General features: G+C 47.9%; 1 protein-coding gene across 1 annotated transcript; it reads left to right on the top strand.

Moving 5' to 3' along the window:
• The first annotated feature begins 55,173 nt into the window (after positions 1–55,173).
• LOC141034103 (uncharacterized) lies at positions 55,174–55,755 on the top strand. The gene has a single exon (XM_073506297.1). The coding sequence runs from the start codon at positions 55,174–55,176 to the stop codon at positions 55,753–55,755; it is 582 nt and encodes a 193-aa protein (XP_073362398.1).
• The last annotated feature ends 16,334 nt before the right edge of the window (positions 55,756–72,089 follow it).

Genomic DNA, 72,089 nt, shown 5'->3' with positions numbered 1-72,089 from the left:
AACTCGAACGCCCAACCAAGAGTTACCCAAAGCGCAGGTTGCTACCCCAACTCGAGGAGGAAGCATTAAAACCTACATTACCAGCATATGATGCGGCTGATCGGCCACCTCGTGGCCGAGACAGAGGGGCATATGAGCCTGAAGCCCAGCCCGCACCCCGTCGCCAGACAAACAAAAACACCAAGGCCCGGGGCAAAACGCGGGACCTGCGAGACGTATTGGAAAACAAAGCAGGACATACAAGATCGATCTACAGATCACGGGGTCGCGCCCCAACGCATGACGATGATCTTCACGCCGGATACACTAAAAGCAAATCCGGCCGCGCCGAATATAGCATATAAGACTCGTATGAACTGCGTCGTGACATAGCCCGGCACAGAGGCGCCGCAGACCCCCTATGCTTCACCGATGAAGTAATGGATCATGAATTCCCAGAAGGGTTTAAACCCATGAACATTGAATCATATGATGGTACCATAGACCCCGCGGTATGGATAGAAGACTTTTTCCTCCACATTCACATGGCCCGCGGGGATGATCTACACGCCATCAAGTACCTCCTGCTAAAACTCAAAGGGCCGGCTCGGCATTGGCTGAATAGCTTGCCGGCAAACTCCATCAGAAGTTGGGAGAGCTTGGCAGATGCATTCCTAGATAATTTCCAGGGCACTTATGTGCGACCACCGGATGCTGACGATTTAAGTCATATAACTCAGCGGCCAGGGGAATCGGCCAGGAAATTCTGGACCCGGTTCCTAACTAAGAAGAAACAAATTGTTGACTGTCTGGATGTAGAGGCCTTAGCGGCATTTAAGCATAACATCCGTGACGAGTGGCTCGCCTGGCACCTCGGTCAAGAGAAGCCAAAAGCCATGGCAGCCCTCACAACACTTATGACCCACTTTTGTGCGGGCGAAGATAGCTGGTTGGCTCGTAGTAACAACACAACAAGCAAACCTGGCTCATCAGAGGCCAGGGATAGCAACGGCAAACCACGACGCAACAAACACAAGCGCCGCAAATATGGTAAAAACGCCGATGATACGGCAGTTAATGCCGGGTTTAGGGGCTCAAAGTCCGGTCAGCGGAAAGGGCCCCTCAAAAATAACAATTCGGGTCCATCTAGTCTGGACCGCATACTCGATCGTCAATGCCAAATTCATGGCACCCCAGGGACGCCAGCCACCCATACCAACAGAGAATGCTGGGTCTTCAAACAAGCCGGCAGGGCAGGCGCCAAAAACAGTAAAGAGGGGTCTCAAAGCGATGATGGCGATGAAGAGCCCAGATCACCGAACACAGGAGGGCAAAAGAAATTTCCCCCGCAAATCCAAACGGTGAACATGGTAAACACCACCCAAATTCCCAACTCGGACCCGATACGCACCCCTAGGGATGCCGACTTAACGGAACCAGCCATCCCACAATATAAACTAGGGCCGGTCACCTTCAACCACACAGATCGTCCGGTCAACGCCAATCAGGGCAATCCAGCCGCACTAGTCCTTGACCCAATAATTAACGGGTTCCACCTCACATGAGTCCTTATGGACGGAGGCAACAGTCTAAACCTGCTTTACCAGGACACAGTGCGCAAGATGGGCATCGATCATTCGATGATCAAACCCACTACAGCCACTTTCAAAGGCATTATACCAGGTGTGGAAGCCAGTTGTACAGGCTCCATTGCCCTCGAGGTAGTCTTCGGATCACCAGACAATTACTGTACCGAAGAGTTAACCTTCGAAATCGTCCCCTTCCGCAGTGATTATCAGGCACTGCTCGGACGAACCACGTTCGCTCGATTTAACGCGGTGCCACATTATGCCTACCGTAAGCTCAAGATGCCCGGTCCACGCCGCGTCATCACGGTTAAGGGCAAGGCCGACCTTTCCTTCGGTAGCAACAAGTACACCGCTGCCTTGACAGTAGAAGCAATGAGCAGCACCTTGCAGCCGAACCTCGAGTCGACGACCAGGCTCCCGAATACCGCCAAAGGACTTTGAACTACTTCGCGGCAGCATAGCCCATCTCGTCCAGAGCTCAATTAAACACTCTGGCGAAGGCCAAGATAGGCCGCATACAGCGGCTCAACCGCTCTCCGGCACACAAACATTTCTTACATTTCATTTGCAGGCTCACCTTTGCGTCGACCAGGACAGGCGATATGGAGGCAGCCTGAACGCGCAAGGGAATCCTTAGATATTCCCCGCGATGACCATCTGACTATACTCCGGATCCGCACGCAGCTTCTTCTTCCCTGGTCTCAGCAGGTTCCATAGTCATATTTCTTTTCCATTATTACCTGTCTTATACGCGTCGACGTACTATTCAAATAAAATATGTGGATTTGTATGACGCTTTTCTACTGTCATTTCTTATTAAAACTCTTTTGTCGAGTGGCATCCTTACACCGCGATATGCCTTTAAACGTGCCAGGGGCTTCGTTTTACCCACAGTACGGCAATAAAGTTCGAACACCTTCGTGGAAGTTTGGCACCCCGAACTTATAGCATTATATGCATCGGCTCCGAATCATGTCTTGGGTCAATAGTTGGGTTTGCCCGGCTCCCATGTTTTGGTACCGTATGTTCTGCTATATCGGCTAAGGTAGAACTGGGAGAACTACTGCGATTGTGTCCCGGTTCTTCCGGAAGAGCACCTCACTAGACAAAGCCGAAAACTGACTGTCATCACTACAAAAAAAAGACACATCCGTGACATTTTGGGCCGAACGAATTTTTTTTCTGTCATACATATGACACTTCTATGACGATAATTGTGACAAAACCCGGTATCATCATAGATGTGGTGGGCTCCTACTTCTATGACAAAAAATCATGACAGAAAATGGGCTTTTCGTCCTGGGCGGGCCGGAGACGCAGCTGCATGACATTCTTTGGGCCGTCCATGACGGAAAAAACCGTGGTAGAAGCGAGGGGAGGAAAATTTCGGGGAGTTCCCGGTTACGGTGGGAGATCGGGGGCCGAGCGATGCGTGTTTCTCTCATACACGTACGCGCGTGTGTGCGAGGTGTTGGCTCTAACTGAACCCGAGCGAGGCGTTGGGCTCTAACTAAACCCGAGCGATTGCACTGCAGGCTACGCGTTACTGAACCCGATCGAGCGATTCCTTCGCTACTGCTGCTAACTAAAGCCGATCGATTGGATGAACAGTGAGCGTTGCGGGGGCGAGGGGGGTTGGATGAACAGTGAGCGGTGGCGTTGCCTCTGGATGAACAGGACCCCGTGGTGTGGTGGAGGGCTGGATGAACAGTAGACGGTGGAGGGGTGCCCGTGGAAGGGTGGTTGAACAGGACCCCATGATGTGGAGGGCTGGATGAACAGTAGACGGTGGAGGGGTGCCCGTGGAGGGGTGGTTGAACAGTAGCCGGTGGAGTAGCGCGCGGTGGAGGCTGGATGAACTGGAGCCCGTGGAGGCTGGAGGAGGTCGACGGTAGCCCGTGGAGGCTGGAGGAGGTCGACGGTGGAGATGAACAGTATCCCGTGGAGTCCCGTTTTGCGGTACGCCACACCCCTCCCGATGAACAGGACCCCCGTTTCGACCGTAGGAGGTCCGTTTCGTCCGTTTTGCGGTACGCCACCCCCTCCTGATCAACAGGACCCTCGTTTCGACCGTAGGAGGTCTGTTTCGTCTGTTTTGCGGTACGCCACACCCCTCCCGATCAACAAGACCCCCGTTTCGACCGTAGGTGGTCCGTTTCCTCCGTTTTGCGGTACGCCACACCCCTCCCGATCAACAGGACCCCCGTTTCGACCGTAGGAGGTCCGTTTTGCAGTACGCCACACCCCTCCCGATCAACAGGGCCCCTGTTTCTACCGTAGGAGGTCCGTTTCCTCCGTTTTGCGGTACGCCACACCCCTCCCGATCAATAGGACCCCGTTCCGAACGTAGGAGGTCCGCTTCCTCCGTTTTGCGATACGCCAGGCCTCGTTTCCATCGCCTGTTCCGTCCAAGCCCTCCCGATGAACACGACCATGCATTCCGTTCCGACCCAGCCGGTTGGCTCCCACGCGTACCGTTGCCTCCCGATGAACACGACGCATTCCGTTGCCTCCCCATGAACACGACGCATTCCGTTGCCTCCCCATGAACATGACGCATTCCGTCGCCTCCCCATGAACACGACGACGACGCTGTTTCTCCGTTCCGACCCAACCATGTACATGAGCCCTGGCCGTACGTATGCGCGAGTAGGCGTTCGAGACCCCGCCCGTATGTACACATACGTGGCCGTATTTTCTTTCTTGCACCCTGGCCGCTGTACGTACATGTACATGCTACGTGCGCGCCTCTACTAGGACACATGCGCGCCTCTACATCCACCAGTATATATGTACGTACACGTTCGCGACCAGAATGACAACACTACGTACTCTTCGACCAGGTGGGTCCCGACTGTCAGGCACTTCCTTGCGTGCGAAGATGTAGCTGGTGGGTCCCAGCAGTCAGGGGGAAACGTTTTTTTCGCAAAATACGGTGGCCCGTCCGGTGGGTCCCCGCTATCAGGTGGAGAAATAATTATTTTGCACGTAATAAGGAGGCACTTCCTTGCTGCGGCTGTGGACCCAGCTGTCAGCCTCTCCACGTACAGTCCACGTCCGATGGAAGCCGTTCCTTGACCACGTTGACCACGCCGCGCCGAGAGCACCAGGGCGGTGGACGACAGCGAGCCCTAGGAAGGGGATTACGCGGAGCCGGGGAAGACGCGGAAGTGGATGCCCACGCGTAGAGGAGTACGAGGGTTCACTGGTTCGCTGCGGTGTGAGGCTGCCGTCGCCGCAGAATAACAGGGGGTGTGGGTGAGTAGAGGGATGGCCTGGCCAGCGGTGGGAGTAGTAGGGGCGGTGAGGCCTCCGCCGCATCGCAGCCGGCCACGGGAGGCAGGAGCACGAGGCACGACCGGTGCTGGTTTGGGCGGCTGGAGCAAGAAGACCAGAGGTTGAAGAAGCACTACGGCCGTTGGATGGACATCGTACGGTCACTGGAGCTAGAATCGTGCATATTGACTAAGTTGACAAAGCCCTCCGTCCCCGTCAACTTAGTAGGCCCACAAGTCAGCCTGCCACTATACTGGGTCCCAGCTAACAGGGGGAGTATTCATTTTTTTGTGCGTAATAAGGAGGCACTTCCTTGCGTGCGAAGATATAGCTGGTGGGTCCGAGCTGTCAGCGGCGGTAACATTTTTTTCGCGAAATACAGAGGCCCTTTCGGTGGGTCCCTGATGTCAGGTGGAGGAATCATTATCTTGCGTGTAATAAGGAGGCATTTCCTTGCGTCCGGCCGTGGACCCAGCTGGCGGCCTCTCCACGTACAGTCCACTTCAGATGCATGTCGGTCGTTGACCACGTTGACCAGGCCGCGCCGAGAGCACCAGAGCGGTGGACGACGGCGAGGCCTAGGAAGGGAACGACACGGAGGCAGGGAAGACTCGGTAGTTGTTTCCCACGCGGAGGGGAGTACGACTGTACGAGGGTTTACTGGTTCGTTTGCCGTCGCCGGAGAATAACAGCAGGTGTGGGTGAGTAGAGGGATGGCTAGGCCAGCGATGGGAGTACGATGGGGCGGTGAGGCCTGCGCGGCAGCAGAGCCGGCCGTGAGGAGGAGGGAGCAGGCAGTCCCGCTGGCGCTTGTTTGAGTGGCTGGAGCAGGAAGAGGAGTGATTGAAGAAGCACGACGGCCGTTAGATGGCCATCCAACAGTCACTGCTTGTGCGTCAACCTTTTTTTAGGAAAGCCTCAAATCTGTGGAAAACAGCATACATCCTATCTGCCATTATTTATAATAATTTACAGCCCATTTGCTAATTATTAAGGTTTTTTGGAGCCCATATTCTTTTTGTTAGCATTACAGCCCATATTGTGGCCACGGTTAAAAAATTATACGAAATTTTGCATATTTTGGTGCGGTCCGAACTGTTTTTAATCCCGAAATTTCGACTCACATTCAAACTAATTTTAAAAATAAATGTATATCAATATAAAATCCAACAAATTCTCCACGCATAAAAATTAATGTAATTTAAAATCTCGAAATGAAAAAAAAGATATTTGAAACTAATTGCCGGTTTATTGTGTTTTAAAAATGTACAACCCATTTCTCATTACTGATGGGCCATTTTCTCGGCCAGCCGAATGAAAGCTCTCCTCGTCTTGAAAGATTTGCAGCCCAACAGGCCTGACAAAGCGACTTACTTGGCAAATCACAAAAAAACTCGGTTGTGGCCGTGGACCTAGCTGTCAGCCTCTCCACGTACAGTACTCTTCCGATGGAATGTCGTTGACCATGTTGACCACGCCGCGCCGAGAGCACCAAGGCAGTGGACGACGGCGAGGCCTAGGAAGGGGACGATGCGGAGTCGGGGAAGACGCGGCAGTGGATGCCCACGTGGAGAGGAGTACGAGGGTTCACTGGTTCGGCTGCGGTGTGAGGCTGCCGTCACCGCAGGGCCTGGCTAGCGGTGGGAGTAGTAGGGGGCGATGAGGCCTCAACGGCAGCACAGCCGGCCACTGGAGGCAGGAGCAGGCGGTCTCCCCGGCACTGGTTTGGGCGGCCGGTGCAAGAAGAGCAGCGATTGAAGAAGCAGCAGGACCGTTCGATTCAAATCCAATGGTTACTGCTGCTAGAATCGTTTGTTGACTAAGTTGACAAGCCCTGCGTACATGTCAACTTAGTAGGCCCATAGGTCAGCCTCCCAACTGGTGCGCCCCAGATGTCAGTGGGAGGAATCATTTTTTTCGCGTAATAAGGAGGCAGTTGATTGTGTGCGGCCAGGCCAGCGGAGGGAGTAGGGTGGGCCGGGGAAGCCTGCGCGGCATCACAGCAGGCCACAAGAGGAGGGAGCAGGCAGTCCCGCCGGCGCTAGTTTAGGCGGTTGGAGCAGGAAGATCAGAGATTGAAGAAGCACGTCGGCCGTTGGATGGACATCCAACAGTCACTGCTGCTAGAATCGTGTGTTCACAGACAAAGCCTTGCGTAGACAAGCCAGCCTCGAAATCTGTGGCGTGTACAGCCCATTTGCTATTATTTTTATAATTTTTACTCATTTTCTAATTCATATGGAATTTATTGTAGCCCGTTTTCCATTTTTAGAATTGCTGGCCATTTTCTGGTCAGTGCCAGGGTCAAAAAATTAACTAAATATGTGGGAAATTTTGAAAATTCGCAAATTTTTGCTGGGGAACGAAATATTCTTAATCCAAAAATTAATAGCCATTCTAAAACAAATTTAAAAATAAATTAGTACTATGTCATGTTAAATCCAATGAAATACGTATAAGATATCAGTGAAGAACAAAAACAAAAAAAGAAACTTATATCCCATTTGCTATAATTTTTTTCGAATTTTCAACCCCTTCTGATATTACTTTTAACAGACATTGACCATACTCTTAAGCCAGGCCGGAATGCATCCCTCCTCGTCTTGAAAGATTTGCAGCCCAGTAATTCGGAGAAAACAAATAGGCCTAGCTTGGGTATTCTTCAAAAAGAAATACTAGGCTACCTATTTTCCCAAAGAACTGGTGCATGAGCATTTAGCTTTATTTATTTATTTATTTACTTATTTATGTTTAGGGGACCATGAGCATGTACCTGGGCCGGATTCATGTGAGAGCCTCCCTTCCAGTTAATTATGGGCTTCTCTATTGGGCCTTCATTAGTGGGCTGCATGTTATCAACAAGTGGAAAATGTGTTCCGTACGAAAAATAGTATGCGCTACGTATGGTACGGGGCACTAAAGGATCGAACCGTGCAACGACTTCCAAAACATTGTGTTTGTCGTTCTAACAACACATTTATTCAACCAACAGACGAAATATACTACTGATTGTACATTGAAAACAGCAGCAGTAGCAACCAGGGCTGGGGGTGCAACAGAAGCAGTAAGCAGGCCAGAAGAGTGAAGACGCACCTCTCTCTTCCAAACCAAACATCAGCCATCATTACAAAAGGGCTACCAAAAAAGAACAAGTGTATGCATCAAACTAAATAAAGATCCTACTACACCAAGTGTACGCATCTAACTAACTGGCTCAGTTTGACGTTACTATTTATTAAGATGTGGAGATTGGCTGACGGCTTGAACCAGATGGGTGCCTGACGGGGGAAACTCCAGCCAGCAGGTCGAAGTCTGATACTTGCGACCCTCTCTCCTACTTTGGGATGCAGAGCGTGGCGGCACATATCAGGGTATGGTGCATGCAGAGACGCATGGTACGCTGTGTACACACAGTTTTGCCTGATGAACGAAACCGCGCCGCCATCATGATCCTTGCCGTCGGTTATCTCCTGGTTAATCGGATAATTCAGTCTGACAAATAGAGAGCGTGTACCAAGGCTACTTACCAGCCTCCAGTCCAAAATTCCTGAAGGCCCAGAGAAGCTGGGATCCTGCTCAAAGACCTTGCAGTGACTGTGATTGTATTCCGCGAAACAACACGTCCGGTACGTGCGAACGATCATCAATCTTTCGCCGTCGTCTGATCGAGCCAGGAACCACCTGCAACTGCCATGCCGCTTTTCTTTGAAAGGTTCTGGGATTAGGAAGGGTAGGGACACCAGGCGGCCTACAACATCATATCAAGTTGGAGTCAAATAAAAAAGGGTTCTTGATTTAGTCAATCTTAAGAACAGCATGTTATGAGCATGAATATTTTTTCAGCAAATGTTGACAGTAATATAAGCAAGCCGTCATGATATCATAGGAAAGTACTCCCTCTGTCCCATAATATAAGAATGTTTTTCAAGCTATTTAAGCTTGAAAAACGTTCTTATATTATGGGACGGAGGGAGTAACATACTGCTGTAACAGCCGTTTGTAGCGATGACTGGAGTAGGCCAGCAATACGTCCAGCCATAGAAGGAGTCAACAGCGTAAATGAAGCCCTTGTGTTCAATGGCATTAGAGAACCATGGAGGATGTATGATCCTGCGATGGATGTGCAGATTTATCCACTTACCGCAGTGACCTGTCAGATAGGCGAGACCGTGGTTGAAGAACGCAATTAGCCTGAAGTCTTTATAATTCACAGATCTTGTGGGCACTTGGCATATTACAACCTTGAGCAAATCAAACTTGGTATCATGTTGGCTACTGTAAGATTCTGAGTATTCTGGGTCGCGGTGCCAAAGCAGTGCAGTGTTAATCGAAGGAAGGGGGATCAATCGCCGGGTGTAGACCTCCATGAGCATCCAGCTGCCGCGACCGTCGACGAGCACCATCCAAGACGTGTTCATGCCGACCCAGTACATACCGTTAATGTAGTTGAGGCTGACGGGGATCGGATCGCAGTCAAGGGGGTTGATGCTCGCCACCCTACGATCATTATGCTGCATGACACGCCGTTTCTGAAGATCAGGCGGCATCAGCAAGCAAGGAGCTAACTTAAAAAGCTCCGGCCTGAGGGCTTTGAGTAAACGGCACAGCCCCGACGAGCACGCGGCGAGCAGCATGGTACTGAGATTGTCCACACGCGAAACAATGAGCTTGATTACCTCTGTGGGGAGCGAATTCCAGCCACTCTTTCGGCGGACGCTGCTTGGTTCTGCCATTGTTAGTGCTTGGGTTTCAGACGAGGGGGGAGGCGCCTTAGCGGGGATGGAAGATTGGAAAAGATTATGTGCGGACAAAGATGGAGAAGCGAATATGTGCTGCGGGAAGTGGACAGGTGATGATGACTACAGCACGCCGCTTGACTTACGAGACACATACCAGCAGCGTAGGGTCATGTCGATGCCAGACAACTTGCTTGAGTGATCACAGTACTGGTACTCCCTACAGTGCTATGCCCTAACTTGCTTGAGTAGAGTAGTAGAGTAGGACTCTGCTCTACTACTAGAACCGGAGGAGTAGTATATTCTAATCTAAAATAGTTACAAACTTCAATGCCCGAGCGTGGAACGACTATGAACCGTGCTCAAAGACCGTGTCTACGTGGTGTTTGGACATGGGCGACAACCTCAACGCCAACGTTGCTGCTCCCATTGCACCGTATGTGTTTCTGTCCTTCCTGTTCGAAATCGTGGTAGAATTCATGTTTCTACTCTGTATCCTACTACTATGCTAGTCCACATGATTAGTTTCATCTCTGTTATAGCCGTCATGATTTATTTTATGCTTATTCGGATTAAATCTCGTTGTAACTTGCTCATATATTCAACTGGCGCAACATCCCCTACAGCCACTCCCGTTTCATGGACGGCCTGGTCGATGCCCCAAGGAGCCCTGCGTCCACTGCTATGAGTGCCCGATGCCATTTTGTGGCTCGCCGGCGGACATGGTGCATCACCTCACGGATGCGTGCAGCGGTCACTGCTGGCCCTTGGCGGAGAACATCAAGTACGAGACGTGCTACCCGTTCACCATGCCGGAGTCGCTGGAGGATCACCGCCGCCTGCTAGTCTCGGAGGAGGACGGCAGCGTCTTCCTCTTGATCATGGGCACCGGCGAGGCCCGCGCAGGCCGCTGCCCCGTCTCTGTAATGTGCGTCAGGGGCGACGCCGCTGACGCTGACACTGACACGAGGCCGATGTACGGGTGCGTGGTCAGTGTTATTACCCCTCCGGGTCACGTGGGCGGCGACACCGGCCTCATCGAACGGACTTGGACTCTGGGAAGCTGGGACTATCCCACCAATGTGGACTTGGAAAACCCATGGCATCCTTTACCCGCCGACGTGGTGCACGGGGACTCCAAGGAGGTTCACCTGGACATACGCATTATCGAGTTAAATGTTGATCATTAGTCTTCGCTCAATGTAATCCGCTGTCTAAGCATGTGGAGACTTCCATGCAGGATCTTGCTCTATTGGAGTATTGCGCATGAATAAAAGTGTATCCGTTTATGGTTTAGTCTAGAATCTTCCATGTATGAATTTTTACTACAGTACTGGTGAAATACTTACGATGAACCATTTCTTACATCTCCTCTGCCCGCTTGCAAGTCATCCTGATTTAATCCCTCCGTCTAGGTATATAAGGGCATGGTTAATATTACTTAATAGTATAGCCAACTATTGACTATAAGAAAGTGCCATGTCATCTGTAGCCAACATGTATAACAATCGATACTCAAAAACTAATTCTTAAAGATCATTTCTTGCAAAGCACAATAAGTGTTATTTCTTCACAAGTTTTGGATGCAGGTTGAATAGTTGAACGCTTTTGTTTGCAAAAGATACCTTTTTATCTATTTCACCTGAATGTTTGTGAGCTCTAGAGATGAAATAATATCCGAAGAAACCTATCGATACCTGTTACACATGAGATGACCCCCACATCCTTTGTCAAAATAAACAACTCCCCGATCAATGCATTTCACTCTTCGGTGCAACGCACGGGCACCTTACTACTATAGATTAGTATGACCAAAAATTGAACTAACATTATATATAGTACGATAAATGCTGATGCATGTCACCTAAAATTATATCATTCAAATCTATGTTCAAATACGAATCCAACGATATAGTTTTTGTTTACATGCACTAACATTTTGTCAGTTAAATCTTCAGTAAAATTCAATGGGGGACTAATAAACCACGACCGATGTAGTACAAGTGTAGAGGGCGGCGCTGCACGGGAGTCTCACCTCTTACCCCGCTCGTGGCGCGGCAGTAAAGCCGTCATATCACAAAACCCAACCACTCCCAGTAATAAGTGGCCTGGTAAAATAAACGGACAAGCAACCGTCACATCCCTCCGTCTTTTTTGCATTTCATCTCTCTGCATTTACTTTCTCCGGTTCATCTCGCACACTCGATCCCTAGCTACTACTCCTAGGGCCAGTTCTTTTGGCGGCTTCCCCAGCTTTTCCCACAAGACTAGTCACAGTGGAGAGTAACAATAAGGCGCCTCACTCATTTATTTGGGCTTCTAAACTACTACTCCGTCCTGGTTTATTCCTCACCATTGTAATTTGTGCTAAATTTTGACCAAAGATTTAACTGGTTTATTCCTCACCATTGTAATCCCTCCGTCTAGGTGTGTAAGTCATCTTACAAAAACCAAATAATCCCAAAACACTTAGGCGCGGTGCATTAACTTCTACTCCGTACCTCGTTTCTTGTTTCTTGACATATCAACCAATAAGAGATAAAGAGTGTGCATGCTTTTAATGACTTGAGATATCAAACACGACATGCAGTGGTTAGTTCATTGCATGCAATACTATTAATTAGCAAATAAACATTAACGTTTCTCGTTTTCTCCTCCTCCTTGGTCACGATGCACAGCCTAAGATGACTTACTCACCTAGACGGATGGAGTAGTGCATGTGACATGCACTAACATTTCATTAGTTAAATTTATGATCAAAATTTGACACAGATTACAATGGGGACCAATAAACCAGGACGGAGGTAGTAGTTATGGGATTACTAATCTAGAAGCCTAAAAGAACTGGCCCCTGGTACTCCTACTAGTAGCAGTACTCAAGTTGGAATTCCAATTGCACGGCACAACTTGTTAGGCAAAAAATTCGATACAGGGTGTAGGAAGTGGTTTGGGAATTTGCATGCCTTTCCAACCTGTGAGATACTCTGTACAAAGTACGACAGAGAAATAACCACAGAGAAGGAAGCTAAAAGTAAACAATCAAACGAGCATTTTTGCATTTGTTTTGCATTGAATCATTTCACAAGCTTGACTAGTGCTGTTTTTCTACATTTACAAAAACCGCATCGTAATGTTAAAACATGCATTTGCGCGTACATAAGTAATAGTAGTGCTCCCTCCGTCTAGGTGTATAAGTCTTCCCTCCTTCTTGGTCACGGTGCACAACCAAAGATGACTTATCGACCTGGACGGAGGGAGTAGCACAGTCTGCAAGCATATATCGAGAGAGACGTGTAGTGCGATAGTATATAGTAAAGTTTGTGCTATATGCACGTACTTGCGAAATGCGTACGAATACACAAGGTTTCCAAACTTTCCATTTTACATACTTAATTAAGGACGCTAAAAATTCCTGAATGTTCAAGATTTATCATTTGCGTCCCAAAACTAATGAGATCGCCTTACGAAACAAAAATTATACTCCTCCTAAAAGCCACGACGCTCGCAGGAGCGCTTGCGGCGCGCCACGAGTGCCCTGGTGCGCGGCCGTTTCCCAGCGCGCCGACACAACGCCTCTTCCTCAGCCTCGCAACTCGCGAGCTGCTGATTGGCGGCTTGCCAGCGGGCGAGCGCGATCTCACCAGTGTGGTGATCCGGCGCCAACAGGCACTCCTCCTCGCTGGAAGCGTGCACCCGGTCCACGTACCGCCAAGCGTAGATTAGGCGCTTGGTCCCGACTGCACTCAGGGCGTCGGCACGGGCGTCCTCCGCCACCCTCACGGCCCTCGCACGAGCCTTCTGCCAAAGAGCCAATTGCCTGACTCTCTCGGACGCGACATAGGCCTCCCAGGTAGCTTGTTCCGCGGTGCGCTTCTCTTCCTCGGCCTTCTTCTCCGCCTCTATTTTGGCGCACTCTGCTGGAGGCAAAGCCTCCCACAAGGCGACATCCATTTCTTTCCAAAGCTTCTCAAGGCTGGGGGGTTCGCCGCGCGGCGCGGCGTTCTCCTCGTAGCGGGGAGCCGACGCGTCCTCCGGCGCGCGTGCTGGCGAGATTGGGAACGCCGACGCGTCCACCTCGACGCGTCGCGACGAGGAGCGGAACGCCGACGCATCCTCCTCGACTAGTGGCGGCGAGGAACGAAACGGCGACGCGTCGCGTCGCGGCGAGGAGCGGAACGCCGACGCGTCCTCCTCGACTAGTGGCGGCAAGGAACGGAACGGCGACGTGTCGCATAGCAGCGAGGAGCGGAACACCGACGCGTCCTCCTCGACTAGTGCGGCGAGGAACGGAACGGCGATGCGTGACCGTCCACGCGGTGCTGCGAGGGGCTCCTAGGGCTTGGGAGGGGCGATGCCATGGTGGTCGACGTGAGAGGGAGGGGAGGAGATAGCGATGAACGTGAACGCGAGGGGGAGGAGATAGCGATGTCGTGGGAGACGCAGTATTTATAGCGAGCAATGGCACACCTACATAAGATATGGACTGAGCTGCACTGACTTAACTGCAGGTCCAGTTGCGTCACTGACATGTGGGTCAGACCCCTGTTGGGCCCATATGCTAGTGACCCAATGCACCTGCAGTTAAGTAACAGCTACGTGGGCATATTTGTTGGAGTAAATTACGGGGGAGCGAAGGGGTGGAAATATTGCTGGTCACAACGGATTGGACGAGCGTGGGGGGAGGAGAGTCATGCATGCAGATTTTTTCACACGGGGTGGAGTGGTGGGATCACCGGAGGGAGAAGGAGAGTTTGGCAGGCATATTGTTTCCACACATGGAGAGGAAAATATTTGGAGACGAACGGGCTTCCTGCAGGTATGGGGAACGGTGCATAATAAGTCATCTTGCATGCCGGGCTAGGTATAGTCTCAAGTCATTAAAAACATACACGCCCCACACATGTTCATATTTCAAGGTGCACTAAATTATTGCATGCGATGATTAAGGCTGGCCATAATGGTGGTATCTTAGCTGGTATCATGCACACGGGAATAGCAAACATGCTGATGTGGCAAAGAATTAAAGAAGAGAGGGGGTTAGAGTAACTAGTGTTCATGCATGCATTGGTAAACACATTTTTTTGTGGAGACGACAGCACTAGTTGAGTACTTTTGCAGACTTCAAAAACTATTCCACCGCCTCTACTATCTTGCTAAGAGTAGGTGAAATTTTTGAATCGAGCCCTTTAAACTAGAAGGGAGGTAGTGGTACTCTAAGGCTGGTCATAGTGGGGAGTAACTTAGACTAGTAACATGCATATGTTACTAGTCTATGTTACTACTTCTATAGTGCATAGTATCATAGATTAGTATCATAGGTGGTCTCATTTATTGCCATGCATGACACATAGTAGCATCACATTTATTATGTTACGGTATCTACCTATGTTACTATAACCATCTCTCTCTTCTTTAATTGCCTACCACATTAGCATGTTTGCGAGTCCCAACTGCATGATACTACTTATGTTACCCCCACTATGGCCAGCTTAATAGCTAACCTTGTTGTGATGACAAGATAGGACATGGCACGCACCTAGACGGAGAAACTAGTCTGCATTGTGCATTTAAGTCTTGTCTGAAGTCAATGTACCTCTACTTTCACCAGACTTATAGAAAAATGTGTCAACATTCATAATGTCAAATCAATATTTTTACACTCATTATAAAACATAGTTCTTATACTCATTATAATCAGTATTGTAGATATTGATATTTTTAGTATAAATTTGGTCGTGGGATTTCATTGATGCCTGTCAAAGCGTGGAGGAAGCGGAGCTTAGGGCTTGCATTGTCGGTCTCTACATAGGTATTTCTCTTCATAATCCTGTAATTTTAGAGACTGATTGCGCTTTTGTGGTAGCGTCTCTTGCATCGAGGGACTATGACAGGTCTGCTATGCGTGACCTGAAGATGAAAGCGTTGAGCATCTCGAAGTTGATCAACAATCTTCAATTGTCAAAGATTAGCTGTTCGGCCAATAAGGTGGCACACTTAATCGCTAAGTATAGCTTTGACAATAGATTAGATGGTATTCTTGTAAATAACGTACCGCCCTGTGTGGTGAATATTGTACCGAATGAGTGTACTGGTGTGGCTGGTTAATTAATATAAGGTGGTGTTCAAAAAAAGTATAAATTTGGTCAAACACTTTGCAAACGGTTGACGGGAGTAACAAGGACCAGAGGGAGTATCATGCATGCGTAGTAGGCAAAAAAATTGCTTGTCTAAAAAAAGGCAAAAAAAATTGCTCATTTATAGCCGGTCGAAGTCTCAAAGGGCGCGACCGCGCGAGGGAGGCGAAGGTCATGGGAGGCGCGACGTTTGACGGAATTAAGTGAAGTTACATCCACGCGCCGGCATGGTGTGCGAACAGGCAGAAGCTATACCGTCAGGCCTACGATATGGGTCTAGTAGACATGACATCTAGTGGGTCCCGCATAGTTCTCGAGAACTCTTTGGGGGCTTGCAGCCGTTTATCCACCGGGCAAGCCAGCAACCCCACGCTGTTCGCACACCCTACTCGTCCCCGTCTTCTACCTTACAATAGTTCGCTCCCAGTCGTCGCGTCCTTTCACATTAGTTCGCTCCAAGTTTTTTTTTGCGGGGTACAACAGTTCAACTTCTCCTAACCCTCCTCCAAAATCCATGGCCTCCCAAATCTCCATGGTCGCCGCTGAGTACCAGGTTAGAGCCATCACCAACGATCAGTTCATCGTCATCTACACATGTGGATCCGAGACGGTGAAAGCATGGCTTGCTAGCTTCCTACTCATGTTCAACAGTTCAACGGATGAGTGGGTCGCTGGGCTAGATGTTGAGTACACCACAGTCCTGGGACGAGAGAAGGATCTAAAGTACGAAGAGAGGAAGAAGCCCGTCGTGATCCAGGTTTGCGTACATAATGTTTGCTTGGTCTACCACATATGCCATGCCGACGTTGAGTGCCAGGATTTTAAGAACTTCCTCAAGGACAAAAGAGTGAAATTCGTTCCTATAGGCTTTAAGAACGACAGGGATGTCCTGCGTCGGATAGGTCTCGTTGTAGGCCAGCCCTTCGATCTCCAGAAGGAAAGCCTGGTGTCCTCCTCTCAACCTTCAATGCTGACCCTGGCAGCAGCCATGATTGATCCTTCATACGCTAAACTGAAGAAACCTCATCACAAGTTTCATCATGCATGGGAGTCGAAGTCATTAGATGAAGATCACATCCTGTACGCAGCAATGGATGCCTACCTTTGTTTAAATATCTACAAGGGTTGGATGAAGAAGCAGAGCCCAGTGTCCGGTTCAAGCAAAGAAGCGTCGGCAAAGAGGAAGAGGAAGAGGGACGAGGACGAAGTCGAGGACGTGGACTCGGACTCCGAGTAGGTGGCAGTGCCGTCGCTCATGCTGGTTCTACTGCAGTGTCAAGCAGACTAGTTGCTTAGTTTATTTTCAAGGGTGTGTTGTGCTGAGGCCCCAGCAGAACTATGTTTATGTTCTTTCTTGTTATTTGAACTCTTTAGTACGTACAGTAGTACTAGTACTATGTCTTACTACTGTTCTTCTTGCAGTTGGTACTACTGCTCGTATCTTCGTGTTCCTACTATACTTAATACGTTCGTACTAGTAGTATAATTTGGGTCAGTCGATTTGTGAAAGAAGTTCGACGGAGCGAAGGAAGAAGACGGCGGAAGAGGTGGAAGAAGCCCTTCTAGCCATCCATGTTGCATCAAACGGCTCACATGAGTCGACTGACCCAAATTGCTCCTTCAGATTGCAGGATCCATGTGGCATTCAAGGTCTCGAAGGTAGATTCCGCATCCTCACCAGGTTTGCGGGCTCGACGCGCGCGCGACCGGCTTCCGCTGCGACAGCCACCATGCGCGCCTCCTCCGTGCGGGCGGAGACGACAATGACACGCTAGTTCCTCCTCGCCGGCGTGCTGGAGCACGCGCTCGTCCTCCTCTTTGTACGTTGCGTGCATAGACGCGGCTCCACCAGCTGCTCGCGTGCTTGGCAGCGCGGCGGCATCGCGAGGAGGGACTGCAGACGACGTGAGTGGGCGAGCCTTCGGCTTCATGGCACAGGCATGGCGGCGACACGGCGGTGATGGGCGAGAAATTGTTGGCCGGAGCAGGCGGGCGTCGGCATGCGCAACGGCGGCGGCGGCATATTGATGAGTGCGCGTGTGGGAGCTTACTTTAGTTTTATATATAAGGTTGGTCAAACTTAAAAGAAAACCGTACTAGTACACGTAAACATTAGACTTAGGCAGCGCTTTTATTAGTTAGTACCACAGCCACGATACGGAATCCTGTGCAAGCGCGTGAACCGCGGCCGCGCGGTCGATCGAACGGTGCGTCACCGTGTCGCGCTCGAAGGACATCCACCGAACCTTTTTGTGTGTGTGAAAACAATCCTCGAATATTACTCAACTATTTTTCCTATGAAAGTTCTTGACGCTGCAATATTTCCATATATTTGAATTTAGCTCCAGTTCGTGTTTATTTGGATTTGGACGTTTTAGGTGCGCCCTAGTTTTTTTTAATACTGATTGTGTGTGTGTGACTGAGAGAGAACGTGTGTATGTGTCCATATGTGTGTTGTGGCGGAAGGGCAATGTGGAGACGGTGTGCATGTGATACAGACATAGAGAGGTGTGAATGTGCAAATGATCATGCATGAGTGAGACATAGACGGATGCCGATACGTTGTGTATACATGAGAGAACGGTCTTCTAGTTTACTTTTGTGTGTGTGTGAGAGAGAGAGAGGGTGAGAGAGAGAGGGAGAGAGAGAGACAAAGAGAGGAGCATTCGTAACACAACAACCATCTCTGTCGATTCGTCCGTCCCTCGCACGGTCGCATGCAACACATGCATCAACGCGCACATTTTGACACCCTCACCCGGCCCCTGCCCACCTCAAGGCCCGCACAATCTCTTCGTGAATACCCATTTCTCTCCTTAGGTTTGTTTTCTCTCAATATCTGACACACACACACAAAGAGAGAGAGAGAGAGAGACACACGCAGCACAACACACACACACACTCCCCCGAGCACACAATTCATCCCCATCCAAGGTTATACGGTGACCACTCTCGCTTGTGCTTCTTTGCACCCCAACATGCACAACACCTCAATCTTCAAAGAGGGCATCGAGCAGATCAAAGACGGTGACCACACCGCGCTAGAGAATACGGGGTCATTTGGAAGCAGGGTCATGTGACGATGGCTGACTGACTCCTCCCCCACCCTCTCTCTCTCTCTCTTGCACAAAATTACCAATCCCTCTCTCCCCCACACAAAATTGTCAATCCCTCAACCCACGAGATCCTTCCCCTCTCGTCCATGTTTCCAACTCTCTCATCAAACATGTTGTCTCTTCTCCTTCCACGTATACAGAATCCAGATGCACACGCATCTCATGTATATTACATGTATCCATCTTTCTCACAGACCTAACTTCTTCCTCTCTCTTTCTCTCTCTATCTATCTCTCTCTGTCTCGTTAGGTTTGTCTCCTACTCTCTTGTCCACATACATACAATCTTTCCCGCCCTATCTGCTCCATCTTCAAAAGCTCTCTCTGCACGTTTCATTCACACATTGGAATATTTCAAAATGTTGCTTCTATAATGGCTGATGTAGAGTTATGGTTGTTTTTGTTGCATCCTACAAAGTAATAACTATGAAATGCATTTAGATTCTCATTTGACTGGGATTATGTGAGTTTGCGCATGTTGGGAAGTACTATAGACCTTGTATACATCTTGGGATTCGACAATGATTGTAACTGTTGAATTGTATAGACCATTACATTCGAAGTCAATAGCCTAATATTTATTTCACAATTTCAACAAATGATTAGTTCACGACAAACTAAGAAAACAAATGTGTACTCCCTCCGTATTTATTTAAGTCCGCGTATTAGCATTGGTCAAAGTGAAGTTTTGTAAACTCTCAGAAAGCTTATAACAAAAAATATTAACATATACAATAACAAATAAATACCATTAGATTCATTATTGAATGTACTTTCACATCATACATATTTGTTACGGTAAATGTTTATATTTTTCTATAAACTTGGTCAAACTTTAGGAAGTTTGACTTTGGTCAAACCTAATATGCAGAGTTTACTACTACTACTCGCTAGTTGCTTAGCCGAATCATTCAACACGCCACACGGGGAGTCCAATGTCACAAAATTTTGAGGTCGGCGGGAAAATCTCCCGCGACCCTGATTCGAGCAGTGGGAAGTTACCATCATAGCCTTTGGAACAGGCCTACGGATGACGCTTGGTAGGGGGCTGTTTTCGTAACTTCAGGTTCACCCTACCCAGCCAACCCCACCCCGGCACCCAAAGTAGTACACCTGAATACTCCCCATTTTCTATCCCCACCACAAAATAGACTTCTCCACGGCACCGCAGCCTTCGTGCTCCTCCCCTTTACATCGGCGCACTCGTCCACCGCAGCGCATCTGCCTCATCGACGACCTCGTACGCCGCACTGGAGCCGGTCCACCGTCGTCGTCGTACATGGAGCCTCTTCCCCGGCATCGTCTTCCACGGTCTCGGGTCTGCTTCCCGGAAGCCGACGCCAAACGCAGAAGTACCACCGTCGTGGACAATGAACTGACTCCCGTTGCCAACCATGACTCACAGAGGCCGCCGCGACAATCGTTCTCCTCCTCGATTGGTAATGTGTGTATTGAATTACTTAGCAGTACATGTGCAGTTCCAATTTTGTTCATACCTACCCTTCAAATTTCCTGGGTGCTATTGTTCCCGTAAAAGTAATTGGTTATAGCCTCCATTATCCAACAAAATATCAGCTTGTAATTGTGTGTCGCTCCTGTATCGCGCTAGTAGAGAAGAGAGTAGAGATAGCAGAGACGTCGGGAAAGGATCACGCGCGCGCGGGAAAAAGAGGCCGTGCGTGCGCTAGTTTTGGCGCGCGGCGTCCGGCGCGCTTTATAAAATCCAACGCCCTCCCACCGCTCTGTGCCTTGCCACCGCTCTCTCCCCGCTCTGTGCCTCGCCACCGCCCTCTCCCCACTCTGTGCCTCGCCACTGCTCTTTTTCGCCTCGCCGCCGCCGCGCCACCATGCCGCCGGGAAACTTGGGGATAGCACGGCATCCGCGCGCGCCCCTCCGGTGGCTTCTCTGTCGAGATCCGGTTCCGCGGGATGTGCCTCGGCCTCGGCAATTTCGACACCGCCAACGAGGCCGCCCGCGCGTACGACGCAGCGGTGTGGTGCCTCCGGTGGCCTCATAGAACATTGAACTTCCCCAACGTGCCGACGCGGGAGCGGGCGCAGGAGCTCACGCCTCTGCCGCGGCTTAGGGCGCTGTGGCGCCAACACTTCCCGCAGGACATCATCAACGAGCGCGAGTTCTACGCTCAAAGGAGGGCGGAGAAGGATAAGAGGAGGGCGGAGCGATCCGCCCATCGCGAGGACAAGCATAGGCGAAACGCGGACGCTCAATTCAACATGAGGCTAGGAGCAGCGTCGCCCTGGGAATCCGACGACGATCGGTATCTTCACGCCTACAGTCAGATGTCGCAGGAGGACATCACCGAGGAGGAGTCGGACGACGAGGAGTAGTTGAATTATCTTTTTTTATCTATCTATGCTGAGAACTATCCTCTAGTCTCTAGTATCTACTTCTCGATCTCAGCACTGTAAACGCTTTTTTAAAGCGCCGCGCGTTGCGATTCTGTTGGACATGCTCTAACATGGCAGACGAGTGCTTTAATGTTGCCCACAAGATGCGCGAGTATTACTAGTAGTATATTTTTCTTGCCATGTTGAGATTTTAAAACCATGAGTGCGAACATGCAGCGGAGCAATGAAGACCAAACACGGGATATTCGGGACATCTTGTGGGAGCGTGGCAAGTTAAAGAGGAGCTGCACCGAACCTGTAAAACTAGCTTTGGTAAGTAAAACCCTTTCAATTACTTTCATGTAGCCTCGTGTTCTTCGATGTGTATATGTTGTAGTTTCTGTTTCTCTTAAGCATGGTGTTCTTCGATGTGTAATAAGAAGAGTCTTAATCGTCCTAATGCTTTCGTTTTTAGCTTGATGTAGGAAGTGGGTGTTCTCACCTTGTAGTCTGTTTTTATTTTATTTTTCCTTTTGAATTCACTTCTCCGAGTTCTGTTTATCTGGCTTCTACTAAATGGATCTAGGTTGCTCTGAGTATTGATCTAAAAAAGAAGTAACTTCATGTCAGGATGTAGTTCCTGCGAGGAGGGAAGTATGGTCAACCTCGAGATCATGTTTCCAAAATGAGGCTGGATTACACACAAGGTGCCACTTCCCTAATGATGCTGGATTAGACACAAGGTGCAAATTCCCAGATGATGCTGGATTACACACAAGCCACGTGGAGTCGTCAGCTGTTCGTGTCCTCGTGGCATTAGTAAAGGCTGAAAGAAAGCGTGCAGCAGCCCTTGAGAATGTAGCTGAGTTCCTGAAGAAGCGAAAAGAGCAATCAGATGCTCTCTTCACCCAAGTCAAAGAAGAGATGGAAGAAGCCAGAAATAAGCTAGCAGAGGCAGAGCAGGCTAGGCGTCTCCTGCTATCTAAAACTGTTGTCAATACAAAATTTCCTTCATAATAGCTAGGTTCAAATGTTTATCCAGTCAGCATGCCTGTTGTGATGTTCGTGCATCTACTGATGTGGCACAAAATGTTTTTTTCGGGTCATGTAATAACAGCAATTACTTTCCAAACAATAACAGACGAAGCATTGGACATGGTATAGTTCACACGCAAGCCCGACATTCCAAGTTCAACTTCCACATCAAACTCATGTTCACAGATATCTGCACATTCATACATAATGTCCACAACCATGATTCACTTCAAAGCCAAAAAAATGTGAGGAGAGTTATAAATAAATAAAATCCTCTACTAGTTCCTGCTACCAGTGCGAGCACAACAAGTCAAGACCATGCGTAAATTAATTATATTTTAGTCTTTTTTGTGTTCTAAAATGCTTGCCGGCTCGCGGAAGGACGTGTTGCCGGCACACGCACGGATTCAATGAAGGCAGGCGGGGCAGTCTTAAGCTGGTTGCACGCGCCGAGGAGGCGTGCTCAGCCGGGCCTGCAGCGAGTGTGGCCCTCTTGGCCGGCGCGCCGGTTCAATGCCTGCGCTATGAGTGGTCGCGTCCGTGTCAGAGCAATCACTCCCTCCAGTCCTTTTTTGTTTGGGTATAACAAAATCTCGTTTTCCATTCACATTTTACAAGTAAAATTCATGGAGAAACTTTGACCCAAAGTACGATGGGGACTAGTAAACCAGAATGGAGGTAGTAGTTTTTTTAATCAAAGAAGGGTTTCCCCTTCCGATTTTCATTACTGAAAACCAGCATCTAAATCTAAACCATAGTATTTTCCCTAGAACTACCAGGTTCAACATCTCGCAACATAAACCCATACAACCTCCATCGCAAAAAAAAAACCATACAACCATACGCCAAGGAGGTACGTAGTACTATGAATTCCATTTTTGCTCCATACCAATCGTTCTAAAAACTACTTACTACTTATAACGCGCCATTGAAAATCCGAACTCTTAACCCCGCTAAAAAAACGATATTTTAAACGTGGCTACTCAATCTGTGGTCCCGACCATCAACTCCTACGGATCAAATTATCACGCGAGCTGACTATTCCTACAAAGGTGCTCCACCACGTACCCGGTACCCGCGAATGCAGCAATCGTGCACCTAGGGTTTTAGGGTTTATTTTTTAACGTCGCCTTTACGTAACACTCATGTGTGCGAGACAGCGAGAGGCCGACTGCGTGCGTGCGCCTCTTCTCTTCGTATATGTACTCCACCGTTTGTCTGGTGTCCAAAAAATTATGATAACTACTAGCAATGTGCCAATGCGTTGCCACACGATCAAAGTAGATTAATACATATTCACCGATTTGATAAAAAAAGTCTAGTTTTGAAATACGTATATCACTAAAAATATGTTATGTTTCACTCAAAATATATTCCTTTGGCGGTTTTGATGAGATAAGGGAGGAATGTTGTTGGTTTCAAGATTCGAGAAGTGGTATATATATGTCTAATTTCTACTCTTACTAGCAAGATGCCCGTGTGTTGCACGGAACATCAAGATCTTGTGGGAGAAAAGGATGAACGAGGGAAGGCATTATCTGCAAATGTGGTGAAGAGTGCGGGTAAATTGCCATATTTTCCTTCCTATCCGTCAGATATAAATCGGACGACCTACATTGCAGGATGGCAGACCCACTATCATCACCAACTCTATTTTTTATCCCTACTCTTATAAAAAGCATTGTCGGTGATGATCGTGTGCCTGCCATCCTGCAATATAGGTCATCCGAACTATATCTGATGGATAGGAAGGAAACTATGGCAATTTTGCAAAAAGATACCCACACCCCTCTCCACATTTGCAAATAAGGCCTTCCCTCGTTCATCCTTTTCCCCCACAAGATAAACTACTCATACAAATGCATCTTGATGTTCCGTGCAACGCATGGGCATCTTGCTAGTTGTTGCAAAAAGCCCATGTGTGTGTGAGAGAGAGGGAGAGTGGAGGAGGACGGAGTGCATGTGTGACAAAGACACAACGAGTGTGTGTGCGATAGGTATCAGCTTAAAATGAGGCGATAGTGTGTGTGTGCGCGATCGAGAGGGCGTGTCTCAAGAAGGGAAGAAAAATCTACATAGATACAAGGAGCGGGAGAGAGACATGTATGCGATGGTGGAAGCACGAGTGTGTGGGTGTATAAACCTATCTAGAGGCTAGCTAGTCGATAAATGTTTGTGAGGGAAATACGAGTCGGGGTGCGAAAGCGAGAGTTTTGTGTGTGAGAGAGAGAGACGGTAGTCGGGAAGGGGAGTGGAAGCATGAGTTGTTTGTGTGTGTCTGTGAGAGAGAGAGGAGACGGTAGTCGGGGTTGTCTGATCGGTAAACAAATGAATAATGTCAGTCTGGGATGGAGACGAAAAGTAGACCGCAACAAATGTTGTGTCTACAGGAGAGAGAGTAATTTTAGTGGTATGAGTCGTATGTAGAGACATATAGGGTGTGTGAGAGAATCCCATAGAGAGAAAGACAAAGTGAAAGACGAGTGGAGACTGTGTGTGTGGCGGTGAAAAAGAAAGCTTAGGTACCGAGTGATACCAGAGAATAGTAGAGACGTGAGAGATAATGAAAACCGTGTAATGTATAATGATAGGGAGAGTGTGACACTTCTCAAGGGAGACGTCGAGAGACCATGTTTGCGAGGATAGGAGAAACATGAAGTGAGCGTGCGGGTGAGCTGGAGAAAAGAGAGTGATAGCTACCTGAAGGAGCATGCATGCGAGAGAGATGGGCGTGAAAGGAGTGAACAAAAATGGGATTCAAATATTTGAATTCGAGATGATGATACATGTAATCCATACTCGAACCAAAATTGATCTATCAAACATGCATACTCATATGAATTCACGCACATCTATGTTATTTAATATGTAGATATTACTGATCCATACATTTTAGTAGAACATAATTTGGTTAAAAAAAATCGAATTCAACCTTAAGATTTCGAGATCATTGTATTTGTAAATCATATTATACATATAAAGGAGAAGAATTCTTTGTTGTGCTTTTGAAAGTATATATAAAAAATGATGTATATAGAATGTAATTCCAATTGAAAATGGATCCCGCCCGAAAAAAAATAGAATACAAACGGGATTTGAATTGAGTTGGCACGGTAAACGTGCACTCTGCAAAATTTGAACGAAGCGGGGAAAGTCGCAGTAACCGCCCGAAACCAAAATCTGCGAGATGGAAATCACTACTACCTATCCCTGCCACGCAAAGCCTATCTGCTGGATTTCTGTAGGTTTCGATAGGGGTATGTTTGTAATTTCACCCAAACGTGACGTAACCGCCTCTCACCCGGATTCATACACGGTGGGCGCCAAAACACAGTGTGTCCTCGGCCGAAATCGACTCCCTCCCCGATTCATATTCATACACGGTGGGCGCCAAAAACAAACTCTCGTCGGCAAATATTCGGTGTATGCGAGATTAGCGTCCTATCCCCAACCGACTAATGTTGCTGTGATGTAGTAGAAATTTGAAACGGGGGCTAAGTTTGTAAATTTCCTCGCATTTGAGACAAGTGCGCCCTGAATACATGGTTCCCCCCTTCCTCTCTACCTCCCTTTTCCCCATTCGTACTCCGTGGCGCCAAAACACCCTCTCCACCCCACCCTCCTCCGTCTGCCGCCGTCCGCCACCCCATCCACCGCCGTCCCCCTCCACCATGTCGGAGTTGATAGCCCGACGCCGTCGTCCATTACAAGAGATCGACCTCTCTCATCCACGGCTTCGGACCGGGATCCTTGCATCCCGTCCTCTCGCTTCATCCCTGCCGTCGTCCACCTTGCCGGCGCCACTCCTACGACCGTCTCGTCCACCGCGCCCCGCAGCCACTGTCTACCCTCCTAGATCTGCTTCCATGCCGCCGACAGCCATCGGTACCGCAGCACCGTCAAATTCTCAGCAGATGCGTACACGGTGCCGCACCAGAGGCGGTACTCTTTCGTATCTGCTCAACTTATTTATCACAGCAAGAAAATAGATCGCCACTGCTTTACTCTGATTTCTTGTCTTGGTTGCGAAGTTGCCTTTGTCCGGTTGCACCTTCAGATCCGCCATGGCACGCTCAACACTATACTCCCAATGCTTATGGTTTTCCCCTTTTATATTCCACACTATTTAAATCAAAGTAGACTAAATTTCAAAATTGGGTCAGTCGATTTTTCAGAGCTCGCCGGAGTTCGCCGGTGCGATCGAAGGGGCTCGGGTGGTTGTGGGGCCTCGCCGAACGAAGAAAACTTGACGCGGGTGGGGGTTGGGGCGGGGGTGGGGGTGGGGGTGGCGGAGGAACACAGGCGGTGGGGGCCAGTGGTCCGGCCGACGGCCCGTGCGGTGTTCTGTATGGGAAGAATCAGAGACGAGGAAGAAGAAGGATTAGGAGACGTAGGATCTTCATCCAACCGCCTAAAATGGTCGAGAGACAGCTGGGAGTTGCATTCTTAATGCGCTCTGGTTCATCATGTGTGGTCACTGCGCAACCAACATTTTATTATCCAAAATTTGCTTGCTCTTCTTTACCATGTTCCTCTTCCGTTCTTCTTTAATATGTACTCTCTCCGTTCCTAAATACAAGTCTTTGTATAGATTCCACCATGGACTACATATGGAGCAAAATGAGTGAATCTACACTCTAAAATGTATCTGGATACATCTGTATGTGATCCATAGTGAAAATCTCTACCAAGACTTATATTTTGGAACGGAGGGAGTATGATAGTAGTACAGTATGTTCCTTGTACTGAAGATGAGCAGGGACATTTGCAGTGTAGAGGTCTACACGGTCGGTTGTGATGGACACTTTGAGCCTCTTTGATTCGTAGGATCTTGTAAACATAGGAATAGGATTTGTAGTGGCCTGCCCACTTGAATCCTATAAGAATAGCAAGGAAATGCGGGGAGCTGTGTCGCCTTTGAGAGTTACACTGATATTAACAGTACCGCACCTTCACTTGAAGAGAGCTGGTATCCGAAGCCTTTCTAGCTGTACCGGCAATACTAGCACATATATTCCAGCAAGTTCCACTTTGCTGATTTTACTCTGATGCTTAAGGTTTTCCCGTTATATCTACACTATGATCTGTGTAGCTGCTTTGTGTCGCACTAGCAGCAGTCCACTCTTGAAGCTAAACACTGCAATGACTTACAAAATTGGCACCAAGGCATTGAGTGCCATTCTGGATGCAATGAAACTCATACGCTCCCCACCTGTTGATTCTTGTTCAGAATATGATCCTAATGACTATTCTGACCTCGAGGAGTCAAAGGCAGATGGCCTGTCCTGTTCACCCATCAAGGTGCCTGTTCTAATTTGGCAATGTTTTATTGATTGCGGGTATCTTGCATATGTTGTCTTGCATTTCTTCTACTTTGTTGCACCGCCATCTGCTTAGTTTACTCATCATATATGTCGAGATGCCATGCCCATCCATTATCAATACATATTCCATCTGTCATCATACCATGTTTTTCCACTCAAATGCTGTTCTTGTGCATCAGACATCAAAAAGGAAGAGGGTGATTGCCGAACCTGAAGGAGCACCAGCAAAGTCCTTGAAAAACGTGGTGGTGCCGGAGAAATCAGACAGCACCCCACTTATATTGGCTGTACAACCAGTGACACAAAACGTAGGACCGACTCCAGCAGACTGTACCCATACTTCACTGGCCACACCACTAGCCCCACCACACAGGACCTGCACTCCAGCAAAAGGTATACCGATTTCATTTGCCATAGCACCAGCTGTACCACAGAAAAATCCCACTCCAGCAAAAAGTACAGCAAGTCCACCGGCCGAAGACCTATCCCAACTGCAGGGACGGCCAATTCCTGCAGATTGGAACCCCGTTCCATTTATTCCCAGTTTAAAAGACAATGCTTTCAATGTTGTTAGGACTACGTGCATATATTCCCATCATGGGAAGATTATTGTGAAGACAAACACCATTTTCACATCTTCCTGTCCAACTTACGTGTAAGTGCTATTATTCATGGTTATTATTTTCCTGTTTTCTGCTGACTGAACACATCAATGATTTACATTACATTGTTGTAACTAGGCGAGGGTCAATCTGGATAGTCATGATGAGCAAAGCTTGCTTGTGCTTTTCAAGGAAGCATTGCAGCACTATCGGTGTTACCTGAGGAAATCACACTTTGATGGCAAGTCTATAAATGAATTTCTGGTGAAGTCTCATGTGCTAAATTTAGAAGACATTGAATGGAAAAACCTTGTTATGCACTGGTCTCGTTCCCAGTATGAGGTACTGTCTATGAAATCACATGACAATTTGAACTTCTACTTTTCCGCATGTGCCTTACGGATCTTTTTTGCAGGAAATCTGCTCGAAGAAGAATTCCGGTTTGACAAGAATGACAGGATATCGCAAATATGCTGCCCGCTGCTTTGCTCTTGTTAGTACCTGTTGTCCTGTATCACTGTACTTGCATACATACCTGGTTCATTATGTGACAGCAGTATGCATGATAGCTTGCTTATCAATTGTTCGCTCCAAATTATCTGATCTGTATGAATGGTTACATTAGTGTAGAATACATCCAATGCCAATGTTTTTTTAGCTCTGCACTGTTCTTGTAAGTACATGCTGTCCTTTATCAGTGTACTTATAATGACAGGTAGTTGTTCATGTACCATCACTCTGCAGCTTATTTTCCCTTGCCCTCCATTTTCTACACATCAGATCTATATTTACTCTTACCATAAGGTTGGTACTGAAGAAGTTTAGCTGTGCATTGCTCTTGGTTGTACCTTTGGCATGTATCGCTGCACTTACATTTATAGCTACTTGGTTATGTAGCATCACTCTTCATCTTATCTTAAATATTCTCCATTTTTCGTATATTATCACATCTATATTTACTCTTAACAAAATGTAGAATAAAGGCAATGCTTTTGAAGAAGATTCTGTGGTAAACTTCTTGAATTCCCCCCCCCCCCCCCCATCAGCATGGACAAGGCCTTTATAGAGCCTGTCTTCACCAATAGTGTAAGTTTGTCCATCTCAAGCCTTCAAACTTTGTTGTATATATTTGGTTAGGCATGACTGCAACAGCTGTTTATTTTTGGTGTTTGCATCAAATTGCTTGTTTAAAGTTTATTATGTAGTTCATAAACAAATGTTTGTCCTTTCTCAATTTAAGTTTTCAGTTGTACAACCAAGTTCCTTCTTCATACCATGTAAATTAAACTATACAGAGCAAGTGATCTTCTTTTGCACTGCATGTATGCTTCTGTTCTTCATCCGTAATCCAGTGGTGTGATGAACCTACCCACTATAGCACAATGTCATATTGTGCAATGTCTTAACTATGAACAATGTCATATCATTCTACTATTATTTAAACCGTCTCTTTATTTGCCAATCTGAAATGGTATAAATTGACAGCACACTAACCATTGATACTTATGAGTTCTTGATTTGTGATCCAGTGGTGTCGTGAAGCTGCCAACTCCTTCACAATGTCATTTCTTGCCATGTCTTGACCTGAACAATACCATATTGTGTTAATGCAATTTTAAACTGTGTCACTTTATTCGTCAGTAAGAAATGTGATGAATTGTCAGCACTGATACTTTTATGTGCAAAACTATCATCTGTCTGCTTGTTTATCTTTCAGAGTGAGGAAGATATAAGTGTTGAACAAGCGCAGTCTCATCATCTTGCTCAGCTGCTTGCGTTGCAGCTCCCCAGCAGGGCTAACCTTTCTTGAACTCTATTGAAGTGTTGTCGGTTTTGTATATTATTTTGTCGGCGTGTTTATTTGCACTGGTGACGATCTCTGATGCCCAGTGTATGTAATCTGCTGTCTGCTTGTGCTTTATTATCATAGTGGCGAACTTTGATGCCCACTGGATGTAATATGCCGTAATTTCTTTATTGTATAGTCTAGGTTTTTTCTTATTCACGATGCTGCAGTTATTTTACTGTATATATATCCTGTCTTCGCAGTAAACCGGCCAAACCGTAAAATTACGATACATAATCGGGCCGTCATGCAATCACGATGTAGGTTGGGCCTGAAACGTGCCGAACAGCTCACGGGCCGGCAGCAGCCCGAAATGAACCCCGGCCCATGATTGTGCGAATCAAATCACGGGCTTTTAACAGACCAAAATTGTCTCGGTCCTTGTTTGGCCCAATCAGATATCGGCTGCGAGCAGGCCGGATGCAAACCGGGCCGTAGTTAGGCCCAACTATATAACGGGCTTTTAACAGGCTGAAATTAATATAGGGCCGAAATGTTAAACGGGCCCTTAACAGGCCAAAACTAATATCAGGCCGAATTACTAAGTGGGCCTTTAGCAAGTGGGCCCAAATGCATAGTGTCCAGTTGACAGGCCGAATCTGATATGGGCCATAATTGAGCCCAAAGCCTCTTAAAGGGCCGGAAATGATCTGGGCCGTAATTTGTCCCAGAACGTGGTAGGCTTTTAACGGGCCGGATCTCATATGGGCCACTATTAGGCCCAGAGTGTGGCAGGCCATTAATGGACCGGATCAAATATGGGCCAGCCTTTGGCCCAAAACATGGCAGCCAGTTAATGGGCCGGCCTACTAGGGTCCTCAAAATCTTGTGGGCCTACAGCTGGGCCGGCCCATTAATGTCGGCAAAATCTCGTGGGCCTTTAGCTGGGCCGGCCCATTATGATCCGCAAGAATCTTGTGGGCCTTTACCTGGGCCGGCCCATTATGGCACACAAAAATCTTGTGGGCCTTTACCTGGGCCGGCCCATTATGGCCTGCAAAATCTTGTGGGCCTTTAGCTGGGCGAGCCCATTATGGTCCGCAAAATCTCATGGGCCTTTAGCTGGGCTGGCCCATTATGGTCCGCAAAATCTTGTGGGCCTTCAGTTGGGCCGGCCCATTTAAACTTGATGGGCCGGTCCACGTGTCAACATATCATAGGCGCGTCTCGCCCATTGGATGAGTGACACCTGTGCCAACGCGGACCTGACACGTGTCTCCTCCAGCGAATGATGATTTTACACGTGGAAAATCCCCATTGGTCGGGGCTGTCAACGGGTTATCGGATCCAAAACCCGACCCGATAGCTTAACGGCGTTCCGTTACAGTGGATGCCACGTGTCGGTCACCCTTGACGAAAGCCCTTCTGTGACGCGCGATTTATCGTCATGGAAGTGGACACTTCCGTGATGATAATTTTGGTAATGTCATGGAACACTTCTACGACAGCACAGGTATGACTATCTTGATTCTGTCATAAATTTGTCATGGATGTACATGCATGACAAAAAACGCGACCTACTGTGACAAACATGTATCATCACGGAAGTGTATTTTTTTGTAGTGCATGATACGGCGAGAGCTGGTCAGCTGTTCGTGAGGTCGTAAAATCTTTAAGGATTTCTCCCGCATAATGCCATAACAAATGCAGTGTGTGATGGATCGGTTTTTCCTCCGATCAGGTGCTTATAGAGCCCCTAGTACGGTCTTCCGAACACCAGGGGATGCGCCTTCCTTACTAAAGCTCCTATGGCTAAGTGAGAGTGATAAAGCCCTATAGTCTGATTGCCTGGTTCGTTGTGCTGAGCACCTCCTTCGAAGGACCCAAAACTGGGATAAAGAGTGCTCAGGTTTATCCCGAACACCCCCGTACTTCTTACGTGGGGGCAGAAGCCGACGACTGGCCAACTCTCAGGTTTAACATATAAAATGGCTGCACAGGAGGGTAAACTTTTATATAACAGGAAATAGATAATATAAATGACCCTGTTCAGACCTTACAAAGGACAACATGATTCGCGTTCATGGAAATATAATGTCCTTGGTACATAGCTCCACTGCAAGGTAGGATCCTTTCAGGACACTTTCATAACATAATTCGAGCTTGCGGTGCTCCTTCCCCTCTGGCGGCCCTTCGGTCATCAGCTTCTCAGCATCCATCTTCCCCCAATGCACCTTTGCGCGGGCGAAGGCCATTCGCGCACCCTCTATGCAGACCGACCGCTTGATGACGTCAAGTCGAGGGCAAGCGATTACAAGCCGCTTCACGAGCCCGAAGTAGCTGCTTGGAATTGGCTCGGTGGGCCATAGCCGGATAATCAAATCCTTCATGGCTAGTTCCGCCGCCTTATGCAGTTCGATCAGCTGTTTCAGTTGATCGGCAAAAGGCACCGGATAATTCGGTGCCAAATATTGTGACCAGAAGAGCTTATCCGCAGTGTTCCTTTCTAAGGCCCGATAGAATTGGGCGGCATCCGATATGCTGTGGGGCAACTCCGCAAATACCCCGGGAGAAATCCAATTAAAAATTAGACACATAATCTTCTCCTCAAATACTTGCTTTACAAGGAAAAAGCCTTACCCGCCGCGATCTTCCTCGCCTCTGGGATCTTCAGCATGGCGCTTTGGGTTCCCCCTGGGCATCGCTCGTGGCCTGATGCGCCTTGGTGAGTTCGGATTCTTTCTCCATTAAACTCTGCTCCAAGGTCTCGCATTTCTTCACTGCCTCTTGCAACTCCTGCTCAGCTTTAATAACCCTGGCCTCGTACTTCTCACGAAGAGCCTGCTTTGTGGTTGCCTTTTTATCGGCCTCGGCCACAGCCTTCTTAAGGGCCTCGACTTCGGTCACCATCCCTAGTGCAAATCATGAAGCCTATTTCATCATACTGAAAATTCATTCGCAATAAACGCGAACGATACTTGTGCATACCTTTTTTATCTCCCAACTGCATTTTCAACTGGCCAAGTTCTTCTTTGGCCCGCTCCTGACTTTGATTCAGTCCGGAGATCTCCGTAGTATGAGAGGCAGCAGCCGCTACAGACGCCTGCTTATAATAGAAGAGAAATAGATGTCATTCAATGAGTCTTCCTGCGAACATAAATTTGATCCTCTGTCCGGCTTTTTCTTTCACCGAACAGTGTATCAGGGGCTACTATCCATACCATGACACTCTTCGAAAAACATACCTCAAAACCTTTTATAAGGCTGATACAGGCTCCATTCAGTCCACTCTCAGTAGACTGGATCTTCTCAATCACCGCACCCATAAGGGCACGGTGTTCATCGACGATGGAGGCGCTCTTCAGCGCCACCAACAAAGCATCCGACACCTCTGGTTAGACAGAGGTTGCCGGTATGCCCCTCTAGCTGAGAGAGGCTGCCTGCCTGATTCTGGAGCCGTATTGGTCTCCAGAACTGCATCCGGCTAGGAGCCGAATTCAAGATGGCCCCCGCCGTCAGCTCCCATGGGAATTTTCTCCCCCATGTGTTCGGCCCGTGAAGTTTGACCTCCAGGCGCCGCCTTCATGGTCTTTTCCTCTCCTCCTTGGCCGGGGTCCCTCCGGGACGAAGCCTCAGTGGTATTCACCTGTTTGAAGGAAGGGGCCTTCGGGGGCGTCCCGCTTTCCATAGCATCCGAGCTCAGCGAATCCTCTGATGAGGATTGTTCGGTACGGGACCTCGCCGGACTACAAAAAATATGGCCGCTGTCGAGTTCACCAGGGGCTGGGCCCTGGGATCCCACGCCGGGCCGCTGTCGGCAGCGGCAGTGGACTCCTCCGGAAGAGGAGCTTTTCCCCTTTTAGGCGACTCGGCCTCCAAGTGTGCGGAGGCCGTCCTCTTCTTTCTTTCCCACGCAGGGGATTCATCTTCCTCCTCGTCCTCTTCGGAGGCGGAACGGGCATCAGAGCCTTCGGATATTGTGTCCGAAGTGCCGCGGCGACGAAGGCCGCCCCGGGTCTTTTTGGCCTCCTTCTCGGCTGTCTTCTTCGGCACCTTGCAAGGCGCCGGGACCAGCATCTTCGTCAGAAGTGGGACGGCCGGTTCTTTGGGTAGCGGGGCCGGACAATGGATCCGCTCCGCCTTCTTCGTCCAGCCCTAGGAGAGTTGTGGAAAACACATTAAGCGCTCCCCTTGGGTTATGCGGGAAAAAAGTACGATTACTTACCGAACTTGCAGGGCGGGACAGTTGGTACCCGCGGTCTTCGACGGAGTCCGGCCATGATTTGCTGGACTTGAAAAGCACCTTCCAGATGTCCTTGTGCAAGGAGCCGAAAAGCTCTCGCAAGGTTTGGTGCTTGGCCAGATCGAATTCCCATAGATTGCAAGTCCGGTGTTGACAAGGCAGGATCCGGCGAACTAACATCACCTGGACCACATTGACAAGTTCAATGTTCTTGTCTCCCATATCTTTAACGCGCATCTGGAGCACCGACAATTCGTCGGACGAGGACCAGTTCAGGCCCTTCTTGACCCAGAATGTAAGCTGCAGTGGGGCACCGGATCGAAACTCGGGAGTAGCGGCCCATTCCGTGCCGCGCGGCTCGGTGATGTAAAACCACTGCTGTTGCCACTCCTTGACGGAATCGTTAAAGGTGCATGTTGGCCATGTAATGTTGGGCATCTTGCTCACCATAGCGCCCCCACACTCGGCGTGCTCGCCACCTACTACCTTGGGCTTCACATTAAAAATCTTCAGCCATAAGCCGAAATGTGGCGAGATGCGAAGAAAAGCCTCGCACACGACAATGAATGTCGAGATGTTGAGGAAGGAATTAGGGGACAGATCGTGAAGATCGATCCCATAATAGTACATGATGCCGCGAACGAATGGGTGGAGGGGAAACCCTAGCCCGCGGACAAAGTGAGGGAGGAATACAACCCTCTCGTGGGGTTCCGGAGTAGGGACGATCTGTCCCGCCGCCGGGAGACGATGGCTGATTTTCTTGGCCAGATACCCGGACTCCCGAAGCTTTTTGATATCCTTCTCCCGGACGGTAGAGGCCATCCATTTGCCTCCTGCTCCGGATCCGGACATTTTCGGAAGGCCTTTGTGGGCAGAGAAGATGAACGCTTGGGCGCTGGAGCTTGGGCGGAGGGGAATGGATCGGGAAGAAGAAAGTGTGGGTGCGAAAGGGAGTCCTTATCCCCTTATAAAGGCAGCAGGCATGCTGCGCCTCCCCACTTGCCAGGTAAAACTGCTTATTCCCCAAGCGCCGTAATTGATGGCACGGTTGGGTTACCCACACCCATATTGATGAGAATCCCGTGATAAGGGGGACACGATCTCTGCTTCGATAAGACGTGCCAAGAAAACCGCCTCGCAATGTGTGCAGTGGCTGGTTGAGAAAAACGGTTCGAATAATGGCCAGGCCGTGGTGTGATGTCATGCTGCAGAATGTGTCAACAGATTAGATTTGTGGAAATATTATTATTCTCTCTACGGTGGTATGTGGAATTTGTTTTGCAGAGCCGGACACTATCCTTGTGTTCGAAATCTTCTATGGAGTATTCGGAGGAGGAACCCGCCTTGCAATGCCGAAGACAATCTGCGCGCCGGACTCATCGTCATTGAAGCCTGGTTCAGGGGCTACTAAGGGAGTCCTGGATTAGGGGGTCCTCGGACAGCCGGACTATATACTTTAGCTGGACTGTTGGACTATGAAGATACAAGATTGAAGACTTCGTCCCATGTCCGGATGGGACTGTCCTTGGCGTGGAAGGCAAGCTTGGCAATATGGATATGTAGATCTCCTCCCTTGTAACCGACTCTGTGTAACCCTAGCCCCCTCCGGTGTCTATATAAACCGGAGGGCTTAGTCCGTAGGACAACAACAATCATACCATAGGCTCGCTTCTAGGGTTTAGCCTCTACGATCTCGTGGTAGATCAACTCTTGTAATACTCATATCATCAAGATCAATCAAGCAGGAAGTAGGGTATTACCTCCATCGAGAGGGCCCGAACCTGGGTAAACATCGTGTCCCCCGCCTCCTGTTACCATCCGCCTTAGACGCACAGTTCGGGACCCCCTACCCGAGATCCGCCGGTTTTGACACCGATAGCTGCCTCGCAGTCCACCTCAACCGGCGGCGACGCCAGTGTACACGTGTGCTGGTGTGTGTTGTGTGCTGGGTGTGCGCGAGTGCATCCTTCTGTGCATGCCGCCGCGCAGTGGTGAATTGTGCGCGAGTGCGTCCTCCACGCGGAATAAGTGTGTTCTCAATGCGCCCTCAATTTACTAGCGTGCGGGGTGCTACCCCGAGTGGTTTCAACTTTGTTTACTTCACCGTGTGTCAGATGGGCCTCTAGTTTACTTATTTTCACCCACTGCCACATGGGCCAGCACACGAAGATACAGAACACGAGCTGACAAGGCAGCATGTGGACTGGTTGACCGGTCAACTAAACAATATACGGAGCTATACACTGACACAGTGAGCATATAATCCGTCGGTATAGAGTGTTCGTGTGAGAGGGGAGGCCCGTGAGAGATAGCAGAGAGAGAAAGAGCTACTCCCTCCGTTCGATAATGTAGTTCCAACATTTTTTTAAAAGTCAAACTATTGAAACTTTGACCAAGTTTATAAAGAAATTACTTATATCTACAATACCAAAGATAAATGATAGTATGAAGTAAGTACATGTTGTGATGAATCTAATGATCTTTCCAGATGTAAATGTTTTTCTCCACATATACCTGGTCAAACTTTTCTGAGGTGACTTTTCAAAACATCCATATGCTTATGGACGTGAGGGAGTCCCTAACTAGAGAGAGAGAGTGAAATAGAAAGAGTGAGTGAAAAAAGTGTGTGTGCGTGTGTGAAAGAGACATGGACAACACTCGATAAAAGTCTAGAAAAAATGGGTGTGTCTTATGCAAACATATCACACATGCATCTTCGACAACGGAAGCAAGGTGAGGAGATAGTGTGTGGTTGTTTGCAACCGAGAGAGCAAGACCCCTAGCACGTGGCCAAGAGGGGTCTGACAAACAAGGGAGAGAGGTCGAGAGAGACGTACGGAGAAAATGCAGAAATGGGGAGGAGAGAGTGTATGTTTGTCATAGAGAGATCCCCTGGAGATCGGGATGGGACTACATGGGTGGGAGATCGAGTGACAAGGTGTGTGCGCGATAGAAGATACCCCGAGAGATATCAAGATAGATGTATGGATGGAAGGAGACAATACGTGTGTTCCATATGGCTAGTGAGAGATAATCATACTTAGGGGGGAGTGCTTGCGCCTATGACGGAGTGAGGGATTATGGTACTTATTAGGGGGTGCGTGTCACATAGAGACAGAACAAGGGCGGAGAGTGTTGGATAGGTCTATATGTATAGTGCGAGCGAGACATGTGTATGTGTGAACCAGGGAGATATAAAGATTGAGAGAGATTGAGGAGCCCCGATAAGGCTGAGTGGTGCGTCAGATAGCTGAGAGGGGGAAAGAGATATTCCATCGCTCGATAATGCAGTGCATGTAATTTTTTTAGAAGTCAAACTTTGGAAACTTTGATCAGGTTTACACAAATGTTATTTATATCTTCAATACCAAAGATACATCATACGAAACTACATCTCATGGTGAATCTAATGGTATATGTTTGCCGTTCTAGATGTAATTGTTTTTCTCCACGTACATGGTCAAACTTTGTGATGTTTGACTTTTCAATAAATCAATATGCTATGGACCGAGGAGAGTGCCTAAGTCGAGAGGGATCAAGTGCGTGTGAAGGAGAATGAGTAAGTGTGCAAAAAGAGTATGTGTGTGAAAGAGAAAGTGACAACAAACGATAAATTAAAGAGAGTGTGTGTTTTTTCGTTTCTTAGGCGAACATATCACGCATGCATCTCCGAGATAGAAAAGCGAAGCGAGGAGATACACGAAGATAGCTAGTGTGTGATTGTTTGCAACGGAGAGAGACACCCCTATAGCACATGTCCAATAGAGGTCTGGCCAACAAGGAACAAAGGTCGAGAGGGACACATGGAGAACATGGACGCATGGGGAGGGCGAGAGGGTGTGTTTGTGATAGAGAGACCCCCTCGAGATCGTGAGGGGACTATATGGGTGGGAGATCGAGGGAGGTGCGTGCGCGATAGAAAGATGCCCCGAGAGAAATCGAGATAGACCATGCACATGTTTGTGATGGAGACTAAGATTAGCTAGTCATATACATATAGGGGGGACTATGTGTGCCTACAATTGAGTGAGAGATCATCATACTTGGCTAGCTAGGCATGAGATTGTGTGTGTGCGTGTGAGATGGAGAGAGAACGAGGGAGAGAGATAGAGTTTTAGATGGGCCTATCGAGTGCGAGTGAGATATGCATGTGTATGTGTGACCCAGGTAGATGGAGAGTTTGAGAGGGAGGGGGAAGAGCTCCGAGACGACAGAGTGGTGCGTGAGAGAGTTACGGGCAAAGAGCCAAGGAATTTGTGTGCGTACGATGAGTGCACCCAAGATATCTAGCTTGGACTAGAGAATCATACATAGTGTGCGAGACAGACCTATAGATGGAGTATATATGCATGCGAACTAGAAAGACCCCCCCTCCCACGCACACACACAAAGAGAGAGAGAGATGGAGAGAAAGCGAGAGGGACCAACAAGGTTTGTGTGTTGGATGCATGCGACAGAATTGAAGAATGTGGGCGAGAGAGAGAGAGAGAGCAGGAGTCCGGGAGAGGGGGAGGTCGCGTTTTATGCATCAAAGACTGATATAAACCATGTTTCGATATAAACTTGCATTCAAATATTTAAATTGGAGAACATGTTGTCTGCAATCCACACATGAACGGATATATGCGTATATCAAACAAGTTCATTAATTTGACTTTCAACATATTCATGGAGTACTATAATACTATACAACATGCTATTCGATTGAGGTGTTCAATTTTGGATTTAGTTCACTATTTTGACCTGGTGAACGAGCTATTTCATTGAATCGAGATATTTCATTTTGGGTTTGATTCCTGTTTTTTAGTGGGTCAACTATTTGTCATATAGTAAATCGCTAGCAACGAGCATGTAAAAACACATTACTCCCGAGCATCATCTCTCCATCTAAAAAAGAAGTGGCAAGCTAATATTTCAAAATTTGATTCGAATCGACTTGGTAAGGTAGACGTGGATGCTCGTTCTCCCAAATTTTGAACGAACCGTTAAACATCCTCTGCTCGGTGGAATTCGCCCGAGCAAATAAATGGGAGACGCGAAATTACCGTCCTATCTGGGAGACGCATTAATTGGCCCGTTGTACATCGAGGGTAGGTTCATAACTTCATCCAAGCGCGCCTTCTCCTCGGACGAAATGACATGTGCCGAATAATTCATAAACCATGGTCGGCAAAACACGCTCTCCTCGCCCGAAATAGCTCGCACCCACTATTTCAAAACACACTCTCCTCGCCCGAAATCGCTCGCGCCCACTATATTTCAAAACACGCCCTCCTCGCCCGAAATCGCTCCCGCCCACTATTTGGGGAGAAGCAAAGTTACTCTACTATCCCCGACCCTCAGTACACAGACCCAAGCTGAGAAGCCTAAAGGCAGGGGTAGAACTGTAACTCCCCCTCACATTTCAGACAAAGGCGTCCGTAAAACATGGTTCCACTCCCCTCCCAATCCCCCCCCCCATTCATAGCTCGTGGGCGCCAAATCACCTTCTCCCTGGAAGCTCCCTTCTCCCGAGTCGCGAAACCTCAGCCCCTCCTCCATGGCACCCCCCACTGCACCAATTTCACAGCCGCCCTCCTCCCTAATGCCGGATACGCTGTCCATTTGTTGTCGTGCACTAGGCCATGTGCCTCTTACTCCGTGCTGCTGGAGCTGCCTCGATGATGGCCGCCTGAACCGTACCGGAGCCGATTCACCCCCGCCGTTGTTCACGGCGCCGGAGCGGCTCCAACTTCGGATCCGTCTAGAGTCCCGACGCTGCTTCCCCGTAGCCGTCGACCGTCGCGACATCGTTGTTTCCCTGCCACCGGTGGCCACCACAACCGCGCCGGCCTCACCGACTCGGCACCTGGACCTGCCTACTTCACCATGCCGCCAGATAGGTCGCACCCTCATCTCAAATCACTTTATTTAGGCGTCAGTTGTCTGAATTTTTATTCTGGGCCAATCGATTCCCAATGGGAAGCAGCACCCCCTCGAGGCGGCGGAGCTCCTAGGCTGTCGGTTGGCTGGTGTCTAACGTAAGGGTGCGGGGCTGCAAGTTTGCCGCGGAAGCAGCGCTTAGATGGCTATCTTAGAGTTGCGTGGGTTGAAGGTACTGCCGCCGCCGGATCTGGATGACAGGGAGTCTTTGTGGATTGGCCTGGGGGCGGCGCAACCACGGCAGTGCGGTGGGGCGGGGAGCGGTGTTTTGGCCGGGGCCACGGACGATGAAGGAAAGCTGCTCTGTCGTTGGTCGCTGGCTCTTCGGGGAAGATTCCTAACAGTGTCAGCCGGGAGGCACAAGACGGCCATCAAGCCATCCGGCGTAGATCGGACAGTACCAAAATAAACTAAAATCGTGTGACCCCAATTTAGTCTTCAGTCAACAGACGTGTGACCACTCTCGTACCTTGCTGTTGATCTCTTAGTGTATTTCTTCAGATCAAAGAGATGTGTCGTTCTTAACATTATGCGTTATCTGCATCTTCAGCCACACCGTCTTGCGACTCACCACAGCTGCTCCAATAAGGGAAGCATACACCAAAAGGGAGCTATAGTCCCACTCAACAGTTCCCTGCATCGAATGCGCGTGCCCGACATGGACAGCCACAACAACTGCAGGGCCATCGACAAGTCAGCACATGATGCTCACTCCTATGGATGGCGGCCAGATAGGTTGTACTCTCATCTTACTTGTGTGCAACATTTATGGCTTTGTTATTCATCTAATCATGGAAAATAGATTATCACATTTCACTATATATTCATGCTGATCTCTTACGGGTCTTGTTCAGGAGTTAACGTTGTTCCATAGTTCAGCAAAGATACTTGTTCTTTAGGTAACGTTGTTCCATAGTTATCATCCATCAGCCAATGCTATCCCACAGGCTGGTGATTATAGTATTATACCACTTCTAGTATTACCTATGTTGTTCTTTAATACTTTTGTGTGCCATCTAGTTAATCTCGAGTACAAATGATACATATTCTGTAGCTTTCATCTGTGTTCTCCCTTTAGTTTTTCAGACCTGTTGCTGCTAGTTAACCCCAGTCCTACTATTTATGTCGTCTCCTATAGGCACTCATTACATAAATCTAACTACTAGTCGTCTTCCATGCATGTCAGATATAATTGCACAAACTGATATATCCATAAGAACCTCACGGAGCAATGTAAAGGCCAATAAACATGATGTCAATGATACCCAATATGATGGAACATGTAAAGGCAGTTCTTCAGAAGACTTGCAGAAAGATGTTGAATCCTCTTCACCCCACAAGGTCCTTGCTCTAACTTGGCCCATGATATGGGTACAACATGCATATAATGTCCTAGAGTGTATCTACTCTATTACAATGCCATGTGCTTAGCATGCTGATCATGCATGTAAATATGTCATGCCTTCCTGTTTTTCAGTACCTATTCCATTCATGGTAACATGTTTTCAAATTCAAGTACTGTCATTCTACTCTATCGCAATGCCATCTGCTTAATTAGGACATCATGCTTCTGAATATATTATGCATTGTTATTCATCAGTGTGTACTTCATCTGTCTACCATACCATGTTTTTTTACATTGAAATGTTGTTCTAGTGCTCTGTTGCAATGCCATCTTAGTTTCCCAATCATACACGTGTATGTTCTTCAGTACCTATTCCATCTCTGCTGTAGCATGTTTTATAATTGAAGCACCATTCTTCTATACAAGGCATGCAAGGGGAAGACGACTATGTTAGAATCTGAAGGGTTACAAACCAGGTCTTTGCAAAAGATCCAAACGCTAGGAGATAATAAACCAACTCCAGTTTTTATAGATACTGCTCGAGCACAGAGAAACCCAACTCCTACTGATAATAAGCAAATTCCAGTGGCCAAAGAACTAGTCCGCTCCAGTCCAGAAAATAAGCTTAACAGATAGAAGAATTTCTGCACTGGTATCGTTTGTGAGGAAAGATTCTTGCAGGAATTCTCTGTACTCCAATGCAGATGTAAGTACCTGTTGTATATCACTATATTTTTACATCAGGATGTATTTTGTTAATCGGCTTGAATCCAACCTTTATCTGATCTAAATTTAGTTGTAGCAAAATGTATGATTAAAGGCCACAATGTTGATTTTTGTAAGGAAAACTGCCTCGTAGTTTTGCATCCTGAGCTGCATGAGTGTACTATCTCATATCAGTGGGTTTGATTACTTTTGTTCTGCAGTGGGTTTTCAGTGTTTTTTTACTTTTTTGTCCTGTCGTATCCCTACCTCTTACATCATACTCCCTTCGTCCGGATTACATGTCGCATAAATCGATAAAACTGGATGTATCTAGAACTGAAATACGCCTAGACCCATCCATTTATTTCCGGATGGAGGGAATACATGTCAATATGGCATGCCTTTCTATTCTTCAGTACCTATTCCATCTCTGTTGTAGCATGTTTTATAATTGAAGCACCATTCTTCTATATAAGGCATGCAAGGGGAAGACGGCTATGTTAGAATCTGAAGGGTTACAAACCAGGTCTTTGCAAAAGATCCAAACGCCAAGAGATAATAAACCAACTCCATTTTTCATAGATACTGCTCCAGCACAGAGAAACCCAATTCCCACTGATAATAAGCAGATTCCAGTGGCCAAAGAACTAGTCTGCTCCAGTCCAGCAAAAGAATGTCAACTCCATTCTAAGAAGCGTGTGCGTATCCTCGCATCATGAAATTTTATAGCATTCTGATCATATTTTCTACATGTTTCTTACCCATCTCTCTTTTAGAAAATAAGGTTAAATGATAGAAGGCTTCCTTCATTGGGATTGTATTCGAGGAAAATATCTTGCGGGAATTCTCTGTGCTCCAATGCTGATGTAAGTACCTGTTGTATATCACTATATTTTTACATCAGCATGTATTTTGTTAATCGGCGTGAATCCAACCTTTATCTGATCTAAAATTAGTTGTAGCAAAATGTTAAAGGCGCCAATGTTGATTTTTGTAAAGAAAACTGCCTGGTAGTTTTGCATACTGAGCTGCATGAGTGTACTATCTCATATCATGCACATTACTGAATTGTAGTGTTGCACTGGTTGCCCATTCATTCATTGTGTCAATGTTGCTTTCGTATTACCATACCTGGCCGATGATAGCTGTGCCATATTGTGTTAATTTGGTGTTGGCTAGTTTCCCAAACGTTCGTTGTGCCAATGTTGCTTTCCTATTATCTGACTTGGCCAATGATAGCAATGCTAGTGTCTTAATTTGGTGCAGGTTGCTAAAGATAAGAAGACAAACTCTGAAAACAGCAAGGCAACCCCATTGTTTCTTTCCAATAAATCTAGGCCAGGTAATATGCCAATAACTCATGATTAATCAGTTTGGTTCCCCTCCTAATTTATGTTATGATGCAGTGGTCGAGACACTCTCCACGATCAATAATACAAGCCTGCCAAAATCGCCATCTGAATCTGTTCAGTATCCTCTGTCTCGAATGCAATGGAAAAAATGTATGTTTGTGAACCAATTAATGGATGAAGGAATGATGGAAATGGTGGAGGAATCAGAGGTGCAGAGTCGTGCGACACAACAACTGATCAATGTTTTCAGAGACAGTGTAGCAAAGCAGCAAGAACTTGCCCACATGCTTATGGGCGTCATCCGTGCTGAGGTTGCCGATTGTGACGTTGTAGATCGTTAGGTTCTGTTCATTTATTTGCACTGGCATCTCTTTGATTGCCCAGTGGATGTAATTTCCTGTAATATATGCTGGATGTGCAACCTTTCTCCCTGTATGTCGTACCTTTGCTTGATCGGTTTTGGTCCTGTGCATAATTGCTCGTCGTAATGGGCTCAAATTATCTAATTTGGCCTAAAGACATGTCCGGACTTTAGTGGGCCCATTAAGTTAATGGGCCGTTACCAGGCCGAAAGTTAATGGTCGGCCCTCTTAACTCCCGGGTCGTTAACAGGCTGACATTGAAGCGGGCAACAGGTGGGCCCAATTGATTTCACGGGCCGTTAACAGGCCGTTACTAAGTTTAGGCTACATATGGCCCAACTATACTATGGGCCTTTAGCAGGCCAAAAGAGACAGCGGGCTTGTACAGGACCATGAAGAGCATGGGCCGCTAAGAGGCCGAAAGTCAGGCCGTATTGTAAATGGCCCAACTGTGTTGTGGGCCTTTAGCAGGCCGAAAGAGAAACCGGGCTGGTATTGGACTATGAAGGGCATGGGCCATTAAAAGGCCAAAACTCAGGTCCGACTACAAATGGCCCAACTCATTTATGGTCCGTTAACAGGCTGAAAGGCACACAGGGCCGGGAATTGGCCCAACACTTAAATGGGTCGCTAAAAGGCCAAAACTCAGGTCTGACTACAAATGACCCAACAGATATATGGGCCGTCACCAGGCTGAAAGACACACCGGGCCGAAAATTGGCCCAACACTTAAATGGGTCGCTAAAAGGCTGAAACTCAGGTCCGACTACAAATGGCCCAACTGATTTATGGGCCGTCAACAGGCTGAAAGACACACCGGGCCGGAAATTAGCCCAACATTTAAATGGGTCCCTAAAAGGCCGAAAGATGTACATCGTGAAAATTGGCCCATCCACTGAATGGGCCGTTAATAGGCCGAAATCTCATCGGGCCGATATTGAGCCCAAATATATAGCGGGCTATTAACGAGCTCGAACTGACGATGGGCTGCTATGGTGTCAAATCTTTAACGGGCCATTGACGGGCCGAATTGGCACATCTCGTATGGGCCATGGGCTTAAATGGACCTGACACAAGTAGGCCTTATATGGGCCGGCCTGCTATTTTTTACTGGGCCGACCTTTTTCACCGGAATGGGCCACTGTTGGGCCGTGCCACGTGTTGACCTATCATAGGCGCCTCATGTCCAATGAGTGGATGACATATGTCCCAACGGTGAGGCAACACGTGTTTCCTCCGGCCAATGATGATTTTACACGTGGAAAATCCCCATTGGTCCGGGCTGTTAATGGGTTATCGGATCCAAAACCGGACCCGATAGCTTAACGGCGTTCCGTTATGGTGGATGCCACGTGTCGGTCACCCTTGACGAAAGCACTTCTGTGACGCGCGATTTATCGTCATGGAAGTGGACACTTCCGTGATGATAATTTTGGTAATGTCATGGAACACTCTACGACAACACAGGTATGACTATCTTGATTCTGTCATAAATTTGTCATGGATGTACATGCATGACAGAAAACGTGACCTACTGTGACAAACACGTATCATCACGGAAGTGTATTTTTTTTGTAGTGCTACTTTGATGCAAAGTTTAAATTGGTAAAGAAAAGCTAAGAATTGTTAGTTGCCTATTCACCCCCCCCCCTCTAGTAAACTATATCGATCCTTTCAATTAGTATCAGAGCCTCGTCTCTTTATTAAGGACTTTGTCGTCCGAAGAGTATGGTTGACACCGTAGACGGTGGGGAGGAGCACTCCGGTGTGAATCCGTTCTCGTCTACGGCCGATGGGGCAACCACGGTCTCTCGTGAGGAGTTCAATGTGGTTTTGGACACATTGAAAAACTCCATGATGGCCGAGGTCAAAGGCATGTTTAAGAACTTTCTTGATGGTCTCAAATTATCCACCGCACCGTTGGAAGTGGTCGATCCCACTAACAAGGTGACGGATGCTGACTCCGACAAGGGGGAAGCTACTAGTGAGAAAGTTCCTTTTTTAGTGGTAAAAATGGTAGTGGCATCTTTGCCCATGTGGAACCTCCTCCTATTTATGGAGGACCTATTCCCTCCACTCATTTAAATCATGCCGGCCCTCCTCCTAAGATTGTGAAAAATGAGGATTTTGATGCTTGGGTATATCGCTTTAAACATCATTTAAACCATGTTAATACTAACCTTTGGAGAATCATTGAGCAAGGTTTTTATTCGCATGACCCAACCAACTTCACCCCTAGAGAAGCCGCGGATCATCAATTCAATGAGAATGATCTCTTCATCATCCAAGATGCAATTCCATCTGAAGATCTTGCACATCTCCAACCTTTCACCATGGCCAAGGAAGCATGGCACCATGTTGTTTCCCTTTACAAGGGAAGCGCAAGCATTCAACTCTCCAACTATGAAGTGGTGCAAGATGAAGCCGATGAGTTTGCAATGAATGAAGATGAAGAACCTCATGAGCTTTATCGGAGGTTAACCACTCTCACGGTCTCACTCCGAAATCATGGGAGCAAGGATACGGATGACAATTGGATCAAGCGCAAGTTCCTCAAGGCCATGATGCCTTATCACAAGGCCATGTCCTCCGTCATCCGTCAAAGACCGGACTTCCATACCCTGTCCTCAAGTGAAGTGTTGGATGAGTTTGTGGCAATGAGGATCTTGGACAAGACCACCGACAATGCGGTGTTGCGTTCTCAAAGAGCTAAGAAGCCCAACCTTGCTTTGAAGGCCAAGGTTAGTGTGGAAGAAGAGGATGAAGAGGAAGAAGAGGAGAGCAACCCTGAAGATACAAAATATGCTTATCATGAGCACATGGCTCTCGCTTCAAGGCAATTTTGGAGCAAGAAGAACTCAAGTCCCAACTTCAACAAGAACAACTCAAGTGGCGCGAAGAGCAAGCAACGAATGAGGACTTGCTACAATTGTGGCAATGTGAGCCACTTTGTTGCAGAATGTCCATATGAGAAGAGGGAAGACAATTGTGGCAAGCTCATCCGGAAAGACAAGGCCAAATCCTTCCCCAGCAAGAGCAACTTCACCAAGAAGACTCCTCCCAAGGGGTTGGTGGCATAAGAAGAGTACAATGAGGATGAGGATGATGAAGATGGTGAGTCAGTTTCCAAGGCCTCCGTTGCCATTGTGACAACTCCACGGGTGTCTCTCTTCGACTCACTCAATGAGAACATCACTGCCAAGTGCCTCATGGCTAAGGCCACCAACAAGGTAACCCCCAACATCAAAACTACCATCGTTACTAATCCCTCTTTGACGGATTGCATTGATGAAAGTGAGGGGTCTAATGTGGAGGAAAATGAATTTGAGTCCTTTATGAGTAAGCTCAAGGGTAAATCCAAGAAGCACTTCGTTGCTCTCTTGGAACAACTTGGTGAAGCCAATGACATGATCGAAGCTCACAGAGATACCATCTCTAAGATGGAGGGGCATAGTCGTGACTATGTCGATGAGATTTTGGATCTCTCTAATGCTCTTGAGGAAGATCGCGGTCATCGTTTGGCTCTTTAGGAGTCACACAACGATGGCCATGCTAAATTGAAGAAAGATCTTGATCATGCCCTTGTTGTATCTTGTGTGCTAAACTCCGAGAAGGCCAAGCTTGGAGTTGATCTTGCTAGACTCAAAGAGGAGTTTGATTTACTTGAGAAGGCTCACAAGGTCTTGAAGGGTGCTCATGCTAGCCTCAAAGAGTCTCATGATCAACTCCAAGTAAAGAAAACCAAGGAGAAAGCCACTTTTCCTCATATGGTTTTAATTGATAATGCAAATGCTACTAACCCTTGTTGTGACCATATGCATCTTGTTGAGGAGAATGCTAAGTTGAAGGAGCAACTTGAGAAAGGACTTGTGTCTTGCATACAAGGTGAGAAGAACCTCAACGACCTTTTGAGCAATCAAAAGGAAGTTGTGGCCAAGGAGGGGATTGGGTTCGCACCCAAGTCCAAGAACAAGAAGAATGACAAGGCCAAACGACCTCCTCCTCTCAAGCAAATGTTTGTGAAGGAGGTAGAGGGTGTTTCCAAGGAGAAGAAGAACAATGTGAAGGGTGGCGGTGTCAAGAAGGGCAACACCATCCCTTCCAACAAAGCCGGCAACTTTAACCCTTCTTATGTGTTATGTCGCGCTAGTGATGGACATGTTTATGCTAAATTTGTTGGTTATCCTTATGAGTACATTGAATGGTCTATTTGGGTTCCTAAGACCCTTGTTACTAACATCAAAGGACCCATTACAAAATGGGTACCTAAAACCAAGCATTGATCTCTTGTAGGTGTTTGCTTCCGGTGGGGGATCACGGTTGCTCGATAGTGGAGCCACTAATCATATGACCGGAAGCAAGGACTTGGTGGTGGACGTGCAAAGGATTCCATCTATACCCACCAATGTCGAGTGGGGTGAAGCCTCGTCTTCTAAGGTATTGGGACTTGGCAAGGTTGTCATTTCTCATGATCTCACGATCGAGAAGGTCATGCTTGTTGAGTCCCTTGCATACAATTTACTTTTCGTTCGTCAACTTGCAATCATGGGCTTTGACACTTTCTTTGATATTGATACCGTGGCCCTCTTGTGGAGCAATACTCTTAAAGTAGCCTTTGTTGGGCATGTCGAGAACGGTCTCAATGTGATTAAGTTTTCGGAGCAACCCACTAAGACTGCGACATGCCTAATGACTAAAGTTGACGTGGGATGGCTTTGGCATCGCCGTTTAGCCCATTATAATATGAGATCTTTGCAAAGTCTTCTCAAGGGGGACCATGTCCGTGGACTAACAACTGTTAGTTTTGCCAAAGATCGTGCTTACAGTGCCTGTATCGAAGGAAAGCTACAAGAGAAGGCTCACCCTCCCATGACTATCATTTACTTGAAGAGGCCTTTGGAGCTCCTTCACTTAGATCTCTTTGGGCCTCCATCCTTTGATAGTCTTGGGGGTAGAAAGTAGTGCTTGGTGATTGTGGATGATTATTCAAGATACACTTGGGTATACTTCTTCAAGAGGAAGAGTGAGGCCCAACAAACCATCATTGATTTTGCAAATAAAGCTCAACGCCAACACAATGCAAAGATCTTGACGATAAGAAGTGACAACGGCACCGAGTTCAAGAACTACACCTTGGATGAGTTTCTTAGTGATGAGGGGATCAAGCATCTATATTCCGCACCATACACCCCTCGACAAAATGGTGTAGCAGAGAGGAAGAACCAGACGTTGATGGATGCAGCAAGGACCATGATGGCGGAGTTCAAGTCTCCATACAACTTTTGGGCCGAAGCCATCAACACCGCATGTCATGCATCCAATCGGCTCTATCTCCGCAAAGGCTTGAACAAAACTCCATATGATATACTCACCGGTAACAAGCCCAATCTCAAGTACTTTCCGGTGTTCGGGTGTAAGTGTTTCATTCTCAAGAAAGGTGTTCGTTTGTCTAAATTTGAGGCTAGAGCTCAAGAGGGCATATTTGTTGGTTATGCTACAAACTCTCATGCCTACCGTGTCCTCAATAAGTCCACGGGACTTATTGAGGAGACGTGTAACGTGGAGTTCGATGAGAATAACGACTCCCAAGTGGAGCAAAGTGGCACGTGTGATGTAGGTGGTGAAATTCCTCCCCAAGCCATAAGAAGAATGGGTGTTGGTTTTATCCTACCCATTGAGGAACCCCTTGTGGCCGAAGGAGAAGGACAATGTTCCACTCAAGTGGAACCATCACCAACCCAAGGCCCACATGCTTCTGAAGAACAAAGTGAAGGCCCTCAACCTCATGAACAAGACCAAGGGCAAGATCAACCTCAAGATGGTGTTGAACCATCGAGTGATGCCCAAGGTCAAGTTCTCTCCCCCGAGCAAGTTCAAGATCAAGATCAAGCTCAAGATCAAGAACACGCTCAAGGCGACGCTCAAGATAATCAAGTAATCGCTCCTCAACTCTCTCCTGAGGAGGAATTGGCGCGTCGTGCCGCCAAGATTGCATCCAAGCTCTCTACCAAGGGTCATCTCATGACAAATGTGCTTGGAAGCATATGAAAGGGGGTAAGCACTCGTAGACAATTGGCAAACTATTGTGAACATCACGCGTTTGTCTCTTGTGTTGAACCCCAATAGGTCTATGAGGCGCTCGAAGATCCGGATTGGCTTAATGCCATGCATGAAGAACTCAACAACTTCGAGCACAACAAGGTGTGGAGATTGGTGCCAAGGCCAACGGGGAACCATAATGTCATTGGAACCAAGTGGATATTCAAGAACAAGCAAGATGCTCATGGAATTATAGTCCACAACAAGGCTCGCTCGGTAGCACAAGGCTACTCCCAAGTCGAGGGTATCGACTACGGTGAAACCTTTGCTCCCGTTGCTCGCCTTGAATCTATTCGTTTGTTGATTGCTTATGCTTCTCATGATAACTTCAAGTTGCAACAAATGGATGTGAAGAGTGCTTTTCTTAATGGTCCTATTAATGAGTTGGTGTATGTCAAACAACCCCCCGGGTTCGAGGATCCCTATTTCCCCGATCATGTGTACCAACTCGATAAGGCACTCTATGGCCTTAAACAAGCCCCACGTGCGTGGTATGACCACCTTACCGAGTTGTTGCAAGATCGTGGGTTTGAAATTGGGAAAATCGACCCCACTCTTTTTACTAAGAAGGTCAAAGGGGAGTTGTTTGTGTGCCAACTATATGTTGTTGATATTATCTTTGGTTCCCCTAACAAAGCTTTCAATGAGGAATTTGCCACTCTCATGACCTCAGAGTTCAAGATGTCCACGATGGGAGAGTTGAAGTTCTTTCTCGGGTTCGAAGTCAAGCAAAGAAGAGAAGGAACCTTCATCAACCAAGCCAAATACACTCAAGACATGCTCAAGAGATTCAAGCTAAGTGATGTCAAGCCGGCTTCCACTCCAATGCCCGTCAAATGCCAACTTGACATAGATCCCAATGGTAAAGCGGTGGATCAAAAGGTATATCGCTCCATGATTGGCTCCTTTTGCTTTACCTTTGTGCATCTAGACCGGATATCATGTTGAGTGTGGGAATTTGTGCATGGTTTCAAGCCGCACCTAAGGAAAGCCACTTTGTGGCGGTCAAACGAATATTTCGATATTTGTCTCATACCCCAAACTTTGGCTTATGGTACCCAAGAGGAGCAAACTTGAAGCTTGTAGGCTCTTCGGACTCTGATTGGGCGGGAGACAAAGTGGATAGGAAGTCCACTTCCGGAGGGTGCCAATTTCTTAGTTGCTCTTTTGTGAGTTGGTCTTCTAAGAAGCAAAGTTGTGTATCTCTCTCGTCCACCGAAGCGAAGTATGTGGCGGCCGGCAGTTGTTGTGCACAACTTCTTTGGATGAGGCAACCTTTAAAGGATTACGGTGTCATTTGTGACAAAGTGCCTCTTTGGTGCGACAATGAAAGTGCCATCAAGATTTCTCTCAACCCGGTGCAACATTTCAAGACGAAGCATATTGAGATTCGGTATCACTTTATCCGGGATCATATTAGGCGAGGGGAGATCGAGCTCAACTGTGTCAACACTCATGATAACCTTGCAGATATTTTCACGAAGCCTTTGGATGAACCAAGATTTCACGAGTTAAGGCATGAGCTAAATATCATTGATTCGAGCAATGTGGCTTGAACCTTTGCACACCCCACCATACTCATTATGATGTCTTGTTCTAGGTGTAGGCATGGGCATCGGGGGAGTATTGTTCTCTCAATGAACTCTTCCTCCCCCCATTATGCATAAATTGATCAACTCTTTCACATTAGCCATTTTTATGGCACTTGTGCATCAAAGACGAGTTTTGGTCATGGGCCCAAGGATAATTCTTCGCGGCGCCATACCATTTGACTCAAACATAGGTGGCTCCGGCCACCGCCCTTGTGCAAAGGTGTTTTTCCTTGTTGTGTGTTTCCTTTTGCCTTGCTCCTTTGGTTCTCCTAGATGTTTGAATTCTCTAAAGAGTGGCTTTTATTGTTTGCTTCTTGCACTCTTGAGAGTCTTCATCATCATAATACAGTGACTTGCTTCCATCCTAAGCCTTCTCATCCAAAGCCATCTTTTCCAAATGTACACAAGTTTGATCTCTTTGTGCATGGGTTGATGCAACTTGGCGGTACGACCGGTGGTCAGAGCGGCTCTACCGTTCTTCCACTAAGTTGTGTAGTCCCAGCGGCACTTTCGGTCTTGCACAAGCTGTTCTACCGCTCCTGCCTGCACCTGTAAAACTGGCCGGTACTACCGGTATTTGGAAGCGGTACTACGCTGCTTCTGGAGCGGAAGTACCGCTCTCGAATACTGGGTAGCTACAGGACCGGTACTACCGCTCCTAGGAGCGGTACTACCGGCTGACATCTGGGCGTATATATAAAGGGCGCGGGCTGAAGGGGTTTTCTTTTTCCCCTTCGCGCTCGTCCCTCTTCTGAACCCTAGCCGCCGGTTGCTCCGCCCATTGCCCCGGAGCGCCCTCAGGCCCACTGGATCGGTCGGCCCTTCATCGGATCCGCTCCGTTGAGGTCGCCTCCTCTTCGATCTCCTCCCATGGATACCGGTAATGCCCTGTTTCTTCTCGTTCTTAGGGTTCCTCTTGTTGAATCCTTTCTCTAGGGCATTGCTTGTACTCCAGCATTTTTGGCCAAATGTTTGGTGGGAGAGATCCGTATAAACTCCTCCTGTTTCCTGTGCATAGTTAGAAGTAGGAATATTGCATCTAGATTCGAGATAGGGATGTTCATGTTCTTCCACTCGACAGATCCGCTCTCGGCGGTACTACCGCTCCTTGCGAGCTGTACTACCGCTCGAGCGGTTCTACCGGTGGAACAACCGGAACAACCGCCTTCTCTGAACCCATATGCACTGTTCTTCTTCTACTTACATACATGAGATGTATTCCTCTGATCTTGTGTACATTCTTCTCATCTTTGTCGGGGTTTCTGTGTGCACTATGTGTGCGTTTGCAGGTGGCTCTGGCTCTCGTGCTGCTCGGAAGCCTCAGAACACCAAGAAGAGGTCCCGTAGGGGCAAACCTTCGGATGCCAATGAGGATACTCATGAGGTGGTGATCCCTACCAAGGCCACTCGTCGGGAGAAGTCTGCTGCTGCCAAGCAACGTGTTGCGTTGCCAATGCACAAATGTAAGATGCCGGACTGGCAAAGGTTTCATTTCAAGGATCCCTACACTGCAGCACCGAATCCTCGTTGGAGCAACCCTCAGTTCTGGAATGAGTTACAGATGAGGATTGTATCAGAAATTTTCGAGCGTCACAAGAACAAGTTCACCCGGATGTGGTCCATTGACATCGATCATTGGAGGAACAACCTTGATTACTTTGGAGAAGCTCTAGCGATCTGTGAGGAGTTTGATTTGATCAAGCTCATGACCGTGAATTGTGACTTTGATGTGCAGCTCATCCATCAATTCTATGCTACAATCCACTTCGGCTCTGATGATGAGCGCCACCTCTCCTTTATGTGCCGTGATGAGTTCTTTCATGTCCCGTGGAGAGCTTTCTGCAATGCTCTTGGCTATGAGGATGCCGGGGTGGAGGGTCAAGGTGGCCTCCGTCCTCACGACCGAGCTCACCCCATGGATAAGGTGAAGCTTACCCCTCTGTACATCCCTGGACATGGTATTGTGGGTAAGTCCAGTGATCTTCTGCCCGTCTATGACATTATGCATCGTGTGTTCCGCTGTGTGCTGCTTCCCAAGGTTGGGAATCAAGATGATATTTATGGTTATCTGGTGGATTTACTTGTGGCCATGAAGACCAAGAGGGGATCCGGTGCCACGTTTGATGTCTCCAAGTGGATGTGGGAGGAGATGTACAATATGGTGTGGTACCGTAAGGTACCAATCTATGCTCCTTTTGTGATGCAGTTTCTGAACACTGTTTGGGCAGTCCGTAGGCTAGGAGAGCCTCTCACCACTCCTGCCAACCTCACGGAGCATGAGGTTAAGGTGCTGAGGAAGAAGAAGCATAAGACTCCTCGTTTTTCTTCAGGCAATCAGGAGGATGTGTTTGCTACCTCAAACGACGAGGACTTTGAGCTGGAGCCTGGGGCCCAGCCCACGTGGATTGAGAAGCTGACTTCCAAGATCAAGAAGACCTTTTGCTTGCATACTCATATTCAGAAGAAGCTCTACAAGGCCCATGTTGCTGAGAATATGGCGCGTCGCAGGCAGATTCAGTTGATGAGGCACCTCAATGTGCCAGATGTGAAGAGTGGCTCCGAGAAGACCATCACTCCTGAGGATACGTAGTGCTTGGAGAACTGTCAGTGGTCTGATGAAGCGCTTGCTACCTCTTTTGTCCGTGGTCCTAAGGCGGCTACTGCGGGGTCTGAGGAGTCTGAGGAGTGTGAGGAGGCTCAGGAGCCTGACGATGCTGATGATGATGCTTCTAACAGCTCTGCGGCAACTGGCGAGGAGATCTAATGAGCCCCGGGGCGCTAGCTTCGCTCTTTTCCTTTTTGGTGTCTTGATGCCAAAGGGGGAGAGAGCTCCATTAGAGCATGTCTAGTAGTACCCCTAAACCCTCAAACCCTCAGAAATAAGAGCTTTTTCCGGGTTGGAACAAAAAAATGCAAAGACTAGAACCCCTAAACCCTCAAACCCTAAAAAAAGTAAGGGTCTAACCCTCAAACCCAATTCCAACCTGTAGAAGTGAGGGTTGGAGAGGGGCACTCGACCCCAACCCGCACTCCTCTTCCCACGTCGCGCGGGAGGGAAAAATCCCGTCCCCGACCTCCCGCCTCCTCCCTCCCAAGCCGTTCCCCGCCGCCTCACACTCCCCGCCGCCAGATCCGCCATTCCCCGCCGGATCCGCCGTTCCCCGCCGCCTCACACTCCCCGCCGCCAGATCCGCCATTCCCCGCCGCCTCCCGCCCCGCGCAGCACCCACCCGTCCCGCGCGAACGCCGTCGCCGCCCCGAGCTTTCTCCTCGCCGTCCGGCCGCCGTCCGGCCTCCTCAACCTCTCCTCCACCTCCTCGACCTCCCCCAGCCGCCGCGCCCCGTCCCCTGGCCGCCCGCCGCCTCCCGCACCAGGCCCGCCTGCCGTGCCCCGCCCACCATCGACAGCGGCCTCCCGCCCCCCAGCCGCCTCCCGCAGCCAGAGGCAAGCCGGCCCCAGGCCTCCTCGAGCTCTCCTCGCTGCCGCGCTAGAGGCGAGGCGGGCCAGAGGCAGCCGCGCCGCCCCGAGCTCCCCGCAGGTATGCCTCCTTTTCTTTCTTTTTGTTTCATTTTTTCCTTTTTGATTCATTGTTGGCACTCACAATTTATTGTTTGTCGTATTGTGTAGATGGAGGTGAACACCGACGACACGGAGTCCTTGTCCGATGATTCTGGTTGGTCGTCATCGGACGATTCGGACATTGAGGAGTTGCTTCAAGACGATGACGTCGAGATGACGGGCCTCCTCCTCGACGTGCAAGAGTTTGAAGACCGCGCGAAGCTGATGGATCAGAGGAGAGGGTCGAAGATGGGGCGAGTCACCATCTACCAGAACGGTGGTCTCAGACACGAGCAATTGATGCAAGACTACTTCGCGGAGGTACCGACATACCCACCTCGCCTCTTCTGGAGAAGGTACCGAATGCGCCGTAGTTTGTTTGTGAAGATTGTCACCGATTGTGAGGCCGCCTCAGATTACTTCAAACGTCATAGATCCGCTGCCGGTATCATGGGGTTTAGTGGGTACCAAAAGATATCAGCTACAATGCGGGTGATCGCCTATGGCATACCCGCGGACTATACCAACGAGTATCTTCGCATTGGACAAGATACAACCACGGCGTCCGTTCGTAGGTTTGCAAAATTGGTCATCGGTTGTATGGTGATGAGTATCTTTGGGCACCCAACGAGGAAGATACAAAGAGATTGATGGAGATGAATGAAAAAAGGGGATAGTCGGGGATGCTTGGTAGTATAGATTGCATGCATTGGACATGGAAAAATTGCCCAAAAGCATGGCAAGGAATGTATTGCGGTAAAAGTTGTGATGCTACCATTGTGCTTGAGGTCGTGGCATCGGAGGACACATGGATCTGGCATGCATTTTTTGGTTTGCCGGGAACACTCAATGATATCAATGTGATCAATAGATCTCCTTTGTTTGCAAGATTAGTTTTTGGGGAAGCTCCAACTTGCAACTACAAAATCATGGACAATGAGTACTCAATGTGATACTATCTCACCGATGGAATTTATCCCGAGTGGGCAACTCTTGTGAAGTCCATCAAGGAGAAAAACGGGGTGCCCTTAACCAGTAAATAGGCTCATTTCACCAAGGCACAAGAGGCAGCCCGCAAGGATATTGAGAGAGCTTTCGGTGTTTTGCAAGCAAGGTTTGCCATAGTTCGGGGTCCAGCTCGTTTTTGGGACAAAAAAACCTTGGAGAACATCATGAAATGTTGTGTGATTCTACACAACATGATCCTCGAGGATGAGAGAGGGTTAAACCTGCCTTGTTTCTATGACAATGTTGGTACCCGTGTGCAACCGGAAAGAAACTGTTGTCGCGTACAAGCTTTTCTTGAAGCACATCGTGAGACTGAGGATGCAAACACTCATGGTCAGCTCCGGGATGATCTAGTAGAGCACCTGTGGCAGTTGGATGGGCGGCGCCAAGGCCCATGATCTACCTTTGTTTTACTTTTCTATGTCCTATTTGATTCGAATAACTTGAATGATTATCATGTGCTTGAAGGTACTATTCGGTGTTGTAATAATAACTAGAATGATTATTGTTTTCTTCAAACCGTTATTGAGATGATGAAAATTGTGATATGTCAAATGACAGTTTTAAGGGTTGGGGTTGCGACAAAGACTAGAATCCTCAAACTCAACCCTTATAACAGAATATTCCGTTATAAGGGTTGGGTTTGAGGGTTCTAGTCTTTTCCCCTATTTTCAACCCTTAAAAGTGCCAAAAAATGCCAATTCTCAACCCTTAAACTGGTTTGAGGGTTTGAGGGTTTGAGGGTACTACTAGTGATGCTCTTAGGTCATGGGAGTTGCATGGGGGGTTTATTTGCAGTTGGTCTTGTGAGTTCATTTGCAGTTGCTCTTTCTAGTGTCTTGTGAACTTATCCTGTGTTGTGACCTTGTGCATGGTGTAAGACATGTGTCCCTTATCTATTTATCTATGCACTCGTCTATCAGTAGAGTTTGCGTGTTGTTGGTGCCCTTATCCTTATCTCTACTGCTTTATGTATGGTATTGTGTTTGCTGTCACTGGTTGGTCTATAAAATCTAGGGGGAGTATTGATCCTAGTGTGAGCACTTTGCATTCCAAAAGCAAACTCTAAATAGTGCTCACACTCAGGGGGAGCCCCGTCTATATTTTCTAGAACTCCCGTGCTTTTCGTGTGGTTTTCATCATCCACCAAAAAGGGGGAGATTGTAAGGGCATCTTCTGCCTTAGAGTTTTGGTGATGATGACAACACACGTGTGGACTAATCGTGCGCCATAGTTTTCTCAGGCACACATGGTGTGGCACAAGACGGTTAGGCCTTCCCTCTATGCGGAAAAGATCAAAGACGGAGTTTCTGACGTTTTTATTCCTTTGCTCGTAGGATATTCGTACTATTAAGAGGGAATCCACATCGGAAGGTATTGGGTGAATCACTTCACGTACACTTTCTCTGCACCCACCATATACCCTCCGTTCGAGGAGAGAGAGGTTCCCCAAAGTCCTCTGTCCTGTGCAGTTCTGCCCATGGCGGTAGTACCGCTCCATTGAGCGGCTGTACCGCTGGACGGTAGTTCCGGTCTTACCACCGCTCCAAGTACCGCTCAAGGGTGACTCCTTTCTGTACCGGGTACGGTGGTAGACCGGTGGTGGAACAGAAGTTCTGGTTTGTCTTGACAAACCAGTACTACCGGTGTTCAGGGCAGTAGTACCGCCTCGAACTCCACCACCTAGGGACTGCTGGCCCAGCGGTAGCTCCGGCCCAACCACCGCTCTAACCACCGGCCTGAGGTGTATACTTTGTGGATGTGATGCGGTAGTCGAGCGGTGGTGGAGCGGTAGTTCCAGTTTATTCTGATAGACTGGTACTACCGGGTGCGCCACCGGAAGTACCGCCCTGGTGCCCTAGCAGGGGTTTCCCGCATTCACCGGTTGTACCAGTGTCTATTGCGGAAGTACCACTCCGATGCATTTCTGCGCATAACGGTTGGATCTGAGGGGGCCCAATTTAAGGAGGTGCTTCTCCTACCTCCCACCTACCTCTTGCCTCTCTCTCTCTCCTCCATTAATGCCATTGAAGCTTTCTTGCCCGATCTCTCTCCCTAGCCACTCAAACATGTTGATTTGCTAGGGATTGAAGGAGGATACCTAGATCTACACTTGCACCAAAGGATATTTGATTCCCCCATACTTTCTTGTGTGGATTTTGTTACTCTTGGATGCTTGGGCGCCCTAGATGAAAGAGGTCACTTTGGAACCACATTCCATTGTGGTGAAGCTCCGGGGTTTCGTTGGGAGCCTCCAATTAAGTTGTGGAGAGAGCCCCAACCTTGTTTGTAAAGGTCCGGTTGCCGTCTTCAAGGGCACCAATAGTGGAATCACGGCATCTCGCATTGTGTGAGGGCGTGAGGAGAATACGGTGGCCCTAGTGGCTTCTTGGGGAGCATTGTGCCTCCACACCTCTCCAACGGAGACGTACTTCCCCTTAAAGGGAAGGAACTTCGATAACACATCCTCGTCTTCACCGGCTCCACTCTTGGTTATCTCGGACCTTTACTTGTGCAAGCTTATTTTGTGTTGTATCCCTTGCTTGCTTGTGTGCTTGTTCTTGTTGCATCATATAGGTTCCTCACCTAGTTGCATATCTAGACAACCTACTTTGATGCAAATTTTAAATTGGTAAAGAAAATCTAAAAAATTTTAGTTGCCTATTCACCCCCCCTAGTCAACTATATCAATCCTTTCAACTTCACTTGAGGACAAGGTGTGGAAGTCCGGCCTTTGACGGATGACGGAGGACATGGCCTTATGGTAGGGCATCATGGCCTTGAGAAACTTGCGCTTGATCCAATTATCATCTGTATCCTTGATTCCATGATCTCAGAGTGAGACCGCGAGAGTGGTTAATCTCCAGTAAAGCTCACGAGGTTCTTCATATTCATTCATTGCAAACTCATCGGCTTCATCTTGCACCACTTCATAGTTGGAGCGTTGAATGCTTGCGCTTCCCTTGTAAATGGAAACAACATGTCACCCTGCTTCCTTGGCCACGGTGAAAGGTCCGAGATGAGCAATATCTTCGGATGGGATTGCATCTTGGATGATGAAGAGAGCGGACTCGTTGAATTGATTATCCGCAGCTTCTCTAGGGGTGAAGTTGCTTGGGTCATGCGGGTAGAAACCTTGCTCAATGATTCTCCAAAGATTAGTATTACTATGATTTAAATGACGTTTAAAGCGATAGACCCAAGAAGTAAAATCCTCATTTTTCACAAACTTAGGAGGAGGACCAACATGATTCAAATGAGTGGAGGGAACTGGTCCTCCATAAGTAAGTGGAGGCTCAACATGGGCAAAGATGCCATTTCCAATTCTACCACTAGATAAAGGAACTTTGTCACTGGTAGCTTCCCCCTTGTCGGAGTTAGCATCCGTCACCTTGTTAGCGGGATCACCCACTTTCATTGGTGTGGTGGATAATTTAAGGCCTTCTAAGAACTTGTTGAACATGCCTTCAACCTCGGTCATCATGGAGGTTTTCAATGTGTCCAAAGCCGCATTGAATTCCTCACGAGAGACCGAGGATCACCCATCGGTCGTAGACGAGGACGGAATCACACCGGGGTGCTCCTCCTCACAGTCTACAGTGTCAACCATACTCTTCGGATGGCAAAGTCCTTAATAAAGAGGCGAGGCACTGATACCAATTGAAAGGATCGATATAGTTGACTAGAGGGGGGTGAATAGGCCACTAACAATTTCTAGTTTTTCTTTACCAAATTAAACTTTGCGTCAAAGTAGGTTGTCTAGAAATGCAACTAGGTGAGCAACCTATATGATGCAACAACAACAAGCATAAAAGCAAGCAAGGAATACAATCATAATGAAATCTTGCACAAGTAAAGGTCAGAGATAACCAAAAGTGGAGCCGGTGGAGACGAGGGTGTGTTACCAAAGTTCCTTCCCTTTGAGAGGAAGTACGTCTCCGTTGGAGCGGTGTGTAGGCACAGTGCTCCCCAAGAAGCCACTAGGGCCACCGTATTCTCCTCACGCCCTCACACAATGTGAGATGCCGTGATTCCACTATTGGTACCCTTGAAGGCGGCGACCGAACCTTTACAAACAAGGTTGGGGCTCTCTCCACAACCGAATTGGAGGCTCCCAACGAAACCACGGAGCTTCACCACAATGGAATGTGGCTCCGAGGTGACCTCAACCGTCTAGGGTGCTCAAACACCCAAGAGTACAAAATCCACACAAGAAAGTATGGGGGAATCAAATATCCTTTGGTGGAAGTGTAGATGTAGGTCTCCTCCTTCAATCCCTAGCAAATCAACAAGTTTGAGTGGCCAGAGAGACAGATTGGGCAAGAAAGCTTGAAGGGCATTAATGGTGAAGAGAGAGAGGCAAGAGGTAAAGGAGGTAGGTGGAAGAACCTCCTTTATATAGCAAACCGTAAATTCCAATTGTTGCCGCAGTTATTGCACTGCAGCGGTACAACCGCTCATTACCCCGGTACAACCGGGATTCACGGTTACACTGCAGAAAACCTGACAGGCAGTACAACCGGACAAACAAGCGGTAGTACCGGTTGTGAAGAACAACCGGAACAGCCGCTCTGCCACCGCTCAACCACCGCTTTGATACAGAAGGGAGTCACCCCTGTAGCAGTGATCGAGCGGTAGTGCGCCGGTGCAACCTCCTGGCCCTGGTACCCTGGGTGGCTAAGTCCTAAGTAGTAGAACCGCTTAGGGCACAGGTGGTACCGGTGCACGGAGCACAACCGAAACAATCGGGCCACCACCACCCGAGTACCGCATCAAAACAGAACCATGTCCTGTTGTTGAGCGGTACCCGGACGGTATAACCGCCAATGAACACCATAGATAATTTTAAGCATGGTGGCGGTACCACCGCCCGGGGGCAGCGGTACAACTACTTGGTCATGTACTGGGATGTTCAACCCCAGGGTATCACCCTTGAGGTGGTGGTTGGGCCGGTACCAAGGGCCAGCGGTACAACCGCTGAGAGTTCACAGCAACAGTTGAAAAGAAAGGGAGCTCTCTCTCAAGCAAGAAACGGAAGGCAAAGGGGGTGAGGAATATGTGTATGTCCAATGATTCACCCAAGTCCTTCGGATGTGGATTCCCTCTTAATAGTACGGGTTTCCTACGACCAAAGAGATAAACACGTAGACAAACACCGTCTTCGATCTTTTCCTTCCAAAGAGAATAACTAATCGATACAAGCCTAATCACTGAGAACTTGAAGCACTTAACACAACATTAGACCAACAGAGAGTTGTCATCATCATCCAAAACACAAAGTAGGGAAATGACCTTACACACTTTGTGAGCCTCCATGCCTCTCATTTCCACTAGTTGAACTCCGTGAATGTCACCCTTATTCCGAAGAAAGACGGTACTGAGGATATCACCGACTTCCACCCCATAAGTTTTATCCATGTCATTGCTAAGATAATTGACAAATTGATGTCCAACAGCCATGCCCCTCACATGAATGACCTAGTCTCACAAGCTCAAAGTGCATTCATTAAAAGAAGGTGCATCCATGATAATTTCATGTATGTGCGCAACCTCGCGGCATGACTCTACTGTAAGAAAACCCTGGCGCTTCTTTTTAAGATGGACATGAAAAATGAAGGAAATATGCCCTAGAGGCAATAATAAAGTTTTTATTCATATTTCCTTATATCATGATAAATGTTTATTATTCATGCTAGAATTGTATTAACCGGAAACTTGATACATGTGTGAATACATAGACAAAACAAAGTGTCCCTAGTATGCCTCTACTAGACTAGCTCATTAATCAAACATGGTTAAAGTTTCCTGACCATAGACATGTGTTGTCATTTGATGAACGGGATCACATCATTAGGAGAATGATGTGATGGACAAGACCCATCCGTTAGCTTAGCATAATGATCGTTAAAGTTTTATTGCTATTTCTTTCTTCATGACTTATACATATTCATCTGACTATGAGATTATGCAACTCCCGAATACCGGAGGAACACCTTGTGTGCTATCAAACGTCGCAACATAACTGGGTGATTATAAAGATGCTCTATAGGTGTCTCCGAAGGTGTTTGTTGGGTTGGCATAGATCAACATTAGGATTTGTCACTCCGAGTATCAGAGAGGTATCTCTAGACCCTCTCGGTAATGCACATCACTATAACCCTTGCAAGCAATGTGATTAGTGAGTTAGTTGTAGGATGATGCATTACGGAACGAGTAAAGAGACTTGCCGGTAATGAGATTGAACTAGGTATGAGGATACCGACGATCGAGTCTCGGGCAAGTAATATACGGATGACAAAGGGAATAACGTATGTTGTTATTGCGGTTTGACCGATAAAGATCTTCGTAGAATATGTAGGAACCAATATGAGCATTCAGGTTCCGCTATAGGATATTGATCAGAGATGTATCTCGGTCATGTCTACATAGTTCTCGAACCCGTAGGCCTTTGTTGGGCCTCCTGGAGCTTGGATTCGCACACTTGAGAACTATGTAGACATGACCGAGACACATCTCCGATCAATAACCAATAGCGGAACCTGGATGCTCATATTGGCTCCTACATATTCTACGAAGATCTTTATCGGTCAAACTGCATAACAACATACGTCATTCCCTTTGTCATCGGTATGTTACTTGCCCGAGATTCGATCGTCGGTATCATCATACCTAGTTCAATCTCATTACCGGCAAGTCTCTTTACTCGTTCTGTAATACATCATCCCGCAACTAACTCATTAGTCACATTGCTTGCAAGGCTTATAGTGATGTGCATTACCGAGAGGGCCCAGAGATACCTCTCCGATACTCGGAGTGACAAATCCTAATCTCGATCTATGCCAACCCAAGAAACACCTTCGGAGACACTTGTAGAGCATCTTTATAATCACCCAGTTACGTTGTGACATTTGATAGCACACAAGGTGTTCCTACGGTATTCGGGAGTTGCATAATCTCATAGTCAAAGGAATATGTATAAGTCATGAAGAAAGCAATAGCAGTAAAACTGAACGATCAACATGCTAAGCTAACGGATGGGTGTTGTCCATCACATAATTCTTCCAATGATGTGATCCCGTTCATCAAATGACAACACATGTCTATGGTTAGGAAACTTAACCATGTTTCATTAACGAGCTAGTCAAGTAGAGGCATACTAGGGACATTCTGTTTTGTCTATGTATCACACATGTACTAAGTTTCCGGTTAATACAATTCTAGCATGAATAATGAATATTTATCATGATATAAGGAAATATAAATAACAACTTTATTATTGCCTCTAGGGCATATTTCCTTTAGTCTCCCACTTGCACTAGAGTCAATAATCTAGTTCACATCGTCATGTGATTTAACACCAATAGTTCACATCTTTATGTGATTAGTTCACATCTCCATGTGACTAATACCCAAAGGGTTTACTAGAGTCAATAATCTAGTTCACATCGCTATGTGATTAACACCCAAAGAGTGATCATTTTTTGCTTTGTGAGAGTAGTTTAGTCAACGGGTCTGCCACATTCAGAGCCGTATGTATTTTGCAAATTTTCTATGTCTAGCTAATCGCTCCCACTTTCAATATGTATCCAGATTGAGACTTAGAGTCATCTGGATTAGTGTCAAAGCTTGCATCGACGTAACCCTTTACGACGAACTTTTTGTCACCTCTATAACCGAGAAACATGTCTTTATTCCCCTAAGGATAATTTTGACCGATGTCCAGTGATCCACTCCTGGATCACTATTGTACCCTCTTGCCAAACTCATGGTGAGGTACAAAATAGGTCTGGTACATAGCATACATACTTTATAGAATCTATGAATGAGGCATACGGAATGACTTTTCATTCTCTTTCTATTTTCTGCCGTGGTTGGGTTTTGAGTCTTTACTCAACTTCACACCTTACAACTCAGGCAAAAACTCCTTCTTTGATTGATCCATTTTAAACTCCTTCAAAATCTTATCAAGGTATGTACTCATCGAAAGTCTTATCAAGAGTCTTGATCTATCTTTATAGATCTTGACGCCCAATATGTAAGTAGCTTCACTGAGGTCTTTCATTAAAAAAATCTTATTCAAGTATCCTTTTATCATATCCAGAAATTTTGTATTATTTCCAATCAACAATATGTCATCCACATATAATATTAGAAATGCTATAGAGCTCCCACTCACTTTCTTGTAAATACAGGCTTCTCCAAAATTCTGTATAAAACCATATGCTTTGATCACACTATCAAAGCGTACATTCCAACTCCGAGATGCTTGCACCAGTCCATAAATGGATCACTGGAGCTTACACACTTTGTTAGCACCTTTCGGATTGACAAAACCTTCTGGTTGCATCATATACAACTCTTTTTTAAGAAATCCATTAAGGAATGCAGTTTTGACATCCATTTGCCAAATTTCATAAAACGCGGCAATTGCTAACATGATTTGGACAGACTTTAAGCATAGATACGAGTGAGAAACTCTCATCGTAGTCAACACCTTGAACTTGTCGAAAACCTTTTGCGACAAATCGAGCTTTGTAGATAGTAACACTACTATCAGTGTCCGTCTTCCTCTTGAAGATCCATTTAATATCAATGGCTCACTGAGGGAGTCCTGGATTAAGGGGTCCTCGGACGTCCGGCCTATTGGACGTGGGCCGGACTGATGGGCTGTGAAGATACAAGACCGAAGACTCTCACCCGTGTCCGGATGGGACTCTCCTTGGCGTGGAAGGCAAGCTTGGCGTCTGGATATGAAGATTACTTTCTCTGTAACCGACTTTGTACAACCCTAGTCCCCTCTGGTGTCTATATAAACCGAAGGGTTTAGTCCATAGGGACGATCATAATCATACAGGCTAGACTTCTAAGGTTTTAGCCATTACGATCTCGTGGTAGATCAACTCTTGTAATACTCATATTCATCAAGATCAATCACGCCGGAAGTAGGGTATTACCTCCATAGAGAGGGCCCGAACCTGGGTAAACATCATGTCCCCTGTCTCCTGTTACCATCGACCTTAGACGCACAATTCGGGACACCCTACCCGAGATCCGCCGGTTTTGACACCGACATTGGTGCTTTCATTGAGATCTCCGCTGTGACGTCAAAGACAGGGTTGATGGCTTGCCTTGTTATCAAGGACGGTATCACCTCCGGAGGAGCCCTGGCCTCAGGCCAAACCCTCCGGCTGGGCAGTTTTACCATGACCACCCGTACGGCCGTCAAGCCAACGATGACTTCTCGGGTCATCGAAAATCACCTCCGTGTTGACTCCGAATACTCCAAACGGATGGATCCGATGGAGTTGCCGTCTTTAAACGAACTCCTATATCACATCGCCGCCTTGGGGGTCGCTACAGACTATGATCGGATTGGGCTTAAACCCGACCAGAGAGAAATCAAATCTCCGCCGATCACCCATCAGATAGCGGTAGTGGAGGAGCAAAACAATAACTCTTCCTCCATATTGAGGACGAACTATGTTCGGATTTCTGAGCTCGAAGAGCCGGATACCTATCCGCGAAATGACGCGCCCTGTCCTCCGAACTTAGAATCGGATGATGGGCCTGAAAAATCAGTTGATATCCTGGAGCCCGAACCATTAAGCTCGGAGATTTCTGAAACTCCGGTCCTAAATTGGGTCAGGGTTCGGATTTAAAGCCACCCACCCACCCAGATATACGCGATCTCATGTACATATGGCAGTAGTCTCAGGAAACAGTCTATCACTTTTGGGCCAGATTCCTCCTTGTCAAAGACAAGATTAAAGATTGCCATGACGAAGACGCGATCTCAGCATTCTGCAACAATTGCACGGACTTAGGAATCCTCAACGCCATCAACCGCTGTCGCGTATTACACTTCGCTGACTTGGCAACCATCGTACAGAAGTACTGCGCAATGGAAAGCGCCTGGAACAGGCAGCCCTCTGGGAACCACCGGTTTCCACTCAACCCTTCGTCCGGGTAAAAAGGATGCACCCTCGCGGGGCACCCAAACCAATAGTAAAGAAATCTAAGCACATTACGGGGCGCGGAACCGTTCTAGAGGGATGGCTCGATAGGCCATGCAAAATACACACAACACCGGATACCATACCAACCCACAGCCTTAGAGCATGTTGGATACTCCGGCAAGTGGCCAAGTGCAGCGAGGATATCCTCACCAAAAATACCCCAGAGCAACACCCCCCGGGAGACGACGACCTCAGCATATTGACGGTCTTCGAGACTTTTGCTTCAAACAATCGGCGCAAAAGGGCCCTCCGCGACCTCGCCGAAGTCTGCCAAGTCACGGCAACAAGCCCTTGGAATGACACGGCCATAACTTTCAATGGTAGTGATGAACCAGAATTCCGGACAGTCCGGGCACCGGCCGCCTTGCTCCTCAATCCAATTTTGGATGGTTTTCGCCTCACCAAAGTGCTCATGGACGGCGGTAGCGGACTAAACCTCATCTACGAGGATACACTCAACAAAATGAAAATAGACAGGAGCCGCATCGAGCAAAGCAGCACGACCTTCCGAGGAATCATTCCCAGTCGGGAGGTGCGGTGTGTGGGAAAATCGCACTTGATGTGGTATTCGGCATGCCAGAGAATTATCGGTCTGAAGAAATAACCTTCCAATGGCCCCTTTCAACAGCGGATATCATGCCCTATTGGGGCGAGATGCATTTACACGCTTCCAAGCTATACCTCATAACGGATACATGAAGCTCAAGATGCCTGGGCCCAATGGTATCATCACTCTTGCCAGTGATCCAGACATACCACTTCGCGCCAAAAACAAAACCGCATCCCTGGCCATCGAGGCACTATCTGAAGCCCTCGCGGCCGAAGAGCTAACCGCGTTGCGCTCCACTGTGGATAGGGATGACGTAATCCTGGACAAGCGACCCAAATCCACCTCCTTTAGACTAGCAGATGAAATAGTCAAATTTGAAGTCCACCCGACGGATCCCAAGAAAACAGCATCGATCGGGGCAGAGCTCGACCCAACGGTTGACGCCGCGCTACAAGAGTTCATGTGCGAGAACTGGGACATATTCGCCTGGCACACTTCTGATATGCCAGGAATCCCACACAGGTTGGCCGAACACAGCCTCAACATACTAAAGGGATATAAACCGGTCAAGCAAGCACTGCAGCGCTTTTCTGAACCCAAACGACAAGCCATGGAGGAGAAGCTAGCCAAGTTAATCGAGGCCGGATTCATCAGAGAAATAAAACATCCGGACTGGCTAGCAAACCTGGTGATGGTGCCAAAGAAGGATAAATCCTGGCGCCTATGCGTCGATTTCAAAGAGCTCAACAAGGCCTGCCCTAAGGATCCCTTCCCCCTCCCTCGCATCGATCAGATTATTGATGCTACCGCAGGACACGACCTACTGTGTTTCCTCGACGCATATTCCGGATACCATCAAATCAAAATGAAGGAGTCTGACCAAGCCGCAATGGCATTCATTACCCCATATGGCCCATTCTGCGTCAACACTATGCCCTTCGGGCTCAAAAACGCCGGGGCCACCTACCAACGCATGATTCAAACATGCCTGTTGAAACAGATCGGCAAGACAGTTGAAGCATATGTGGATGACGTCGTCATCAAAACTAGACACGTCGAGTCATTGATAGACGATCTGCGTCTCACATTCGACAACCTCCGTACATACGACATCAAGCTTAATCCGGAAAAGTGTGTTTTCAGCGTCCCCGTTGGAAAACTGCTGGGCTTCATCGTTTCCAGTAGAGGAATTGAAGCAAACCCAGCCAAAATCCAAGCTTTGTCACAATTGGCTACGCCAACAGACCTTAAACAGGTCCAAAAACTAGCCGGATGTGTGGCAGCTTTAAGCCGCTTTATCTCCAGACTAGGAGAAAAGGCACTGCCACTCTATCGCCTTCTCTGACGCACCGACCACTTCGAGTGGGATGGATGCGGCATCGGCTGGACTGGAAGAAATAAAGGCTCTTTTAGCGAGCAACCCAATCATGGCCGCACCGAACGTCGGCGAACCCATGCTATTATACATATCAACAACGTACCAAGTGGTGAGCGCGATGCTCGTCGTCGAGCAAGAGGAGGACGGACACAAATTCCCGCTTCAGAAGCTAGTATACTACGTATGCACTATCCTCACACCATGCAAATCCCGGTACCCTCATTACCAAAAAATAGCATACGCGGTCTTCATGGCATCCCCGAAGCTGTGACACTACTTCCAGGAGTGCTCGATCACGGTGGCTTCCGAAGTACCACTGAATGACATAATAAACAACTGTGATGCCACATGCCGGATTGCTAAGTGGGCCATTGAGCTCCTTCCATTCTACATAACATACAAACCGCGCTGGGCCATTAAATCCCAAGTACTGGCCGACTTCATCGCCGAATGGACAGAGGCCGAACTCCCTAAAAGAGCACGGCACATATTCTAACTGGGTCATGCACTTCGATGGCTCCAAAATGCTGGCGGGCTTAGGAGCGGGCGTTGTCTTAACATCCCCCACTGGAGACACAGTTCAGTACGTACTCCAAATATTATACACAGACTCCAACAACGCAGCCGAGTACGAGGCCTTACTGCATGGTCTTCGGATGGCCGTCTCCATGGGCATACAACGCCTGGAGGTGTGCGGGGATTCAAACCTTGCAATATCCCAAATAAATGGAGACTTCGACGCCAAAGATCCGAAGATGGCGGCCTATCGTAACGCCGTTCTCAAAATGTCAGCTCGGTTCAAGGGGCTCGAGTTTCATCATGTGGCTCGAGAAAGTAATCAAGCGGCGGATGTCCTTGCTCGCATTGGCGCCAAGCGCGACCCCGTCTCGCCTAACATATTCCTGGAAAGGCTCTTCAAGCCATCCGTGGTGTGGCAAGGGGAGAGCGGCAACACCACTCCAGACACGATTATACCCCCAGATTCCGAACACAATACCGATATCATCGGGGGCTCAGCCACCGAAATAACACCATCGGCCCATCTTATCATGGCAATCATTGCCCCATGGACCGAACCCTTCTTGGCCTACCTTAATAGGTGAGAGCTCCCTGAGGATCAGAACGAGGGTTGCTGCATTATTCGGCGCTCAAAAGCCTACAAGGTCCATGAAGGAGAGCTCTACAAGAAAAGTGCTACTGGAGTACTTCAAAGATGTATCTCTGAAGAAGAGGGACGGCAGCTCATGGCTGAAATTCATGCCGGTCTCGGTGGTCACCACGCCGCAGCTCGGGCCCTTCTAAGTAAGGCCTTCCATACAGGTTTCTATTGGCCGACGGCCCGAGCAGATGCACAGGACCTTGTCCAACGGTGCGTCGGATGCCAGCTTTTCGCCAACCAAAGCCATATGCCACCCACCGCTCTACAAACAATCCCCATCACTTGGCCTTTTGCGGTCTGGGGGCTTGATATGGTCGGACCCCTTAAAGGAGGAAGCCACAAGAAAAAATATCTGCTGGTCATGGTGGATAAATTCACTAAGTGGATAGAGGCCAAACCAGTTAAAACGGCCGAAGCCTGACCAGTGATAGACTTCATATCCGGTGGCATGCATCGTTACGGCGTCCCACACAGCATCATCACCGATAACGGCTCCAATTTCACAGCCGATGAGGTGAAAACCTGGTGTGCTAATCTGGGCATTAAGCTTGATTACGCCTCCGTCTATCACCCGCAAACAAATGGTCAAGTAGAACAAGCCAATGGTCTTATTATGAGCGGCATCAAGACTAGACTAGTGCGGTCTTTGAAAGAATCAGACAAGCACTGGGTTGAGGAGCTCGACTCCGTACTCTGGGGGCTGCGGACCACGCCCAATCGCACTACCGGATATACACCCTTCTTCATGGTGTACGGCGCAGAGGCCGTGTTACCCTGCGACATCATTCATGACTCACCGCGAGTGCGCATGTATGAAGAGAGAGAGGCCGAGCTTGATCGACAGGACAGCTTTAGATGCCCTGGAGGAGGAGCGCGACGTCGCAAAAGCCCGTTCCGCATTTTATCAACAGTAGGCTCGCAGATATCAAAGCAGAGAAGTGCGGGCCAAGACTTATAATGTTGGCAAACTCGTTCTACGCTTGCCAGAGAAGAAAAAGGACAAACTCAAGCCCAAGTGGGAGGGTCCCTTCATCATTGACGAAGTTCTAGCCGGAGGAGTGTACCGCCTGCGTGATGCATCAGACAATCGCCTAGAGCCGAACCCATGGAATGTGGCCAGACTTCGAAGATTCTACGCCTAGCGCCGAACTCTTTGTTCGTCTTCTTATCCCTTTTGTTTCCATTACTTTTCCCTCTCTTTTCGTTTTTTGAGCTTTAAAGCTTTCGCGCGGCTAAACCGCGCACCTATGACGTACACATCCTTAAATATGTACGCCCATAATACCTGGGGGCTTCTTGTACAGAAGCTTATTATTATTTTCCGGGCATCAAGCTCACCACGTATGTGTTTTTTCCTTATATGTACCTTTTCTTCGCCATTATATGCATCGTTATGACTTAAGTTTTGGCCAAGTTGGGTTGCCTGGCTCCTGTGCTTATGCCCTACGTTCCCGTTTGTTCGGCTAGGGCATAAAGGGAGCACCTCTGCGATTGTTACTCCCGGGTCATCCGGATGTGTACCTCAGACTGGGTGAAGCCGAAAGCTAGCGTTCTTAAGGGAATATTCGGTCGGCGGACTAAAGATGTTTTCATGCTCATTACACTATGAACCCCCAGATGTCGCTCATACTGCGATTTTCTCAAATCACAGTTCGGGCATGCACGTTTACGCATGTTCACCCAGGGAAAGGAACCCTTAACAGAACTATTCTCTCTGGAAGATGTTTCTTACAATTACAATTACATAGCTAGCCAGATACAACTTGTCTGTTCAAGCAACTATGACCCCTATGCCTAGTTTCCATGCATACCCCGGTCTATCTTGCCGCTCAGGTATTCGGAAACACTCCACACCTTCGGGTACAGAGGTCGAAGCAAAAAGGTCTGCCATGACGATCGTTTTACAATCCGACTAGGGACAAATATGTCAAGGAAAGTACATAGTCACCGCGACTCAAAAATTTCCTCCTCTATGCCATCTAACAGGCTGTCTAACTTACAATCCTGTTGGGAATATTTTGCGGCTATTTTTACTTGGTCATATACCAAACTAACGGGAATTTCCTTTCCGTCCGACCCTAGAGGTCCAACCCGGGCCATATGATTTGGATCAAGCTTGGTGTATGTGACGCCTGGATAATTAAGCTACAGTAATTCTCTTCTAATGACGCCACGTCACTTCGATTACTGATGCTAATCTCACGTTAGATCGGAACCGATTCAAATTCAAATTCAAAATCAAGCAAACAATAAAAGTTTTCAAATATTAAAACTAAAATGTTCAGAGTGAACCAAATATTGCATAGGTAATTATGGTGGAGAAACCACACCTTTATAAAATGTTAAGTACTATAAGATGAATAAAACAGCAGTAAAAACAATTATTTAAATACCTTTTGTAATTAATAAAATGTCGAACTAATTTATTTGAGGACTAGACTTTTTGTGACTAGGAGCTAAGTTGAAATACTAATTTAGATGCTGCGTGTAAATTTTACTAAAACTAAAATAATAGAAAACAAAACTAAAACAGAAAAGGTAGGAGAAATATAAAGAAAAGAAATAAAACAAAGCAAAAGAAAAAGGAGGACCCCTCCCACTAGGCCTCGGCCCAGCTGGCCATCGGGCCAACCAGGCCGGCCCACCTGGCCCAACCGGCCGCGCCCCCGCTCCCATATCCCCTCACCCCCCCCCCCCCCCCCCCCGCAAACCCTAACCCACGCACCCACTCCCCCCACTCGCGCCCCCACTCTCCCTCTCCCCCGATCCAATCGGGATCGGGCTCGATGCCGACGCCGCACGGTGCTGCCCCGCCTCACGCCGACGCCCCGTCGCCATACCGACGTCGCCCCGTCCTCACCTCCTCCCCGACCA

The sequence above is a fragment of the Aegilops tauschii genome, chromosome 1, assembly GCF_002575655.3.
Source record: "Aegilops tauschii subsp. strangulata cultivar AL8/78 chromosome 1, Aet v6.0, whole genome shotgun sequence".
NCBI classification, from domain to species: Eukaryota; Viridiplantae; Streptophyta; class Magnoliopsida; order Poales; family Poaceae; genus Aegilops; species Aegilops tauschii.
This window is presented reverse-complemented; position numbering and strand designations above follow the sequence as displayed.

Excerpts from the sequence above, each read along its gene's own strand:
- LOC141034103 (XM_073506297.1), top strand. The coding sequence starts at position 55,174 with ATGGAGGTGAACACCGACGACACGGAGTCCTTGTCCGATGATTCTGGT.